Source organism: Ptychodera flava, chromosome 22, assembly GCF_041260155.1.
Source record: "Ptychodera flava strain L36383 chromosome 22, AS_Pfla_20210202, whole genome shotgun sequence".
Lineage (NCBI taxonomy): Eukaryota > Metazoa > Hemichordata > Enteropneusta > Ptychoderidae > Ptychodera > Ptychodera flava.
In genome coordinates this window covers 5,666,984-5,739,072 of record NC_091949.1, presented here as the reverse complement: position 1 = coordinate 5,739,072, position 72,089 = coordinate 5,666,984, and the positions used below count along the sequence as shown (strand labels likewise).

The 72,089-nt window shown below is 37.3% G+C and overlaps 2 protein-coding genes across 2 annotated transcripts; one reads left to right on the top strand and one right to left on the bottom strand.

Moving 5' to 3' along the window:
• Positions 1 to 4,771: 4,771 nt before the first annotated feature.
• LOC139122532 (DNA damage-inducible transcript 4-like protein) lies at positions 4,772 to 12,908 on the top strand. Its single transcript, XM_070687998.1, has 2 exons — positions 4,772 to 6,209; positions 8,584 to 12,908. Exons 1-2 carry the CDS (start codon positions 6,008 to 6,010, stop codon positions 9,030 to 9,032), a joined length of 651 nt encoding a protein of 216 aa, XP_070544099.1. The 5' UTR covers positions 4,772 to 6,007; the 3' UTR covers positions 9,033 to 12,908.
• A 3,933-nt stretch (positions 12,909 to 16,841) lies between these two features.
• Positions 16,842 to 65,791, bottom strand: LOC139122531 (uncharacterized). Its single transcript, XM_070687997.1, has 24 exons — positions 65,534 to 65,791; positions 55,961 to 56,102; positions 54,917 to 55,036; positions 54,155 to 54,277; positions 53,743 to 53,862; positions 51,060 to 51,302; positions 50,329 to 50,583; positions 48,746 to 49,324; positions 46,856 to 47,404; positions 45,743 to 46,012; positions 45,041 to 45,286; positions 44,000 to 44,257; positions 33,745 to 34,044; positions 33,294 to 33,428; positions 32,510 to 32,801; positions 31,806 to 31,912; positions 31,302 to 31,465; positions 30,226 to 30,321; positions 29,781 to 29,886; positions 29,327 to 29,399; positions 26,231 to 26,288; positions 25,077 to 25,147; positions 20,000 to 20,075; positions 16,842 to 18,308 (listed from the first exon to the last, which is right to left on the bottom strand). The coding sequence occupies exons 1-24, from the start codon at positions 65,741 to 65,743 to the stop codon at positions 18,060 to 18,062; spliced, it is 4,842 nt and encodes a 1,613-aa protein (XP_070544098.1). The 5' UTR covers positions 65,744 to 65,791; the 3' UTR covers positions 16,842 to 18,059.
• Between the last annotated feature and the right edge of the window lie 6,298 nt (positions 65,792 to 72,089).

Here is a 72,089-nt window from a genome sequence, read left to right as displayed (position 1 = left end):
AAAATAAATCCCCATCATGTCAGCCCTTTAAGAACCGACCGTGCGAATATCTTTTACGCCATCTTTCAAGTTGCAAAACTGACTATTTTTGCGGTTCGGGGGACCGTGACACTTAAAGGTGGTTGACTCTTTGTATAGCTGAGCTGTTACATCAATGTCAACAGCCAGGTGTGAGAACAACAAGGCCGGTGTGATCGACTCGGGGAAGGGGGTGTGGGGAATAAAGCAAAGTTCTAGATATTTCTGTCAGCCGCGATTTGAACAATCAAAGATGTTGATCTCAGACAATTGAGAGTGGATGAAGAACTGCAGTAAATGAACCTTCTGACAGAAAGCCAGTTGATTCAAACGCCGCAATGTACAATGATGTACGACTGTGGCAAAGTTTGAGATCACGAGCAGAATCGTGTTGTCAATTGAGTTGCTGTACTAATTTAATAAACTGTCACTTCAAGTTGTTAAGGTAGAACGCCATAGGCCTCGAAAGGGAAAGACTTAAACTTTTGCTCAAACTTTCTTTACGTAGTCTTTCAACTATTCTCTTTCAAAATCAAGAATGAAAATCGGGGGTCACCGTGCAAATTTTGGTACTAGAGAAATAATAACAAGATTTACCGATATCTAAAATTCAAAATGGCCGCCATCCTTTTTTTTTTACCGAATTTCGAAAAACTAAGCAGGTTAAACATTTTCTTACACCAAGGGCTGTAAAATGAACCCACATAAGAGGTATATTAGAAAATAATTGTAAAAGTTTGAGAGTCTGAATGTCTGTCACCGAGGCGGGATCGACCTTTATTACTTAAGCGAAATACAGGCGTAAATAGGTAAATGAGAAATAAAACTTTGCCATTGTTGTGATTTCCTTTTCGTTTTGAATCTTTGAAATTCTCCATAAAACATGGAGTTGATGAAAATGGTCTAACTGCGATCATACGCTCTTTGTCGACGTGCCCCTGTCACTGCAATATACTCCTAAATAGTTTGTTGGCTACATGCTCGTTGTTCAACTTTTCAAATATTCTCCCCCCTTTTTTGGGGGAGGAGGAAGTTACATTTAATTTAGTACCAAACATTTATATCACTGAACAAGTAAAATACACATGTACATACAGCCCTCAAAATATATCATAGACCCGATTTACACGGTGACGTACACTTTCTTCTCTTTACACCTGCCATATATATATATTATATATATATATATATATATATATATATATATATATATATATATATATATATATATATATCTTTCTTCTCTTTACACCTGCCATATATATATATATATATATATATATGTATATATATATATATATATATATATATATATATATATATATATATATATATATATATATATATATATAATCCTGTTGAAATGGCTACTTTTGGCAGTTCTGCCGACCAATCTTTAGTAGGATTTTTATAGGAGAAGACCCAGAAAAATAACTTCATGTATCCCGCAACGGGCTAGATAGTCAGACGACACGATGAATTATTTTAATCTGATGAAAAATCACATGCGACGTGACCTTTGCTAGTACTTTGCTGTGCTGATGGAAACATCGCCATCCCCACAGTAGATATGAATGAGATTACACTTCTTCAAGCCAAGGTCAGTCCCCTATGGCCATGCATAATACGGGTATTGTAAAAACATTAGGAAAATACCGAACGAACATTCCATGTAAAGCTTTGACCAGTCGCTGACACCATATTGACCAATTCGAATAGATACCGAGGTGTTTTGTTGATTTTCTTTTGTCGATGGTGTACTTTTTCCTGTCATATTATTCCATTTTTGTCTCCAGTTGTATTGAAAATCGGTTAACCTTTCAATCATTCAGTCAATCAATAGATTGATCAATCAACCTCTTTCGATTTTCAAGTTCACGCTTGCAGTCTATAATGAACGGACATGCCTTGCAAGCTCACGACACCGTGCCAGGTAGAACAACGGTGAAGCAAAAGTGTTTTTCTTCAACGGAAAGAAAAACTGAAAAGCAGGATTTCTTCGGGTCGTCCATCTGTCAGCCTCGTTGTGGGCTAGCTATTTTGTCGGGTCTTCTATCTTAAAAATGAAAGAAGAAAACTTTATCTGTGATAAAATGAATGCCCTCCCGCCACCGAGTCATTTGCAAACACCTTTTTACACAAACAGCTTCACTGGCTGCCCCTGAACACGGTCCGGACCGTGTCCTGAAGTATCTCCCTTGGAATGACAAAACTAATAATCATAGGGTCATCAAGTTTGTCATCAAGGTCGTCATCTGTTCACCTACCTGGAAGAGAATGACAATATTCAAATGAGGTTTTAGGCAGCGTTTCCTCGATTCCCATGGGAGCGGCAAGATAAAGTTCATTTAAGGTTAACGTGCACAGTTTAGTACATTTAACATCGAAAATTAGGTGCAACTAGTATCTTAGAATTCCTCTAAGCCAACGACAAAGACAAAAGGAGTAACGCACTTTCTGTCATATCAAACCATTGTATATCGAAGCAACTCTCTAAGGACTTGCTGGCACCATCAAATAACAATAGAACGACGTGCGTGGTTCATACGGGACGGTGTTAACTGTCGACAGCCGCCGCTTATGCCATTGACTGTGGCCCTTCGTGTCAGGCGTACTACTGTACGCTGAGAATTTGATTATGCGCTTTTGTAGCTTGTTGCAGCATGTATTCCAAACAGACGAAATAGAATCGAAAAAAAATCGAACAGACAACAACTTGACACTTCATAAGAAAATGTTGTCGACTTCGACTAATCTTTCCGATACGAAATATTACTTAAAACTCCCGCCTTATAGTACCCCACATTTCTTTTTGAACATCACCATTTCTAGACTTTCAACAGAGTCCCTCGTGCCTTCTTTGCTTAGAAAATATCCAGCTAGTGCGAAAATGTGCTAACATCGCTGACGTGTTTGTATCCACATTGATTCGATATGGGAAAAATGTTTTCCCCTCCGTTTTGAAATTTTACTAACTCTGGACACTGTGACACTGAATGTGAAGTCCTGGAGTCTCGTTGACCAAGAATAGATTTCCTTGAAGTAACCAAGTCACCAAATTCCTCAGATGCAATAAGGGATTCAATTAGTATATAATTGGAGCTTGTCAGCTTGCATATTGAAACCTGTTAGAAATATTTCGTAGTTATACTTTTAAAACAGTCGGCCGATATTGAGGGACTGTGTTAGTAAAAGACAGGCTAATATGTCTGAAGTGTAAACGAGAGTCGTGTGACCTGACACAAGATAGCTACATTTCGAGTACTTCTTTAACCGTACTATTGGTTGTCTACGAAATTAAACCCTTGAATAGAATCACAGACAGCTTTTACCATCTACGTTATGGAAACCTGTATGAATAGGAGCATCGTTCCAGTGTCCATTACCCCCATGTGTATACGGTCTCAAAGTTATGTCCCATTGCCTTTCTACATACATGTATGAGTATATTGCTCGACTGTGGGCAACAACCCCCCGGCAACAACCGGGCTGCATATTCTTTAAAAAACTCGAGAGCTGGTTTACACTGTAGAGCTTCTGGGATGTCGACAAGGTCAGTTTGTGTCAGGGCAAATATAGGCCACTGTATTTGCGTCATAGCTTAGAGAGTTTCATAACGATCGGAATGTCGTACTAATGGCAGCTTGTTGCCATGTTGCGTCCCTTAATTACTTCCTGGGAGACGCCCAACTTGAAGATCAGACGGAAAATAGCATATTTTTGCTCAGAAATGGCTAAGAATAAAAATGAAGATTGCCACACTAACTATACGGATTATAAAATCGACAGAGGGAGTTTCTGACGGAAAAGGAAAAGTTGCTTTTACTGCGCGCCACATAAGCTTACTATACTAAGCAATCAGCGAAACCCATCATTTGAAGTCACAAGTGGGAATATCGTTGGTATTCTTGGATATACAGACTTATCTGAGTCAAAATCAATGGTAAAAACAAGAGTAAGCTTAATATCATCATTCAGTCTGGCAAAATATCAGGCGGTGGTTTTGGAGGACATCATGAAAATTTGCCGAGTCAGCATTTTTGCTATCGCCGAGGATGTCCATGTTATGTAGTTTATCTGAAAAATGACGACGATGTCACAAGTGTAGTTGGATACGTCAATTCATGTTTAGTGTTCTGCATAAGAAAACTGAAGAATATTACAAAAGCACGGTTATGTCATTCACCTGACCACGGTCCCTCCATAGAGGGACCGTGATAACACAGCTCTTTAGAGCAATTGTGTCGAAAGTTGAAAATTTGACGGCACTATTCCAGCTTGCGTAAATCATAAAGACATCAATCATATCTGCTCTGTATGTATGTATTTGGAATGAATAATACTTTGAAAGTGTTTACTGATTAGGGACAGATCGGTAGCGCGGCTTCAGGTGAAGTCAAGGCATTGTCTCGTGCATTGAACCTGTCATTGCGTACACTGTACGCTCTATAACGTTGTAACAAGTGACGACGTGTCTGCCGCCACGCTGTTTGTGTGACAAACAACCTAGACCGAAAAACAAGTGTTCACGTCTGGTTCAGTGAACTCTCAACTCGGTCAGGATACTGAAGGCTGAGGTTCAGCGGACGCATTGACACGAGAGAGAGAGAGAGAGAGAGAGAGAGAGAGAGAGAGAGAGAGAGAGAGAGAGAGAGAGAGAGAGAGAGAGAGATTGTAGCTAGGAATAGTAACGTTCATGACAAGCAACTGAGTAGGTATTTAGCTGGGATTTCGAGGGAGAGAGAGCCTCAGAGAGAGAGAGAGAGAGAGAGAGAGAGAGAGAGAGAGAGAGAGAGAGATGTATAATTGCAAATCATCGATCATCATTTTCACATAGCAGAATAGATTACCTTGTTAATCGATATCGGAAAGTCGCGCTGACTCTTACATTGTACATTATTTTGTACAAGCAGAGAACCTGCTTTCTCGGGAAGTGGGTAACAACTGTGAAAACTTGTCCTTTGAAATCAATTTATGTAGTATGACTAATTTGTTATAGGGAAAAGGTTGGGCGCCGGAATACTATCGGTAAGACTGGAAAACACGACCGCGTTATCTGTTTCCGCGAGTACTATAAGAAAAGTACAAAACGTATTACAGTAAGAAAAGACAGAAAACTGTCCACTTTTAAAATTATATAAGTTGTTTTCAAAAAAGCTGAGGAACAATGAACAAGTCTACTCTACAAACATGAAAAAGATTCACTCGTCCAAATATTCCTAAAATTATTACATTTGTATGGTTTAACCATGGTCATTCAGCTCCGGACCGTGGTTTGACAACGTCAGAAAGAGTCCGAAAGAGCTACGAAATCTTCCGTTCGCACCGCATACTCACGGTAGCTGCTAATACCGATGATCAAAACCTTAAAGTAAAATTTATGAATGAACATATTGTACTCGAGTTGTTTTTCGCTGTGAGTCTAAAGTCGTTTATCAGTTTACAGTTCAAACTGATAAGTCGCTGTCCAACGTCTGACCCGACCCTGGCGAGGACGGGATGGAGCTTAACTACGTCACACGAGTACGTGCGAATTGTGACGTAGGCAACCTTCCACAGAATATTGCTCTCAGTGGTGACACACCTCCATGTTACAACAAATCTGATTCGCTAACGGTGACAATACTGCCCAACTGCTCTCCATACATGGACTGCCTTATGCTAATGTTCTAAAAATACCGTCATTTGGTCATTATGCTAATGAGTTAAAATATTCATATCCTTTGGGAAACCCGAGCACGTCTTTATTCAGCGTTCGAACGACCAGCTGATCAACGTGCCCGGCCTAAGGCTGGATTTTCTGTAGATATTTTTGCAGAAAACCTGCCTATCTCTTGCTTTAAGTTGCCATCTTAGTCGTATTTTAGTTTCGTAAGCCATTCTGAGGAGAGATTTCCTAGCGGGCAACTGCTGAGAGTTGGAAATCTGCAGAAATTTCGAGTGACAAAGGAACGAACAGCTGATCAGCGTGACCGGGTTTCTGTGAACGATGACAGCACAGAGCAAAATGGCCATAGTCGGCAGTGATATTCGCGACATGGAGTCTGTCGGCGTCGCCTTTTCTCTGCAACGTATGTTCGAAAAACTTGCTGAAATACTACTTGGCCCAAAGAAGTCGATATCCCCCGGTTCCGTCATCGAAACTGCCAAATTGGAGGATTCAGACCTGAACAACCATTTACTGGCGAAAGGTATGTAAACGCTTTGAAGTTGCCCCTCGGGCATATAAAATAAGCATTTGGCCGATAATTGTACAGTGTCAGCTAGGTTTTGTTTTTCAGCGTCTACTGCTAAGCTACTGAATGATTATCCTTGTAATTTGCCCGTTGACGCTGAATACTGCAACATTGTCTCACTTCAGAGAGCGTACTGAGATTTTCGTTCACCCATGAACTGCCGCTGAACTGTAACTTCTAAGCTCCGGTGACCGAGTTACCGTCTGATGAACCCTCAGCCACCCCGGTGCCCTGATAAATTTCTTCGTGGTTTTGGGACGTCGATGGTTTCTCACATGCTAAAAACACGTAGACATTCTAATTTGTACAGTGCAAAGGCTTGGATTTGCAGACCTCGTGCATTGCTGATGAAACTTGCCGGCATGTTCATCACCATTCAGTGCGTGTATAAGCGTTGGCGTTATGACTAGACAACGAAACGTTTCACGCGTGGGCTTGAGTGGTTTGAGGGTTGCGAAATACTGTCCTTAGCTTGTGCACCAACGTCGTTTTGCAAAGAGTATGTAGAAGTGAAGGATATTGAACGCAACAGAAAGTAAAAAAATAATTTACATGTTTCGAAACAATTAACCATTTAAATTGACTCGTAAACATCGACCTCAGCAGCGCCTTTACGTTTTCGTCTTCAAATCAGGGTTAGAAAACAGCCATGGATCTTTCTCAGTTTCTGTATGTTTTATTTTTAATTTGCAAGCTAGTAAGAAAAATATTAAAATATCTTATTCATATATTTGGTCAGAAGAGACAATAAAGTTCGCATTGTACAGGATGTCCTTTATTCCGGAAATTTCCGTTGTGTGGAATGAACGATTGCTCGTCAAGTCAATGAATGGTGCCATGTTGTATGGATCCAGGGTTATTGCTCATCATTTGCATACAATAGTGTTTTCTGGAACCACGCATGCTGACTAGGCGCTCAGCGCTTGGCCGTAATGGGACACAATTAATCCATTCACAGGAGGCAGGTCGCACAAACAAGCCCACACCATTCTTTTGTCGAGCTGTTTTTCAGGGCCAGTCGACTACAGCTTTACTCGTAAACACTTCAGTCGTTACTCAAACGCTGAAAGGCAGTTACTTATAATAAATCACAAATACGAGTTCGTTCTTCGGTCGAATCCATTCATACGCGGATACAGTCGACCAACTGACTGTAGAGCATTCTAGAGTGATCAGATTTGCGAGTAGGAGTGGAAGTCCCCGAAAGTGGCCTGACAACGTATTCGCCCTCCCGCCGCCTCTGCTGGCGTTTCCTGCTATTTCGACATCTGACTATGTGTTTCTCTGCGGTTATCTGTATTTTCACCGCAGATTATGAAAAAACCCGGAAAATCATTGAATATTGTATAATTTCTTAAGCATCTTTTTATCGGTGTGGTGCCTTAGTGAACGTCCAATCTTGTAAATTTGAACATGCCAGGTAGCTTCACACTGCAGTTTAGTGTTGAATGATGCAATCTCCGTTCTTGCAAGCCTAACAAACTAACCTTTCAGGTAGCGAATGTTCACAAATGCAAATGCAAAAATGAATGTTTTGATGTTTTTCGACCCCATACATGCATACTTTTAGCGCGTTATAATGGGATATGGGATCCCTATTGTTGATCAACAAATTTGAAGTTCAAATTTGCTAAGAAGACAGCACTCTGTCGAAAAAGTCTCTGATAAGTTCTTATATGCTGCAATGAACTTTAACCCAAATTAATTATCCTTTCTAAACACTTTTCACTGCAATTGGATCTAGTTTATACAAGCTAAGTTACTAAAACTAACTGTGATAGTTTTGGTTTTATTTGAGAACACTGATCGTCCTACGAAAATGTTTTGGGGATGGATGACCCAACAGGGGCACAATGCCCAAACGATCAATATTCACGGGCGCCGTGCCTGACATCAAATCATGTGGAATACACGTGAAAGTTGAGGTAAACGGCACAAATGGCAGGATTAGTGTTCCGTATACACAGTGGCCCATAGAAATGTGCAGGATTGAATGAGATGGAACGGATGGTTTCTCATCAATATGCATGTGAACTCAAACTGACCCGGCCTTGAACTTGAACTGCAACTGTCTGGGTCCCAGCTGATCCAGGGTCTATTTGTGACAGCCAAAAAATCTAAATGTAACTGACTTGAGGCATCACATGATAACAGCTGTTACAAGTTATTCATATTTTGTGTTAAATGATGCTTCACGTCAGCGAGGCAGTCTTTGAGAGAAAAAAAGGGAAAAAAGAGCATAGATCTGATGCCATGTCACACGGTTCAAAGCTGATGCCTAAGTCTAGTGTGTCTCTAATACAATTTTTTCCGCTTCTCTTTTTCACAGAGAACAAAAACTGTTATGGTGGATTTGAAGACAATGAAGAGAAAGAAACGTGTGAATCACTATCAAAGAGAGTGTTTGATGCACTTCTCAATGCAAAGCGAAAAATGGACTGCCCAGTGCAGATACCCTGTGATTTGACAATGAGGATAGCGCAAGATGTGATGCGGATGTCCCACTCGGAACCCTGCGGAATCCGTGGATGTGTGATCTTCATCACATTGGAAGACGGGAGTCAGGTCAGGAAACTTGGGAAAGTGATCATGGACCCATCGACGGTTGCAACATTTGAAATCCACCTTGTGCTCTCCAGAGTGAACATGACATTTTTCAACTTGACATTGCCATCTTGTGTGCTCTTTGGTGGACATGACACTATCAGGGTCAGCCCTGGCTTTAAACTGATAAAGAACAAACTTTATAGGTCTCACATGCACACTGGAGAAGAATAACTTCCATCTCTTCACATTGCTGCAACAAGGAATACTCTCCCATCCTCTCCCACTTTGCTTATCCTGGCTGTAAAAAGTCTTGCATAAAGTATATTTTTGTATATTTATGATACTTACTTTTGTCAGTTTGATATGAAAAACAACTTGAGGCTTACTTTTTGTGATTCTGGTGATGTGTGTTTTTGTCTGATGGCTTCAGAAAAGTTGCATTGGATGAAGCGAAACCCTTTTTTGTTGTTTATTGCAACGCCAGACAATTTTTTTCTGTCATGAGATTTTTCAGAGAAAAATTAACGACGGAATCAAAATATGACCAAAACAGAATACATTTTGTTCTATTTATGATAGTTTTGTCTTTTGAATAGGACAATCGTACTTACTCATTAAGCAATTCACACAGCGATAACTTTTCTATGTTCTGTACTGTTATGTATAACAGCTTCTGCCTTTCTTATCTTTTCCAAAACTTAATTTTAGACTAACCATTCTTAGTGCCAACATATCAAAGTGATTTCAGCTTTTCATCCCCGTGTAACTATTAATTATTGGTCCAACCATATAATTTGCAAATGGTATGGTTGTTCCAATTGTTGGGGTTGAAAACGGTGAAAGATTGAAGAGGCACTAGATGATGTTTGCTCGATGTACATCCAGGAATATGTCCATGACTAAACAACTGATAACTTTATTTGATGATAGATAAGTGACCTAGTCATGTGTAGAGTTCACACTGATAGTTGATAAAGATCTTGACACTGGGATCCCTGGGAGGTAGAGTTAGAAACAAACAAGGCTGATACCACATCATCACCTTGAACTTTGTCATAACTGTGTCAAATTTCTCAGCATTGGGACAGCTGTGTCTGAAACTATGTAGTTCCAAGCCACCGCATTATGATATACCTGTTTCTAAAAATCTGCTGGACACGTTACGGCAAAGTTCTGTAGAATATTGATGATATGACTGCCAATAATGTATCTCTGTTGCTGTATGCTCTTCCTGGTCATAGCATATTTGCATTTAAGCATTGTATTTTAAAACAAAGTGTGCTTTCATGTGTCAAAATTGCCAGTTTTTTCTTCCATGTGTGGCGTTTTCTAAGTTCAAATGTGACAGTTACAATACTGATATTTCAGGCAATGTAAATGTGACATTCAAAAGATGATTTGATTTGATCATGTAAAACTCAAGTTGTCAGCTGTAAAACATATTGCAACAAGCACAAAAAAGCTGTTGTAAAATCATGAAACTCACAAAAAAATAAAAAAAGTAAAATGAAGACACAAATTTGTAAACAAGGATTTTTCTTTTTAATCTTTGTTTCTGAGAAACATCTGCATACAGCAAATTAACACAAAAATGCAAAACCTGGCAATATTTTCAGACAATCTAAAACATTACAAAATCACTGTTTGTAGCCTTGAACTTTATCAATTAATTGTCCATGATCCAATACAGTATAAGTTATTAGATTTTTTAGCTGTACAAGCTCTAAATTCTTTTGAACAGAATTTTTGATGTTTTGCAATGAACATCTATACAGCTCAACAATAGCATATAACATGACTTTCCTATATCATGGTCAAGAATTTTTCACATTTCCATGCTGAATTTGTTTTGTGTAATATTGCTTAAGAATGAAAAAAGCTTATGTTTTCTGAGCAAAGAAGTGAATTTCAATCATTTTATCCGGTCAGTATAGGTTTGAAAATTCAAACAAATACAGCATTTTCAAAGTTGTTAATTATTACGCTATTCGTACAGTATTACTAAGTCTTGCAGATGTACAGAAATCTTTTCTCATGTCCTTAGCGTCCTTGAGCCCAAGATTTGCTTTTTTAATTTTCTTATTTGACACATAGAGTCTTGAGAAAACTTGAGGGTCTATGGTTTACCTGAATGATCAGAAACAACTCCCACATTTCTGTAACTGGGCAGAGTGCATTATGTGAGAATTTTAATGAGGCACTGAAATCTGTTGCATATGGAGCACAGAATGTTCCATTGTCAATTTGTATGTTGCATCGAAGTACCACATTGCACCTCACTGTATTGGCAAAATGGAATAGTCCACCACCATCCATCTTGCATGGAGGGACCATATGACTAACATGGCACCACTTCCTAGTTTCTACGTCCTGTATTGCCATTGTTTCACGCCTTTAAAGGGAATGGTAGTATTTATAATTCATTTGTTTCTCTAAAGAGGTGTTGCATTGTCATGCCTCAGTGGGATTGACACAGATGTGGTGATACTGAATGACCAGAATTACCCAAGAGGTACTTTGTTATACAAGTACCCATATTCATCAGGTGACAACTCTTTAGTCATTCAAGGGGCATTTGATTAGCATTGCATGATTATATGCAAAATCATTTATTCAGCATCATTTAATTGAGAAAAACAATGGCGCATCTGATAATTCCCCACCGTTCAAGTGTAGAGTAATTGTTAATGGTGTTAGATATCATTCTAGGCCAAGGCCATGTGTAGGATTTAGAGTCAGTAACATGTTTCATATTTGTTTAAAGTGACTGACTGACACAGGTCCATATGGATGTGAAGTGTCAGGGTCAAACTGTCAATTATCTGTCACATTTATTTGTGTTTGCCAAAAAATCTACTTATAGTGAAACTATGGCAAAGTATTAAACCAATGTCTTTGAGCCAGTGATGAATTCTCCTCTACAATAGAGTCCTAAGGATTTCAAATTGTCTTTGAAATATGTTTGCTGTTTTGACATCTTGTACCTTCTTCCATCTATGATGGTAGTTACTTGTACATATGATTTCTTCTTTTGTACCAAATTTTCACATCTGTTCATGCACTCTTCAGCATTCCTTGAGTTTAAACCAGTGCTTTCTAATCTATCCGAGCTTGCAATGAAATTTGTTATACCGTGTTCAAAGTGCCAAAGATATGCTGCATTGTAACATGGAGGTAGTAGCTCCTACTACCTCCATGATCGTAATAAGGTGACGATGACCAAACATTTACATGTAAAATATTTATTCTAACGCAATGAATGTAGTTGCTATAGCATGAAGAACCTGGAATCTTTGAGAATGTTTCTCTCTTGCAAAATGCTGTTTTGCGATTGCTTAGTTAAATTACTTCAGTATTATCAGCAGGTCTGCAATCAGCAATGTGAATTTCATGTAAAAATGTTGTGAGGGCAGTAACAAATACACAGGATAATTTTCCTGGACAGCTTTTGTGACAATTACAATCAGGCTGCGTATATTTTGCTCTGGAAAAGGAACGCCCAAGATCTTGGGAATGATTTTTTTGATCGCAATGTCATTTTGAATTTTGTTGTCGGTTTGAAGTATCATTTCCTAACAGTTTCTCATATGTCAGTGGCTGGCCAAGACAAAATGAGCGACTGAATGCCATTTCCATTGTAAGAGTTGACTTGCCTTAGTTTATATATTCAGGGATATTACTGGGGACATTGCCCCATTGTTGAACATTTACCTGTTAATGAAATACCTAGTATTTTACCAAGGTTGGGAGTAAGAAGAAAATGTTAGTTTTTGATCTAGCAGAATTTAAGATACAGAATACTCTTGTTAAAGGCTGTAAAGCGATAAAGAGGGATGTTACCTGCCCTCCTGAAGAATCCAAACTGCAACTCACTTTTTCATCTGCCAGTACTTCTGAAATGGTGCTATAACCAAAATTGTGAAATGAAATATGCCAGTAGTTACATCATGTGGTTGAACTTCTTGTCTGCTATAGTCTCCCCAACCCTGGTAAGATATGATCACGAACGTATCAGTTTGTATTTTCTTTCATGCTGTGGTGAGCCATACTTCAAAGTGGAAGTGTGAAAAGAAAATGAAAATAAAAAAAATTATATTAAAATGCCAATATGCTCATTGTTATGTATATAAATGTTATGTAAGTTTGTGTGTATGATATGCTTCATGTGTCGAAAAAAATACATTATCAACTATTTAGAAGCTTTGAACTTTATGTCCATGAATGTTGACTACGTTGTGCCATGGGTGAAAATTTTAGAAAAAATGATGCTGTGATTTTACATGTAGATAAATCCTGTGCAGAAAATCATTTGCAAATTTATACAGTGACCAAGCATGATAGATTTTATAGTCTGCTTTAGCTGTCAAGCTTTGAAAGTGCAATTCTTGGTACCTTGAATATGATGCATGCCACCTAAGAGAATAATAATTCTCAGACAGTCAACCGTATTTTCAATATGGCAGATTTCTACGGGTGGAATCTAAAGTTTTAGATTATACTTGAATTTTATGCCAGAAATGCCTCAAAAATGAAAAGATACATGAGTCTAGCTAGTTTTACTAACAAACAGAATTGGTTGCCACGACAACGATTACATTTTTTGTTAAAAGTATTTATGAGATCACTTATCTCTAATTCTTGCTGTGGCGACTTTTTACCCACAATACATTTCAATATAGTGTAGTTTACCGCCTCCCCTTGCCCAAGGCATAAGCGAGAATTCGGCCACTGCAACAAGTCAGTCAATAAAATTCAATAGCAGTCGGTCCAGCTGTTTACAAATCTGCATCAAGAGTCAATCCACAGTTACTAAAATTTTACATCAAATTTACCACTTTCTATATTGAAAATTCATCAGCATGGACTCTTTCAGTCCGTTATAACCCTTGTGAACATTTGCGGTGATTCCAACTCCAGAACCACATCTATCGACATTAAGGGATGGACCATTAGACCTTGGGAGGGGGGTGGTCACAATGAAATTGTGAAAATTTTTTTTTTACTATTGTAAATTTCTGAAATTTTTTTTTTCCAATTGAGATTAGCTGTGCAAATTTTTTTTTTCAGAGTAAATTTTCAGATTTATAATTTTTTTTTAGTTCGTCGCTGTCTGAAGATAAAGAGGGCAAAGATGTGGTGCCAAGCACCACAAGCGGCCACGCAAGCGGTCACGGGGGGGGGGGGGAGGTCAGGAGAGGGGTGTCCCCCTGCTGCTGTTGGAGCTTTTGAAAAATAGAGATTACAATGGTGTTATTTGGTGGCACTTGGGGAGTATTTTTGCGGGGGGAGGTCAGGAGGGGGGTGTCCCCCTCCTGCCGTTGGAGCTTTTGAAAAATAGAGATTTAAATGGTGTTATTTGATGGCACTTGGGGAGTATTTTTGCGGGGGGAGGTCAGGAGGGGGTGTCCCCCTCCTGCCGTTGGAGCTTTTGAAAAATAGAAATTAAAATGGTGTTATTTGGTGGCACTTGGGGAGTATTTTTGCGGGGGGAGGTCAGGAGGGGGGTGTCCCCCCTCCTGCTGTTGGAGCTTTTGAAAAATAGAGATAAAAATGGTGTTATTTGGTGGCACTTTGGGAGCATTTTTTCAGATTACACATCTTCCTCTGAAACATGGTCTTCTTGCTCCTCAGTAGCTTCCTATAGTTTTGAAAATTGACTATTTTGGTTTCCTGGCTTCCCTTTCTACTGCGTGGTGAAATGGCTACATGCACCCCACCAAACATCATGCATATCTCATGATTCACAATTGATTTTGACAAGCTGAGAAGCTAAAATAAGCTAAATAATATAGTTAAATTTGCATATTTGTGTTTTTAGAGCAATTGTTGCCCTTTTTTGATCAAAACATCTATTTCTCTGTAGCAGCATGTCCAAATTGATTGGATGTGTATAGATGTGTTGAAATTTCAATATTTGTCTTTTTAGGGCAATTTATGCCATTCATGGTAAAAAAATCTGTATTCTCTGAAAGGGCTTGTCCAATTTCTTTGAAATTTGCTACACAAAAACGATTATTCATGCAGATTTATTCAGTATTTGCTATCGAGAAACTTTCAAAGTTCAACCCCTTTTGTGTGTTTTTGTGTTGGGATTTGTTGGATAGATGGCATTCTACGTAGTGTATTGTTGAATGTTAAAACATGTGTTGCTGTGTTTTTTTGAGGCTGCTTTTTGAGAAAAAAGAATTGAAAATACCTTTTTAAAAGCAAAATAATACATAATGACTTGATATGTAGTTTTATCATTATTGACGTGTTTCTACTTGTTCACCCATTCTTGCAGTCATCATTGCAATAAATGCTGTGAAAAAATGAAACTGATGTGGCCTGCATCTGTTTACCTTGATCTTAAAAGGCAAATACAACTTTCTGTCTTGACAACCATACCATAGTTCAATGTTTTACCTAGTGTACCTGCTCGGTTTGTACGCAGGAAACAAGTAGAAAACAGGTTCTATAATTTCATTATTTTCAAGTGATCAGAATACAAAAGTCCTGAAAAGATAAGATAATCACAACTTCCAGTATAAGTGATACAGTCACTCTAAATGTATAAATTAAAATTAAAAATGTGCCAGGAGGATGTACTAAAAAATACAGAAAGTTGCTTTCTGTCGGTAAAATCTAAAAAAAATTCAAAATTTTAAAGACTTTTGCAGATTTTTTTTTTACGCCTTTGTCTTCTTATTTATTTTTTTTTTATTTTGCAAACTAGTTTGAAATTTTTTTTTTCCTTTCTGCTCTGAAAATTTTTTTTTTCTGTTTTTTACCACCCCCCTCCCAAGATCTAATGGTCCGTCCCTAAGCTTTACAGGTGCAATTTGCCCACTGCAACAAACAACATTTCATAAAATTCAATAGCAGTCGATGTAGCTGTTAACAAATCTGCTACATTTTATACAATTGGTACCTCTGGTCGAGAAAAAGCTGGCTTTCGATAATACCAAGACGACGCGATCGCTCGGATAGGGGTCTGAGCTTCTCAAACGAAAGTCATGGTAAGGTCAGTTTCGATGAGGCATGCTGAAAAGAATCACCAAGTGGGGGCGCACTTTTAATCCTTGCCTCCATCTGTCCAACGAGCGCTGAACAGGTAATGTGGAAGAATATTTCAATCATTTTTCAAAAGGAGGGGAAATGTAGTTCAAAATCTGGGGAATGATACCAGAAAATTAAAAAGGAGCTACCATACTCTTGCATAGTCTTTATATGCTATAAATACACCGACAGTGGTGAACAAATTGTACCAAAACCCTGAAAACTGTTTTGAAATGCTGACCCAGTGATACGATCATACAACACCCAAGTTTTTTGAGCAAGTGACGCCATACTCCTAAGTAATGTACTTTCTATGGGCCTGATACATTTTGGCGTCACGAGTTAATTCGCAGTTTCAGAAAAGTTACATAAAATTTACTGCTTTGTATCTTTGAAGTCTCATCAGTATAAAGAGACACTTTACAGACAATAAACCTTGTAGAAATATGCAGTGATTCTAATTTTAGAACAAAATGATCGATAGAGGGGGTAGTGAGTGAAAATTACAAACGAAACGCTATACATAGTCAAGTGCCCTTTCATGTACACAAATGTTATGTTTTATTGTATTTTAAGGTAAGAAATCGGATAAATTTGTTTCTCAAATCGGCATATCGAATGGTATAATAAATAACGGAAATTCAGAAATCTCTGAACAAATACATCACTCAAGTTTTTGTGGTTGGTGTCGATGGATGTATGGATGTGTATGTACAGACCATCAAAAGACAAAAGAAAATCAAATAGGACTCACTCAGTATATATGTATTTATATAAATATATGAATGTTTGTATGTATTTATGTACAAACACACATACACACACACACACACACACACACACATATATATATATATATATATATATATATATAATATTATATATATATATAGGCCCTATAATATATATATATATATATATATATATATATATATATATATATATATATATATATACAGACACACATATATTGTATATGTGTGTGTGTGTGTGTGGTGTGCGAGTGCTTAGTTCATTTTGCTTCATCAGCTACATTCGAGCTGATTGTTCTCTGCGACATTGTGGATCTCAATTAATAAAATTGAATTTAAATGACGTAATATATAACTTTCTAGTCTTTTTGCAGCGATTTCCCGAATACAGTACATAAGGCTTTGCCTGTTGAAGGGGTTTTAAATGTATCAGCATTGAAATACGTGCGCAATAGGTGCTCTAACTCTCATTAAATTCGAAAGTTATAAAAATCACAAGGTGTGTTGTTGTTACGAGAAAACGACTTTGAGGCGCACAATGGCTATTTTACATTGTAACCTCCTTTACAAAATAAGAGTTATAAAGGAATTGATAAAATAGGTAGGTCCTAAGAACAAGAAGACCTACGTAAGAAGCGGATATTTATATACATGACCCTGAAAACAATAATGGATCGACGAGACGAAGGCAGTTATTTGTTTTACATCTAATCAATAAGAGCTATCTTCTTTGTCTTGACTTGTTGAGCACTGAAGCTCCATACGATGTAACATTTGATTGATATTTCTCTGGCCTGTTTGTGAGAGAAACTTCACGTACACGTCATGGATTTTGTTGAAATACCTAAATTTTAACAAACTTGTCGACTTTTGTATGTAGGTTTGCAATGTCTAATGTTACCGTTGACTGAATTTTTTTCTCTTGAGTATAATTTACTACTTCAGCTAGCTTTGGCTCGGTGGGTGAAGAAAATGCACAAGTCTTCCCGAAGATATAACGACAATTGCATAAAAAAAGAAAGGCAAAAATGTTTCTACCTAGACTAAATATCTGAAAAACGTGTCATGAAACGCATCAAAATGACCAACAGCGTCACAAGGTGATATTCAATCTGATGTTGTGACAAACGTAAAACAACAACAACAAAAACAAAAACAAAATTATACATAAAAATGATGCAATGAAACTCGATGTGTAAAAACGGTGTTCAGATTGAGACGATGTACTCTTTTCGCTTTCAAATATCCGACTCTTCAGGAATGCACACTTAATTCCACTCGTTTTTGTTCTCCAGTCATTTGAATATTTTGGTACCCAGCAAGGATGCAACAAATGAAAAAATCATCATATCTGGCCAAGCTTGTCCCCAAACACAAATGGTGCATTCCAATTTTTAATTTGACGACGGGAACGAATGACCGAGGCTGACACCGACGTATTGTACTGGAGACAACAACCACCATGAACTCATGTCGTAGCACTGCTCTTGTCAGTAGAATTGATACTTCCAAACGCAGGATAAGCGTACGCTCCAGAAAAGCGATCTTTCGTTTCTCTGTCTCCAGACTCGACAGTGCGCGACTTTGAGTCTTTCTGACTGCAGTACAGGTATCTTACGATCGAAGCCACAAGTTCGATGAATTCAGCCACCGTGATTACAGATAGACCAATGTACAGTCCTAAAGTTCCACCGATGTCACTCAGGAAATCTTCAATCTGTAAAATATAGTACTGTCAGGAAATGTGTACAGATATCATTTGAATTCGAAATGTTTTTTTTCAAATTCCGTCATTTTTGGAGTTATTGGGATATTTCTTCAACGAAATAATTCAAAATCTAACCATAAAATAGTCACAAATACTTCCGCCGATCCTGGCGTTGATTTTGTTTTCCGGTGAAACTTATTCAACCTCTACCTTCCCAGACTGAAAGAGCCGTCGCTCGAGGGCGCTCTCATACGCTTCCCAAGAGCTGGAGCTCGCCCGAGCGATGGGTCTTTCAGTATACTACCTTCCCAGCACTTTCAACCGTGAAAACCGTATTACAACAACCGTTTACGGTAGCATTTGAAGCATACTGCCTCTATCACAGTCTCCCGACAGTTCAGTCACGTTTGTCAGGACACAAGTAAAGAGGTTAAAACGTGGCGTCAACGTAAAATGAAAAAGCCGAACAGCGATCCCACCTTCAGAAAGTTAATGGACAACAGCTGTACACACACACTGACACACACACACACAGAACTTTTGTTCGTTTTTAAGCTTATTTCAGCCTCTCCGGTCGCTACGCAGCTTTTTTTGAAAAAGATAAATTTATTCCAACAAAGTGGCAAATCGACATAATATAAGTGTGAATGTGTCAAGCTTTTGAACAAAATTAAAATGCAACTTGTCTGAAAAAATAATCAGTCATAAATGCATTCATGGCGCATCCTTCTCCTTCAAGTCTTACAAGGCTTGAAAACTTTGTGATAAAATCCTCAGCTTTGTTCATCATCTTAGAAGTGAAATATAATGTATTCATCCATGAGGAAAGATAACATTTTAATTGCATAACATAGGGTTGAAGGGAAACTTAATCCCATCAAGAGTAGTCGAATTTCTAATATTCCAAACTATGTATTTTTGAGTGGGCATCAGTAAATTTGTTGATTTTTTCACTCCAATAAGGTTGACGGTAAATTCACGTAATGCACGTCGAGACAGAAACAGATTTTCCAATCAGTTGATTGAAACCAACGTTGCATATGAACAATTATTTGGGGTTTATGCTGTGACAAAATGCATTTAGTTAAGGCAATATGCGCATCGAAAATGAACGATTTAAACTTTTGCTCAAACTTTCCTCATGACGAAACTTTCAACCATTCTCTTTCGAAATCAAAAATAAAAATCGGGGGTCACAGTGCAAATTTTGGTACCAAGATTTACTGATATTTGAAATTCAAAATGGCCGCCACCCGTGTGTTAACTCTGTGGGGATAAATACAATTGTCGAATATTCGAAACACTAGAGCCTAAGCTCGAAAGAGCTTTAAAATGAGCCCCCACACAAGTGGTGAATCAGAAAAGAATTATCAAAGTTTGAGAATCCGAATTGCTGTTCCTGAGGCGTGTTCTACTATAGTATGCAATTAGCTAGTGAAAAAGTTGTCAACGCTGAGTGATTATTGATACCTCTTTTCCAGTGTAACAGTGATAAGAATATTATTGATGTAAAGGGTATTACGAGCTTAACATTTCCGTGGAAGCTGAAAAGCAATGAAACCATATCGATATTGTCGACTAAAAATTTAATATTCTTAGTTTCCTTTCCTTTCCTATCTTCTTTCACCTTAGTGGGTTTTTTTTTGTAATCGAGCGACATTAAAAACAAAATGTTTGAAATGGTGAAAACCTGTTCTTACCTCATAAGCCGGCAACTCAATCGTACTTTCAACAGTCAGTTCTTCAAAGTAAACTTCAAGTTGGGCAAGATTGAGGCTAATCGATGGAAAAAGAAATTCTGCTTATCAATAGATACACTTAAAGTGATATTTGCACTAGACTGCAGCTTTGTCGCGACAGTCTCGGCTATGTCAGGTATCAAGCATATTCTTGAAACCTAACACATATCCACATCATCAAACAAAAGGTGAACGCCTCGCATTTGAAAGACTTCAACTTTTGCTCGACCTTTCCATAAGGGGATTTTCAAGATTTAAAGTCAGGGGTCATCTTGTAAAATTTGGAACAGAGATACAAATAACGCAACATTTACCGATACTTGAAATTTTAAAATGGCCGCCATCCCTGCGTTAACTCTATGTGGAAAAATAATTTTCAGTTTTCACAAAATAAAGCCGGTGAGTACTTTATATATTCTAAGAATGTCAAAATAAGACATCAGAAGTGTTAGACCAAAACAAGTGTTGTACAAGTTTGCGAGTCCGAAAATTTGTCCCCGAGGCGCACTTGACCATTTACAATTATACATTGCAAGCTTCGTAGTTCATTGCATCCATCGACTGAGCTCGACCTGCTGTAAACCATGAAAGTCGGCCAAATCTACTGACGGATAATCTGAGTGGTCGAAGGCTGCTTCGACGCAATGCACGTGTTGAAGCAGACGTGCACATCAACGACAACTGTTTAAAAAGAACATTTGTTTTCATTTCAACAGTACAAATTGAAAGACATCTCTCGTTGGTTTGCTAAATTACCCTCTAAAATTAAAATTTGAAGTTTTGCTCACATCATGTTTCAAGCATAGGAACTTTAAACAATTCTTTTTCGTGATCACAAGTTAAGTGAAAATTTAAGTGTCATAATTTGAAGATTTTTAAGAGAGTAACAATTATCCGAATCTGAAATTTGATATGACGACCGACGTTCCTGTCGTATTATATAAGTAAGCACAATTTTTATCATTTTCTGAGAAACCAAACACTTGGGAAAGTTTCCAAATGATTCAACACGAGCCGCAGACAATAAAATACTTTTAGATGTCGGAATGTTCAACATCCCAGTGCACAATCCTGACACACACTGCTTTGATTTGATCTACTTTAAAAAAAATTCAGATTCAGATTTATTATGAAGCTGCACGCACGTGACATGAGAATCTTCTACTAAAATTTGTAGCTTATAGTCTATACCGTCATCTTTCTACAAGTGTTCACCACCACCCCGTTGGTTGCATTTTCGTAGTTCTATAAGGCGTGGTTTCCGGAAACGTCCTCGAAATTTTTTGACAAATATTTATCTTTGCAGTTTAATTTGAGATAATGACGTCATCCGCCAATATCCCTGTTGATAATTGGCGCTTGACCGTCAGTGACCCTAATCATGCAAGGTTCATTGACCGATAGACACTCGAAACACCTGCCCTGCTATCGTTATCAAAGCTGAATATTGCTAAAATGCAATCCTTAAACAACAGACTATAATCCATTTATTTGTAATTCTGATTAGATTGTGTTTACTTCCTTTCAGTAATTAATGGCAGAGAGGGCGCAAGGTGTCACAAAGTGCCGCATTGGCGCTCCCTGCATTCTTTCACTGATACGTGATACAATGGATAATGTATGTTGTAATGACCTATAATTTCATTGAGAAAATTTCCTACCAGTGCTTATAGACGGCCAACTGGTTCCATACTCGGCTGACTCAAACCGATAAGCATGATTAAGGCCCAATTAAATCCTTTGCTTTGCGTGCACACACTCCTATGTTTGTCATGAGAACAACAACAGCAACAACAACAACACGTTTGTATAGTACTTCACCGCGTAGCCTTTCTGCCTATAAGTCTTTGTTTACAAGTTGTGTAATACGCTTGTAGAATTTCCCACTGTAGTGTAATTTATTGAATTTCTGCTTTGGTTCTTGAATGGGCACCCCTATTACTTTGACAATAAATAAATAAAAATAGCCTTTGTAAACTTTTGTGTCTGTACTTTTAAAGTGCTTACCCGATTACCTTTCATCATTTTGAGTGGACGTTAAATCGTGATATAGTATTTAATTACTCTAGTCTAATGAAGTATGGAGAGTACTGAACCCCTCTTCCTGTATGTAATTTTTGGTGTCTTCGAAAGTTGGACGGGGCCAAACGGACGCGGACCCAAATTCAACCAAATCGACCCAAACGGACCAGTTTAAGTAACAAACGATCTCAGACTGACCCAAGTGTGGGCTTTCTTGGTCGAGAGCAACACATAACAGAGCCAAAGTGACCAACAGCCGAAGCAGAAGGCCGTTAGGACGCTGACATTATCTTTGATCTGGGCGCGACAGGGCGCGGTCAGCGCATCCATAATTTCGAGTATGCCCAATGTGCAAATTTTCAATGATCAAGCCTTTTTTTTGTAGCCTAGATTCCTATTCCGTCCGCTTGCCTCCGTACCTCCGATCCATGGGAGGTACGGAGGCAAGCGGAAGGAATAGGAATCTAGGCTACTTTTTTTGTGACCCCCGCCTCCACCCCACACACATGCCAGTCTGTCCGTCCGTCGACTGTCTGTCTGTCACAGTCAGTCTGTCTGTATGCCAGTCAGTTACAGATTTTTACATCAGATTCTTGTTGTAGAATTCCAAAATTACACTATCAAAAATTGACAAATGTGTCTTGTATACTCTATGACTCATTTTTCTGTGAAGTGAATATTGGGGCAGCTTTGCAGTAAATCGTTTATAAATGAAAATATCTCTATTTGGTGTATTAATGTTTGATAAGACAACCCTTAGAATTAGGAAATGGCAAGCCTCGAGAAGCTATGAGGGGAGCTGTCTGCCGGTTCTGAACTTCTGGAAATAAAACGTGTCATTTGGTAGTAGCTACTGTAGCTAGAACACTAATTACACCTGACCTACAATAGCCTAGTCACATTAAACGTAAATCTATACATTAGATGTTCGTAAACAATAAATCTAAACCAAGTTTAAGTCTCTCGCTATTGTCTTCAACAGAGGCAACCATGATATTGCAAGGTAATACAGAGACAATTTGAAGCCAAATGTAGTGTTTGGTGTCACTGCATTCTAAGATGTCGGCATGTGTCTTTAGTCACAGACGGCGGTAAATCTATGAACATATAGGTTGCATTCAAAAAATGGTGGGGAGGGGCTTAGGGGGGGGGTTCGAAAATTCTAGGGTTACGCAACGGGGGAGTTGAAAGTTTTGCTCTGCCTATAGGGGACCTGAAAATAATTTGGTTTCCACAACATTTTGATGTCGCCAAATAGTTCTTATGTTAGTAATACATGAACAAAATCTAGAACAGTATTGTCGCATTGTATACTTTAATCTCGCAAAAATCTAAAAATGTATGAATGCTATTAAATGTTCGTAAAAACAACAAATTGGCCTTGTAACGGGGCAGGAGCTGCAACTGTTAATAATTTTTTGAATATTACTATGCAATGTATCAAATCAGTTTCTTGGTGTCTCCCTGCATCATGCTAAAATACACAATATTCAGTTTGTCAAAAGCCCGTTTGTCTAAATATTGGCGATAATTGAATTGGAGTTCAGACTGAAAGTTATTTGTCAATGATACAAATGCACGGTACACGTGGGCTGTGTTGGCAAGCCGAATACTAGACAGCTAAACATACTGAAGGAGTAGAACAAGAACTCAGTTGTATAACTATAAACTGGAAAAAAACCTTGTCAAAATACAAAGTTAATACAGCTACTGCATAGACTGAAAGATCTGTCGCTCCTCTCAGTCTAAGCTTCTGCCATGTTCACTGCTTCAGAGCAGTGTCACTGTCACAGCATACCGGCAGTGACAGTGAAATTTGTTGTAGTTAAGAAGAGTTTGTGTCATAGGGCGCTCAATTCAACACAAGATCAGGCCAGAGAGCAACACATAGAAGACTAGGAGACTTAACAGTTACCATGGATTTTTGAATTCTGGCATATGACAATAATCAAATATTAGAGAAAAGAGATTGGTTCATCATACATGATTTTATACAAATGTACGATGAAAAGTCATTTATAACTTAAATCAATATATAAAACCATTCATTTCAAGTTCATGCAGAGAATGAAATTTTCACATCTCATCGTACAATAACACAAGTAAAACTTTTGAACAGTAAAGACTGATATAGATAAAAAAACCGTGTGACTAGATGGAATCATGTTTTACCAAATTTTTTTTTGTAAAACATTTAAAGTAGCATCTAAGTTGTAAACGTCTTGTACTTTTGAAAAAAAGTGTTTCTTTTGGTAGGTCACTGTTCTCAGTTTTTCACACTCTGGTAAAATGTAGCCAGGAATTCACATTTCCAGAATTCAGGAATTCAGGAATTTGCGTACTCTGTCATGATTGTCATTTTGTGTGCTGTTCGCTGGTGCCATTGACCTAGTCAGATTTGGATAAACTCAAGTTAGCTCAGACTGATAAATCCAAAATGTCCACTGATGCATTTAAAAATGAACCAATTTAAGAATTGCCTAAGGAGCATGGCTCTACAACCTACTGATAAGAGGTAGTGTTGAACATCTGCATGCAGAGCTATACGCAATACGTTTTTATTTGACTCTGCCTGCATTCCTAATAAATATGGGTCTATATGATAATTTTTCTTTTTTTTGGGGGGGGGGGCTTGATAACTTCTGAAGGTATTGAAGGGGGATCTGAAAAAAATCCAATCGCGATTACTCCAGCCCCCTCACAATATTTGTGAACGCAGCCTAAGGAGTTTCCGTAAAGAGGGCTGTACTTTACGACGATACCGCAGGGCTTTTTGGCAGTTCGGCACTGTATGGGTACCCGTTATGTGCTACTTTCTGCGAGATAGTCTGAGGCGAGTCCTTGTTTTACTTGAAAGGGTCGTTTTAGGTCTGTTTTGGTTAATCTGGAGATTTCTTTGCGACTGGATTCGCACGGCGCTCGTTTACGTCAGAGAGATAGTGTGAACAAACCGCAACACCGACAATGCTGGTGTTTGTAATTATCGGCCAGTATAAAACAAAAGAGAAATACTTACCTGACTGAGTGGGCGTCGTTTATATCTTTAGTCTTGGAGCTGATAGAATGTATAGTCTTCAACAAATACGACTGTGAGGAAAAAAATCAACAGCTGTTTCCATTTTTACCAGTTTCTTTAATGTACGTAGGCAAAATTAACATTATTGTTGAATAAAATAGTACTAAAGAGTTCTCAACGTCAGTTCCCTCTAAAATTACAAAGGCCAAACACAGTCCCGGTGGGCCAAGTAAAACAATGTATGTTACATGCCTCCGAAAAGTAGGGTAGGTCTGTTTGAGAATTTTCTATACATCTTTTAGTTAGCTGAGGCCATGATATAAGTAATATTCATAGAATTTACTCGAATTATTTTGAAAATGCGAAATAATGTCTAATTTGGGAGGGTTTTTCTGTTGTAGATTTTCGGTAACACACACATTTTTAATTTGAAGCTGAAGAGGCTGTTGCTATAGCTTACGACAGAGTTAAAAGAAATATTGTTCCTCGGATATTTTTTGGCAAAGGTACAGAGGCAGCTAGCCAAATTGTTTTTTATTTTTAAGACTAGCTAAATCTCTCTCTAGCAACCCTTGAGTCGAGATTTTACAAACTGTCCATAATGATAGAGGCATATATACAAGCAGTGTTGACAGAGCAGCAAAGTCTGGGAATTTCCATAAGCTCTTGGGAAAGAAAATAAAACCTGTAAAATGTGCATAATAAAATTCTCTTAAAGTTGCAGTACCAAAGTACACATTTGCCGCGATTAAACAAAACTTCCGGTTAGGTTTAATTGAGCATTTACTATCGGTACAGTTAGGTTAATATCATAAAGAAAAAACTCAAAACGTTAACTCGTTTCTTTAGTAACTATTGCAATGCCTCTCCTTTACATTATGATCAAGATCTGTCTATGCCACGTTGTCGAGCAACGCAGTGTAGGTTAGAAAGGTGGTGATATACATAGTACTATTTTTTCGAAAAAAGATGGCGTTTTCAATCACACACACCTTAGTTCGACACTTATCTGTTGATCCGTCTGCATCTTTGTTTATCTAGAGAACTTGAGAAACAAGAACTAATCTAAACCGTGTCAGTACAATCGGTAGATATAAACAGCAATGATTTTGGTTTTATTTGCAAGCTCAGAAAAACTTAATGTAAAACCTTACCAAACTGACAGTCGCCGGCCAAAGAGACTGCGAAATAGTCTGGTCGTAATACTGTTCCCTGTAAAATGGAAATTGTTTACATTTAATGGGGTAGTAAAGTGGTAGAATAATCGGGTGTTTTGTTTTCTTGTCCCTGACAAGTTTCATAGATTAAAATAATTCCGTGAAGGCAGATAAAGTTGACAACCATTTAACACAAACATCACGATCACATTTAAGGGACTGGACAGAAGTTACAGGATGGGAGGTCCAGTGTTTTTGAAAATGACGCTGCGCGAAAAATAGTGACCCGTCAAAAGCGTTTGCAAGAAAAAGAGTGACCCTCACTCATACACAAACAAGAGTGATCCTCCCCCGCGTGTCACAGTCCCTATTAACAATCTCTTAATTGACATATAATTCCTCTTTTGACCTGTGAACTTTCAAGAATACTTTTCAAAGAATACTTTTAATCTTTACAAATAATCAAATAGCATGTTTATTGTTTACATCTGCTCTTCCAAACACCCCATTCTCATCACGTACATTTATATCAGTTGCCAAACATTTATAAAAGCACATATTTAGCTAGTTTTATATGGTAAAAATTATTGAAAGTTTCCTCATATACTACATCAATGTATAGTGAATGAACATTACGATGAAATTCCAAAATCAAATTTCTTGCACTCACATACACTGGTAACCACCCTAGTCTAATATATGTACATTATCAATAATCAAACGTCTATAAATACACAGATTTAGCTAGATTTTGTATTGGAAAAATATTCATAGTTTCCTCATAAACTCCCATGTATAGTGTATCAACATTTTGGACCAGGTGAAATTCCAAATTCAAACTTTTTGTACCCATATGTACCAAGTACATTTATATCAATTATCAAACATATATTAATGTACAGATATAGTTAGTTTTATATTGGAAAAATAATGTTCATAGTTTCCTCATAGTCTACAATGTGTAGTGCATCAACTATTTTGATGGAATCCAAAAATCGAATTTCTTATACACACGTTCTTTTTACCTTCCACTTTAAGCAAACTATATATTATGAGGTTATCCCTCGATATCACCTCTTGGTCAGGTCGTATCGCTGCGAGTGCGGTTGTGGGCCGCATCACACGAGTCGAAGACGAGTGTGATGCGGCCCACAAACCGCACGAGCAGCAATACGACCTACCAAGAGGTGATATCGAGGGATAACCTCTTTATCATATACCTATGCCACGTTATTGAATGAATAAATCTCGTATATTAAAATATGATACGTTTCACTGTGGTTTTTTCTTGATGGACTACATTTGTTTGCGTAATCTTGCTAAGGCGGATTGATATACTAGCGTCTGACGTAATCTATCAGCTGGCTCAGTGACAATTATATTACGGTTGAGCAGAGAAATGCTTGAACTCTGTCATCAAACATGTAGGATATCTACCGAATCGGTACGGTACATGCAAGTGTTGTGTTTGGTATTATTTTCCAGAACGCATGTACCGTGAATACATGATATTTTTGAAAGTTGTGCTTTTGAATTTGCCGGTCCTCCGACATGTCCGATAGCACTTTTGCTTGTCGTCTGCGCGTCTGTGCTTATGCACGGACGGAACAGCTGGTCTGTCATCGATCTGTCAGTGCCCGTACGGTGTGATACTCTGCTCTTTAATTTGTTCAAATTGGTAGCACTACTAGCAGGTTAATCCGATATCGACACATGTGTTTTATTTAGTTACCCCGCATTTCCCTATGCTTCAAAACCCTGCCACTTTTGAGATCGGACATGATATCGTAGTCAAAGTCAAAATCATAGACGGGCACCATGGTTTGTTTAATTAGGGGCGCCACCATGTAAGTAGTCCGGTATCCAAGTCAACAGGCCGTATAAGCTTTGTTATGTAAATCAACAGGTCGTATCACTTTTCATATGCAAATATTATATTGAATGAAAGAAAGACGCGCTGATCATTCCTTTCATATGCAAATCAACAAGGCGTATCACTTTATTGACATGCAAATCAACATGATAAATCATGTCACTGAACTCAGTACAGACACAATACAGGGCATAGGTATATGATAAAACACTGTATCGGCCACATCTTGCCTCCTGTAGTTGCGATAGTAGCGCAAAAATGATGACCCTCCCAAAAGGCATGCATAAAATTTCATGACCCTTCAAAAATGCTTGCGCGAAAAATAGCGACCCACCCCCCAAAAAACGCCGCCCCCTGTAATATCTGTCCTATCCCTAACTGCACACTTCGAGCTGAGGTGGCGCTCTACCAAGGTATACATCACTTTCGCAACTTACCAAAATGTAATGATTTGCCACGGTTTCGAGCGACAAAGAACATTTATATCAGTATGGTCAATACATTTTCTAACATTAAATAATATCATGGCGATGTTACAGCACTGAGCAAATACTCGACCTCTTTTACATTTCAGTGCTGGAGTGCATGAGTGAGCGAAATTGAGAATTGACAAGTTTTACAGATGAAAGCATTATTATAAAATGACGTGAAAAAGCAAAATAAAATGTCTAAATTGGAGACACCCTGAAGGAGAAAAATATTATCCGGCCCCAGACGAATTATATCAATAGATTTTTTCTAATTTCTAGTTATACCAGTGAAGTGTAGCGTTTGTTGCCATACATTTTGAAAGCACCGATCTCACTTTGCTTGTTTGTAGTTGTAATGTACAATATGATACGGGTGACAAGAGGATGAATCCTTACGCGGAAAACCTTGTAGATGGTAGAATAAAGGCAGTGCTTTTGTAACGAGTAGTTGGATGTTTGGATCTCTTTAAAGACAACATCAGCTTAATCTTGTATTGGCCAAACTATAAGCAGTATTATGCAGATAGCCAGGAGAATAAGTATGCACAAGTATCAATGTCATGGCAATTTCGGTGACTGCATAGCCCGCGTCAACGAATCTAGCAGTGAAGAGAAACAACTTATAGCTATGTTACATTTTGATAACAAATACATGTTGTGAAATTTGAATAAAAAGAAAATAAATCTGTGATGGTTTTTAATGTTTCTCCTTGTCTTCATAATTTCTATACGCACAGTAATGTAACTTACTTGCATGGGATCGGACAGTCGCAGCCGAGTTTCTGTATTTGAAACAGATATCTTATGAATTGTCTGCATGTGTCTGTCAAAAGTAGAGAACAACGTACAGATAAATTCTAAATTCATTGTCACAATAATCCAAGGTCACACATTCAACTAAAACAATTTTGCCAATGCGTGTATTCAACGTGATCATATCGCTTTTTGCCCCGTCACTCTGATGGTTAAATATTAAAATAGATAAATATCATATATATTATATATATATATATATATATATATATATATATATATATTATATATATATATATATATATATATAACCATATATATGGATGAATATATATACAGATAAACTGAATGATAGATAGACAGAAAGACAGACAGGCGTACAAATAGAGAATAGAGTTTAAGATTAAAGGATAAATACATAGAGTAGATTTTCATTGCAGATTATCCGTACCTTGTGTGATGTTTGTAATAAGACACTGTGGTTCACCCATAATATACGAGTCTACACATTTGCAGTATTTCAGCATTTGGCGTTGAACACACGTCTTCTGGCAAGCCTGTCAACATTACAGAAATATGATAACGACACGAGTAAAGTAGTTGGAAAGATAAGAGAGTTTCGACTTTAAGCAATTTACTGCAAAGAAGTACACAATAGTGGAAAGTGTCTTGGGACTCTCACGAGAGCTTGATATTGTTCTTAACGCAAATATCGAAAGTTCAATTCTTTCTATCTACACCGTCGGTACGATGTACGTTGTTTCTACCATACAATGCTTTTGTAGAACTGCCTCATTTTACTGACTTTTAGCATTAACTATATATAAACTGAAATATTGCGGCAGTTTGAGAACTTTGATGTACCAGCTAGTATCGGCATTGGCTTGAATACTTACCAAAACACCATAGGTACGGTTGGGACCATACAAACCATCTTCGTTCGCTTCATCTTTGCATTTGCCATATGGTTTAGTTTTCCGCAAGGTATGTTTCTGTTGATTAGAGTATTGGACAAGCATTAATACAAAATGATTTAGAAATATTCGAATGGAACTGTGTATTTATTTGAGTATTCAAATAATAATAATAATAATAATCTATGCATTAAAAATTGTTACCACCACGGGAAATCGGCAAGGCAATTGGAAATGGCAGTCTTAAATTGTCTTTAGCAAACGAAAGATGGTCAAATAATTGAAACTATACTCAAGTTATTGATAAAATTTTCGGGAGCAAATCTACTATATGTCAAGTGTGTAGTTGGAATGTAACTTCTCAAGTGAAGCCGATGGGAAAGAGCGCCCTCATACTCGTTGTGCAGAAATTCCCCAGGCGCTCACAAAAGGATTACGAAGTGGCTTGGACGAGCTTAATCCGTGTAGACCTGAGTTTCTGGTAACGTAATTGAATGACCCCTATTTGTAGGGTTCAGTTCTGAGAGCATCTAGATAGAGGTTGAAGACTGGAACCTGCGAGGCTGCAATCGCTGGCATGTAACACTGATTTGGCAACAAAGAAGTGGTTCCCCCGGTGCCTATGATCCTCTCTGAAGTTGTTTTACCGAGCCACTTCGAGTCTTGTTCTCTAGGCGCGCATCACCACAAGGCAAGCGATCGTTTTGTACGTAAACTTCTACGAAATGTGAAAAGTTTTCGTGAATCGTGAAGGTAATTTCAAATTTTGTTCACTGTAACATGTACATTAATAAGTTTATTGTATGGCAGTAGAATGTCGTGCTACATCTACCATAAAAACTGAGCAAACCTATTTTGGGAGTGATGGAGCACGTATAGGTACTAGACCAGATATCTGGTACGGATTTTATGGACATCAGTCGTTGGACCCTATAGCAGTTTGGACTTTCCATCGAACAGTCTTGGTCCAAAATTCGCGGCCCATTCCTAAAAGACTAAGACTTAAATAAATGAGATGCGTGTGACGTGTTTTTTTACCATGGTGGAATCCATCCTACCTCTCTGATTCCGATTGAAGTAACAGTACCCGGCATTATGGTGATACCTTCATCTTGAGGAAGCACTGTGTCGTTGAGAGGATTGATATTAACTCTTGCCCCGGCATTGCGTCCATAAACACTTATGTATTCGTTTTGTTCCAGAAACAGGGTCAACCTCAAACCTATTTAAAGAGGTAATAAACAAAACTTCACAAAGTTTACATACCACGTTGGTATTTGTGTCACGGTGAGACCCAATCTGAAGGAGCAACTCTCAGTGCTTGACTTCGTATGCAGCGTACGAGTGTTTTACTATACGCCATAACCCAAGACCTAGAAAAGCTGTTCTTTACAGAAAATATGATAAAGACGTTAACAGCCGTAATTACAGGAAGTTGTTTACGCTTACCTATCAAATGGTATCAGAATATTGCAAATATACCAGAGAAATTCCTCAATACGAAATCCTGTTCATTTTTCGGGGTAAGAACAGCAGCGATGAGAGAGAACTTCATAACTCACCAGAAAGCGCCCCCTGTCGGTTGGCATCTCGTACTATTGTGCCATTTTGGCCATGGTTGAATTTGAAACAGTTGCCGTAATGGTCATCTTGAAAGGTTGAAAAGTCACTGTAATGGATGGTAAAATGTACAACTTTTGTCAAAATCTGTCGATTCATCGCTGTTTCTAACGTTCTTAACAGTATATTGAATGTGCTTACATTTGAAACTTTCCTGTTTTATTTCTAATTTTGTGAATACATGTATTTTGTTGAAAGTTTCTTTTGTCAGCTAGTGTGTCTGAGAGCTCATACAGGATCAGTTTTCCGCTGAAAAAAGAGCGTAAATTAAGGCGTGCACGAGCTCAGTGACAAGGTCCAAATCTGTAATTCAAATGATTTGTAAAATACAAACTGTTTATGTTAACTTTACTTTTCGAAATCATAGTTTTAGAAACAAAAACGATGTTGGTGAAAACTCGGGTTATCTTGTTCAGTCCGACTTCGCAGAACTCTCCTGACCACCTTAGCCACAGATGACATTAATTCATCTAGATAAAATATTTTCGTGTTGAATAAAATAGAAATGTAGCTGAAGCTGTCTCTACCACTTCAAATTCTCAACTCAACGAATTCGACCAATTTTAGAGCCTGTAGAAAATTCTCTGCTGTCCCAAAGAACGTCAATGGGCTTTGGAATTAAACTTTCTGAAACCTACACGTTTACCTCGGACTGCATGTCTTTTCATCATACGTACACTGCAGTATGAAATCTTCCGCTTGATGACCGTACTTTGCGATTTCTTCCCCCGTCAACTTCAAAACGCTTCGCAGATCGCTGTAATCAGGAGTTGAACTGAACGTTTTGAAACCATACCAGTCCGGAGGGACCTCTCCCTTGACGACGCCACTGAAACCGTTGTCCCTGTAGTAACCATTTTCAAAGTCACTCAAAATCTCAGGAGTGACGCCGCTTATGTCTATATATTGCTCGGTAAAAGCTCTATGGTCTATGCTACCTGTGTATATTGGAAGAATATTTGAAGAGGTAATCTTACAAGCACAGTGACGGTAAGAACTCAATACTTGTTACAAAAGGTAACATGCTAAATGCAAACGATTAATTTGCGTACTGGTGACTTCACTTGCATGAATAGTTGATGATACGTAGTTGCATGTACATAGTCTCTGATTGACTCTCTGAAAGCTACTGATTGTTGCAGACAACATAAATTAATCAATGTTGAAATGATGTCAAAGGCCGGGCAATTGATACTGGCTGTTACGTTTTGTAATTTTCGGGACATACATTCCAGATTCACTCTACTTTCAAAATATTAAAGCATCCTTTGCTTTCACCTGGTACTATAAACTCATTAAAAGCTCTATGGTCTATGCTACCTGTGTATATAGGAAGGATATTTGAAGAGGTAATCGTACAAGCACGGAGGGAGACACGCGTTTTTTCCCTCGTCTAACTTGCATTCATTAGCAAATCACGTGATCACTACCTTTGACTGTAGCGTTGCAATCAACCTCATCGCTATGGTCGGCACAGTTTAGTATGGTATCACATATTGCATATTGGTAAACGCATTCCCCCGAACCACACTCTCGGTATTCGTCTGGGCAGTTATTGTTCTCATCTGCATGAAAATCAATGTGTTAGTACTAACCATACACACACAAATAGACACATAGATAGATAGACAGACAGAGATAAATATATAGAGTGATATATAGATAAGTAGGAAGAAAGAAAATTAGCAATTATAATAGATTCTAGTAGATCTACCGATACATACATACACACACATACACACATACACACACATACATACATACATACATACATACATACATACATACATACATACATACATACATACATACATACATACATACATACATACATACATACATACATACATACATACATACATACATACATACATACATTACCTTTTGTCTTTATGTCCCGTCGAACGTAGTAATTTGTTTTTGTTTCTGTTCCATCTTCTAGCTGTACAGACAACTCCACGTGCTGTCCACGACTGATAATACACTTCCTTGTCGAGGTAGTAAATTCAAATGTTAGACATATGAAGCTGGATTCCCTCAGACACCATGTTGCGCACTCCTCTTCTGAAGATCGGTGGAAGACTTTATCGTCATAACCCGGCAAAAAGCGCAAACTGAGTACCTCAAACGCGAGTAGGACGTTGGGCATCACCGACCAGTTCATATATGTGGATGTGATCTCTGAAAGCATGTAACAAAAACTAAGAAACTCAAAATTGGAAGCAAGATTCTCCATGGACAGTTTTTGACGGCATTTAGCATAGAACTTAATAATTGTAAACCTTACACGAAGAGTTGTTGTCACAAACAACGACAACAGTACAAGGCGTTCTGTTGGTCAACTTGGATGACATTATTGGATGATGATTTGGACTAGATTCCTATATCATCCGAAATTTATGCAAATTTTTGTATTATGCTTTCAAGGGACGGAGTGATAGCTCCAAGATAGTGTAATAATTTTGCTTGCTTGATTGTGATTTTGTTTTAAGTTACATTGTCCTGTACCTTTTGACTGTATTGTACATTATGTTATTTTTGTATATATATAATAGCACAATAGGCCGATGTCCTTCAGCGCAAATAAAGATATATATATATATATATATATATATATATAATATATATATATATATATATATATATATATATATATATATATCAGGGCTCGAAATTAACTTTTTTCCTGGTAGTCCGATTGGGCTACCATTTTCTGAAGTTGGTAGCCCAGCGACAAGGTCTGGTAGCCCATGCATGAATGAAGAGGTTTCTTTTTGTAAAGGATATTTTTATTTATATCTAGACAATGAACGATTTATTTTGCATGATTCTATCCAGGAAGTGAATTTTCTAGTCATTTGACATCAATACCTGCAGATCATAGCCTTAGGAGAACGGTATACCATGTGCAGTGGACAACGGTGACGCCTCAAAGTTTCACGAATTATTCACACATACGCAGAGCTTATATGCAAATTTTGATGTTCGCAATGACAACGACTTTTCTTGAACTTTTAAGTAACTTTAAGTAGAGCAGTCTCTGTACTGTGAAACTTTCTATGTTTAGATTACAAAGTTTCCAGTAGCAACTTGGAAGTGAGGAGTGACAGTGTTTGCCATTATTTTATGAAAATAACAAATCTCATACGATAGCTTTTTAGGCTATTGCTTACTTGAATAACGTAATAAAGGTACTTTTCCAGACTGTAGGGAGCGATTAACGGTTTGTGTACAGAATTAATTATTCAAGCATTTCTTCAGCAAGGCTGTGGGAGGGGATCAAGACAGCTTGTTTGACTGTATGATGAGAGATAGTTCTCGGCTCTGGTCGTATGGAAAGACAAGAAACTGAATTTACCAACAATATGAAAATTTAAGAACTAAGAATCTAGTCTATACAAGGATTTATATTCATCTTTCTGCACACTACAAAGATTGAGGTACAAGTGAGATTACTGTATTTTCTGGTTGGCAGTTTCACTTGTTGTCGTTGTTATGCTCATTTTAACACTTCCTTTGTTGTGTTTCGCACCTCCTGCACCCTTTTGTTCTCCTGTGTACATACCTTTTTACAGTGAATAATTATGTGGGTACGTTTGTTTTGGGCCACAGTCCTGTGATTCAGTTTTTGCACGGAGCACGGTTACTCTACCCATGGAGTTCCTACCTCCATGCTCTACCCCAACGTGCATGGGGATACAAGCAAGATGGTCTTTGCTTAGATTTCTTGTTTTCGAAAACTGATACTATATACCACTGATCGAATTTAGGAATACAACCTATTGCTGTAATGTTTACCATTGAAGATCAAAACGGCGGCTACTGTCTTGCAGTACCGACACTGATAGTTGCAAAGGTGCCTGATATATTCATGAAAGCAATTAATATATTACATTTTGTGCAACAACTTCTCTAGAACTCAAGTGTTCAACTTGAATTGTGAAAAATCAAAGACTTTTTCATCATCATACCGTATGGTTGGAATAGTGGAATCAAATATAAGCATTAATTTGTCAAAATTGGTTAAATTGTAAATGATCAAGGGTGGAGGTGGGCTGAACCATCGTGGCGCAGTGGTAGAGTCCAAGCCTTTGAAACCATAGTCACGAGAAGTCAGGCCGAATGAATGGAGTTCAATACCCGCACAGGCCCACCTTGATGCAGAGACACTTGGCGCACCTCTACTTGTACAACCTACCAAAGACAGAGCGAGGCGAAAACCAGGCCCGAATACGGCCCCGAGTCTGCAAAGTAGTCTGCAAAGTAGTCTGTAGTAATTTATTTTATTAAAATGAAGACAGTGGTTCCATGGTTGTATAGTGTATTTTTCTTCTTTAAAAATATATCTTTAATAAAAACTTTTGCTTTTATTCTTTGCAGGTAGTAAGACATGATATATACTTTGTTCTGCTTTCATGACCCATTATCATTATCACTTTGAAAATGTGATGGAAAAAATGTGTGCAAAAGTTGGAGAAAGCCAGGAAAACTCTTTCCATGTAGGATATCCCTATCTAGGCTAGCTATTAATTAAGCAAGAATGTACTGTTACTGTATTACTGACATCAAAGACGTTTTTTTCAAAAAAGCAACATTTGAAAATATGACCAAAGAATATACCAACATCACTGTTGTGTAAATCAAAGTCTTGAAATGTGACAAATAATTCTACTTCTCTGACTTCAACAGGACTGTCTGTACATCAATTGCCGTGCCTGTTAACTGAACTAAAAGCGAGATATGTGGAGAGTGAAAACATTTCATGATACAAGATATTGGGGCTACAGTTCAACTTGGGAAAAAGTCTCTGCGATAGTGTAGTCCAGTCATGCAGTGAAACACAAAGTGTGACACGGTAATATATTCAATTACATCATATGCCATCATCAGTTCGTATAGAACTTGAAGATGAATTCCAACCTATGATCAGGTTAGCCCTGTTACCATGTCCTAATATCTATCAAACAGTAGTAACAACATGGGGCCCGGGGGCACCGACGTCCTTTGTGCCTCCTTACTGTTTATTATTTGCCATAAATGTGAAATTTGGCAAAAAGTCAAATTGTTTGGACATAAATGAAAGTTAATATGAAAGTGAATCAAGAATAAGAGATGGAACTCAATAGGATCAACAATATCTAAAACAGGAAACGGTGAACTTATATGATACAGAAGGGGAGAAAATTTAGCCACAAACTATTGTAATATAATGGACAATGGCTAATCTAAACCAAATTACTTAAACTGGATTGTTGGCATTGATTACACATGTATTTATTGTCCATCAAATAGAAAATAAATTTGGGCCATTGACTAAAAAAACATTTGCTTGTTACACTCACCACACTTGTACTTAGTATTTGGAGTGTACACCTATCTACAATACAATGATAAAAAGTTTTGACTCTGAAGGTCAACAGTGCATCTTTAATGTATGAGACTAAATAAGCTTACCCCTCAAGTATGTATAGGCCAAAAACAATATTTAATTTTGAATTATGTAGTGCAGGGAAGGACATAGAATATGGTGAAAAGCAAACTAAATATAAAAACTGAATATACAATTATATGGAAATGTTGTTTTACAGTCATGAGTATCTAGTGTGTGCGCGAGAGACAAATATTAAAATTGGACAGTATCATCCTGACCAGAGTTTGTCTGAGTGGTTGTTTCCTTCTGATTTTCTGACACGGTGATAGGTACAAAATATTATGTTATTCACCATAGTTATGCAACATAGCTTGCAGTTTGTTCACAGTAGAACTGAGTTTTACATGCAAGATAACTTTCTCATAAACTGTAAATTCTGGCTTGTGGCAGCTCAAACATCGCAATACTACATTTTTTGATATGATATGGAGTGACTTGCACACATATGCAATATGCAGTGACAGTCGATATATTCATAGTAAGAGTCTACTACATTCAAGCATAGTGATGTTGACAACTACATGCATGCCAGTGCACGATTTCAAAGGAGCCAGGAGGATATTCTAATGGTCTTTTAGTGGAAATATAGGTATTAAACGACAGTGAAACAAACAACATTAGTTATCGTGACCTCGCTAAAGTGCAATCTCGGATCATGTATGATCTGATGATCATGCCAAATTACCATGTCGGATTATGCCGTGATTCTGAAGTGCGCGTAAATCGGTCAACAAAAGCAGACATAGACTCTCGCCAGTCGCTTGTACTGCTTGGTCTCGCGTAGCTTTCGGTACCGTATTTATACAAGCTCGTGCCTTCGGCACTCGACCTTGCGCCTTCGGCGCTCGATCGCCTACGTTGGATTACTACCGCAAGTGACTCCGGATCCGGTCAAAAGAAGGCACGAGGACTGTCGACAGTCGAAAGCACACACTGTCTTCAACAATGATGTCAAAATCAATGCACAACTGTCGAAATTACCCAAAATAAGCAACAGAAAACTTAAGTTATCGCTGTGTCGACAGGACAGTACATCAACATAAAACGACGCTAGTTTGTTATGACATGGAGGTAGAAGGACAGAGCGAATTCCCTCGCTCTCACCATGGAGGTAGTACCTCCATGCTCTCACCCAGCTATTACTAACGGGCCGCCGGTGGGATTGCCTCGCTAAAGCAATGGATTCGCCGGTAAGGAAGGAGCGTTTCGTGCCAAAAAAATACATGACAGCAACAAAAATACAATCACTGTGAACTTCATATTTACAAAATATCATCAAATAAACGCTAAAAGCTTCAAAACGTCAAAATTCGCACAAGACCGAGAAACAAGACAGCGTCGGTTTGATTTTTCAAAGTCCTTGCCAGGAGCGGGTGGTCCTTGCAAAACAAAGCTAACTTGTTATATGCGCATGCGCATATTAAGGGGAGACCCATTTGATTTCAGGGGGGTATGCAGGAAGTGGGTATGGGAACTTTTTTTGTCAGAGAGACAGCATTTTTAAATTTCAACTGTCACACCTGCATCAATTTTTTTTATCAAATGGAGTAGCAGTGCAATTTTTCAAATTTAAGCCAGTGTTTCACATATCACAGGATGGTTTTATATGTTCATTTTACATTCCAACGAATGAAAACAAAATGGAAAGTCTAGTATATATACAACTTTAAATTATAGAACACTTTTTTGGCAAATCAACAGTGATCAGTACTATACCTGCTTTTCTTTATAACAGTCAATTCCTTTTAAGTTCTCAGGGGAGATGTTATCTTTTGTGGTCAGAGAAACAAGGCTCACACATTGTATTTCATTATATTTGTTGTTCCTCAATTTTTCTTTGACAACTTGTAATCTTTCTAACATATTTATGTTGAGAGAATAATATATTGGTTTTTACACTAGTTTATTGACTCCTGTCTTGTGTTTTAAATTTTCACAATGTACAGAAGTCAAATAGTCCCATCTAGATATTGCCTGTACCATGAGATCTTGAGATATTGCAACAGAAATCCTGAAACATGATTTCTTGGGTCAGAAAAGGGAAGGAAAACATCGAGTGCACTGAGATGTAAAGTAGTCAATGCTTATATCATAAGTGCTGGGAAAAAAAAACACATGAGAATTGCTTGTGGTAAAAACATTTGTGCTGCCTATGGCAGCAAAGAACTGCTAGCAAAGAACACATGAGAATGAAGTTTCCAAAATTTTGCTCATTTCAACTGCATAATGACAATTCCTTTTTTATTTCTGTCTGTTATGAGAATTTTTTTTCTCAAGCCATTACAGGCTTATTTTTTTCTTTTATTTCACCTGGTGACAATTTTTTTTCCTCAAAATCCTCCATACCCCCCCCAGAAATCAAGTGGTTCTCCCTTAAGTGAGTCCCTGACCTATGCGGGCCAGTGGATTACTTCCTCAGTAGAACTGATATGCCTGCCGGTACCATCATTCTTCAGTCGATCAAACGCGCCTTTCGTACCAAATAATACACGACAGCCGCAAAAGTGCATCACTGTCAACTTCATAACTATAGAACATATTGAAAGACACAGTGAAACGTTCAAAAAGTAAAAAACTGCGCCGAGACCGAGAAACAAGATGGCGTCCGATTCGATTCTTCAACTCAGATTTTGTCCTAGAGTTGTGCGCATGCGCAGACGGTAGCTTTAACGAAAGCGAGTCAAACTCAAGTAAATGTAAAATAAAAATGGATAAAAATATTGTTTAAAAATAATACAAGGCATGTATCACCAAATTTTGAACATTTCTGACGGCATTTCAACTATACGAACACCCATGCCAAATATCACAATAATCAAATCAGTGCTTTTGAGGAAAAATTGAAAATAGTGGTTTTCACAAAAAAGCTAAAAAAGTGACTTTAAAATGATTCAATCAAAAAAAGAAAAAAAACCGTTTGAGATACATGCCAAAGTGACCACCAGACCAAATTTCAGAAAAAGTTACTGAAGCGTTTCTGAGATACCTGCGTCCACAGCATACGGCCCACTGTATGCAACAACAGAGGCCGCGTCATCACATTAGTACTTTGGGCCAAAGGCCCAAAGGACTAAAAATGAATAAAGATAGAAACATCAAAGTAAGTCTAAATTAAGCTTCATTAAACCAAGGTAAATTTACTTCAAGTTGAGATCGATGCGGTCGTTGAAAGTAATGCTTGAGTCAAGGACGATGTTAAAATCCCTGATAAGTTAAGCGTCTAATTTTCCCTTCATTAAATTGTCCTACCAATCACCGATGCGGGGGCATATAGCCTTGACCAAATAACTCGTTAGCAGCTCTTATGATATGCTAACGAGATATTTGGTCAGGGCGATAAGCCCTCGCGTTAATGAAGGGGAACAGGAAGGATATAAACTGTTTTCTTTGAAATACTATGACGAGTTAGCGATGGTAAAGTAATAGGTACACACGTGACACAGGTAAGGCTTATATAATGAAAAAAGGTCAAATACACGACATTTATTGATCATATTCATGACTTCTAGACGAATAATGCCTGCAGTACCCTGTGGTCTATGTGAGTGTTTTGCTTACGCCGCTGGCGTACGCAAGGGAATCACACACACGTAAACTTAGTGAACAGTTTGACTTTTGACCATATGTTGATCATTTATTTAAGGGTATGGAGGTCGTACACTGTACTAGCTCCATGGGTAGCTCAAACCTCATTACAAACCTTACACCGCAAACTTGATAGACTTGGGATTGGTCCCATTGCATTTCTTAGATGTAAGTGAAACCTTTCTGAAAGAACATAGTGAAACTAAATATTCTTGTTAAAAGTGTTTGCACTGTGACCAAAAGGTGATAAAAATACTTAATGACTTCGCCTTCCTCGTTCAGTCTTCACAATTCAGCGTCCGACGGCGTTAATGACGCCTCCAACGACGTGTAAAAAATTTGACGTCATTTTTTAGCCGTCGCAAGTAACGCTTTGATAGGCAGGATCGATATCCATGAGACGTATGGTGCATTTACACTACAACAACATGTATAAAATAAAAGTAACATTAACGATCGTAATACGTTGTTTCAAAATATTATTTTTACAAATACTATCCACTGCGATATTTTTTCCATGGATGAACCTACTATACCAGTAGGTTCATACTTTAGATTAACTTGCAGACCTGACATCAGAGCAGTAACTGAACACTTTTTGATTTTGATCAGGGTATGTCAAAAAAACGTAAGTCAACTTCTCATTTGCAATCAATTTCAAAACTGTATGATGATATTGTTGAAGCTTTGAAGGATGCTGGTTTGCAGAGCATTCCTTCTAATATCCAGTGTAATAATGGAGCTAAATCAATTCCAGGTTGGAATCAACATGTTAAAGATTATCATGCCATTGCTCGTGACGCTATCCTGTTGTGGCGGGACTCTGGCAGTCCCAGACAAGGTCCGATTTTTGATCTCATGAGGACATCACGTGCTAAGTTTAAGTATGTTTTTAAGATATGTAAAAATAGTGAGTCTCAAATGAGAGCTAACGCCTTAGCCGATACCTCTCTAACAAAAACGACAGGCAGTTTTGGAAGCGTGTTGCGTGTTAAAAGTAAAAAGAAGTCACCTTTATCATCAACCATTTATGGCTGTAATGGGTAACATGACATTGCAAATTTGTGACGTGACCATTTTGCAAGTCTGCTTTCCTCTGTCACCAACAATAGTAATGAGTGTTTTGTGAAAGATATTATTTCGATTCTTTTATCGATGAGATATGATTGTCACTCAAACTGCCATTAGAAATTCCATTGCAAAATTGGCCAGTGGTAAATCTGCTGGTCCAGATGGCATTACAGCTGAGCATCTAAAGTTTGCGCATTCACGCCTGCATGTTCCTCTCTCAGTGATGTTTACTGCAGCGCATATTCATGGTTACCTGCCATCTCGCATGATGGACCACCACTTTGGTTCCACTTGTAAAGAATAAAAATGGTGATGTTACTAATTCTGGGAATTATCGCCCATTGCTATTGCCACTGCCATTTCTAAGATGTATGAATTATTCATTCTTGATAAGTGTGATAGTCTACTGTACACAAGTGATCATCAATTTGGTTTTAAAGAAAGTCACTCAACTGATATGTGTGTTTTTATTAAAAGAAATAATTGATTTTTATAAGCGTCACAATACCCCTGTTTTCTTTGTTTTCTTGATGAGACAAAAGCCTTCGATAAAGTGAATCACTGGACACTATTTCGCAAATTGATTGATAGAGGTTTGGGTTATCGATCTGCGCATAATGAGATCTGCATAATGATCTGCGCTCCCATTCTGCACTGTCTATCTTTCTACACTATAGGAAAAAATTGCGAGACTGGAGCGAGAAAGTGACGCTTTCTCGCAATTGGTGAGAATCTCTTGTCATTCTCACTGCAGTGAGAAATGCACTCCTTGGTGAGAATGGAAATTCTCACCAAGCACTGTGAGAATGGTGATTTTCATGGTGAGAATGAATTCACCGGTGAGAATCAACCAGACTCGTTGTTCAGTGGTAAGCAGGGCTCGAAATTAACTTTTTTGCCTGGTAGTCCCATTGGGCTACCATTTTCTGAAGTTGGTAGCCCAGTGAAAAGGTCTGGTAGCCCCTGCATGAATGAAGAGGTTTTTTTTTTTTAAAGGGTATTTTTATTTATATCTAGACAATGAAAAATTTATTTTGCATGATTCTATCCCGGAAGTGAATTTTCTAGTCATTTGACATCAATACCTGCAGATCATAGCCTTAGGAGAACGGTATAGCAATAGCGTGTGTAGTGGACAACGGTGACGCCTCAAAGTTTGACGACCTATTAAACATACGCAGACTCAGCTTATATGCAAAGTTTGATGTTCGCCATGACAACGACTTTTCACTCAGCACGTGTAAACATAACATGGCTAAAAATAGATTGGCTATGAATTTCAGGATGACAACTCGGTACAGTCATGTTCCAAATACTTTCCGTGGCTATTTTGGCAATTTTGTATATATTTCTCCACGATAGTACACTATCATGGGATGATCTCGTACACTTCGGAAAGCGTAATTTGTGGATGGCCCGACAGCTTTTTCTTTGCAGTTTGAATAATTTTGTGTTTAATTGTGATTGTTGCATTGTGATTAAATAACTATGAAAATGAATTTTCATTGGCCATCATTTCCCGAGCCTGTCATCCTGGTAAATCAGTTCAGATAATGATATTTTATTGAAAGTTTGTCGCAAAAAAACTCGACTGCACTGTCGCCTCTTAATTTGCATAATAAAGTCATAGTATGGCCTTTTTATGTCTAGCTGGGTTGACTGTATATGAGCGTCGGTCATCTCACAGCAATCAACATGTCGTCCACTAAGTAATGTCATGTCCCGGGCTTTGGTAGTCCGTGTTGGCTACCATTTCATGGGTTTTGGTAGCCCCAGGGAAAAGTTGGTAGTCTGTGGAAGCGGGTCTACCGCTAATTTCGAGCCATATATATATAAATATATATATATATATATATATATATATATATATATATTATATATATATATATATATATATATATATATATATATATATATATATTACGGCTATGGAAGTTATTTATTTATAAATGTTCATGAAGAAAGTGCTATGAGAAAATTAAAACAGTCTTCACATTCTTTCTCAGTCTCATTCTAGTTCATCACAATCACTCACTACTTTACGCTTACCTCGTCTTTCAAGATGTATGTAAGAGATGTCTTCCTGCAGTAAATCACCAACGTTGGCTGCAGGCTTTTCGTACAAGGAGCAAGTAGAATTCGACGGACTGAAGTCCAGTGACTTGCATTTAAAAGTCTCAACGTCAACACATGCATCGACGCATTGAGACATGTTTGCAGCAGTGACTCTCATCTGTAAACCTCCTTCAAGCACATTGGTGTTCGGATACATATTGAACTTTAAGTTTAATATTCCTATTTCAGAATCTGCGTTAAATCAAAAGAGAAATCAAACTTCATTATGACTAAACAATGGGATGTGTTTGTCATTGCCCTTATGAACGAGCAATATGTGTTCACTTTTACTCTTACAACCAGGCAGTGTGTTCACTTTAGTTCTTATGACAAGGTAATATGTGTTCACGTAACCCTTGGAACCAGTCAATACTTGTTCACTGGAGCCAAATCACTTGATCGCATCTTGATATCACAAACACTTCGAAAAAAGACAGTTTCGAACACTTGGTGAAACTTTTCCCCAGGAAATGTCGAAGACATTTTTTTTATGGCAAGAATAAAAACCAGGGATCATTGTATCAATGATTGAGATAAATCAATACAGTCCGTGCTGACTGAATGCCACAACATGGAGTTTTGTAGTTTCACAGATAAAAACACAGTGAAAACTAAATTTGCTCCGCGTGTTTCCAAATGAAACTCTTAAATGGTACGCTTAGCAGACCAGAAAAGTATTGTTACAGTAAAAAATACGAGGGTCAGAAAAACTGTAACTAGGGCGCATTCGACCTTTGATCACTCGCTAATCTATTTTAGGTTTTGCATATTGTATATTTCAAAAAACATTGTGATTACTAAAGAAAAATGTTTTGCAAATACATCCACAATAGGTTAAAGTATATATTCCTTTTGAATATGATTTTAAATTAGATTTCTGTTTAATCTAACTTCAACCTCAGCACAAATGCTCAGAACGCATAATAGATGAACGAGTGCTCTCAACGACTACAATTCTTGCAGCTATCCGCTCACCATCAAGTATCCTTGTGTAACGCATAACGTCTGCTTGCACAACTGCTGTCGTGCTGTTATGCGAAGAGTTGGAACTCAAATAACAGGTTCGGCTTTGATTGAAGTAATCGAAAAACAGACACACGAATGCACTGTATTCGAGACACATGGTGGCGCACTGTTTTTCAGTCATCCCGTCATATTGTTGATCATACATGAGATATTCATGTGGTGCGAATGAGACAGAGAATTCGTCCAGTACGTGATCTATTCATACCATAAAGAGGAGAAAAGGAAAACTTTGGTATTACTGGAATCGATGTTCATATATAAATATAAATAAAAATATAATTAAATATACTGTTTTAAGATATTTTTAACAAACTTTAAGTTTTGAATGGAACAGAATGGAATGGAAATTCAAGCTGTTTTTACAAGGTCTCTTACCACAATTTGAATATTCTGACTGCCACATCTCTCCTGTCTCCGAGTGAAAGCTTCTAATCTATTTGCCCACCAAATAATTTTGCACTTTCAATCGTCAAACTTCGAAACATATGATGCGAATGTCAATGCCCGTCCCTTTGTCTTTTCAAAGTTGCCCGCCTTTTACCAGAGGAAATTTTCCTGTCCGATGATACGGACGAAAGTTGTCGCCCGCAACACCCGCAAGGATGCCATTTTTCATTAATATAATTTTTGGCTTTCGCCCATTGAAGGTACCTGTCACACACTCTTCCCGATCAAATTCAACATCGCAAAGTTCGTATTCAATATCACGGTCAGTTGTATAACACCAAGCTGTCGACATTTCTCCGGTTGGATTACGGCAGTAATTATGATCCCCTATACCACGCTGATGATAAATTTCTGTATCATATTTATGGGAGTGAGGAGACTGCTCAGTCCATTTTTGACATATGCGACCAGAAGATGTGTTACTCATATATCCTCGATAATCAGTCGCCCTTCGATTGTAGAAGCATTCGATCCCTGTGTTCGTAAGAGATATATTTGTAAGAAACAATCGAACTTAAAGCCACACTGAGTGAAGGGACTGTGTTTAAACTTTCAAAATATGTAAGGACAGGTACATACTCGATGGCGCCGAAAATGTTCTATTAGCAATTGTAACGAAGTGATCTTGTGACATATTGAAATGACACTGATTGTATTCAATAGTGGTGTTCACATAAAGCTCGACTCAAATTCATCATCGTTTATTTGAGTTTAAGAACAAGTTTCTTTACGATTGTAAATCCTTAACCACATATCACTACACAAAAAACAAATTTGCCGGCAAACACGGAGTGATATCTCCTGAAGCAAATCAGTGGGCACACCCTATATTACATTCAACGCCAACAACAGATCACGACATCGAAGTTATAGCAGTCCATAGTGATATGTGGTGCGCCAAGTCGTGAGGGTCGATTAACCATGTTAATCACAATGTGATATATTTCCCAAAAGACTTTTACAGCATGACAAAATTGACTTGTTCAGTAACTTTCTTCTTTTTGTTTGGCAAAGGAAGCCGTATTACAGTGCAAAATATCCGCATTTCGCTAAAAGTCATGGAAAAATTAGTAGCCGAAAGAAAATTATGTTGATGGAGGAAACGAACATACATTTGAATTTTTACATTTAAAAATCCATGTTTCGAATCAGTTCTTACTGAGCATTAAGATAAAATATTCGTATCGGTGCATGTTATATCAGAAGTCCTACATGGTATTACTGAATAATGATCATTCGCGTAATAATCCAGGACATTGCCGAAGTCTTAGTTAATGCGTGGCAAATTACTATTGCTCTGTTAACTGAGAGACTTACCCAACAGCGTGCATGACATGTCCCGTTCTCCAACGTCGCAATATTCCCACCTTATATGCGGACTTGTGGTATAACACCATGGAGAAGGCTCTTGATCAGGGTTTCTGCAGTAGTTGTGATTTCCCAAACCGGCATTTAAAAATAAATCGGGGGTTCTCGAGTGTGCATGTGGATACTGCACCGTCCACTTTTGGCACGTAAGGCCAGAAACTGTCGTTGACACAGTTCCGCGATAATCGGAACCTTTCGGGTCGGAAAAGCATTCTTTCACTTTTGTGTCGGACTTTGCAGGGGGCGGACATTCCGACTGAGGTGGTCCGACATCGCAAAACTGGTACGAATCTCCAGAAATGGTGGTGTAACACCATGGTGCATCGGTGTCATTAGGGTTCCGGCAGTAATTGTGATCAGCGATTCCGTCGCTTGAGTTGAAGACCACACCATCTGGTAATTGTATATCCATCCATGATTTACACACATTTCCGAAAATAGTGACGTACGTAAAACCTCTGTAATCGGCTCCATTCTCGGCCGTATAGCATTCCTTTTCTGTAACAATATAATGTAAACCGCATAACATTAAACTTGATTCACATATGTTAATTCAACATAAAAGTAATTTTAAAGGTATACCCGATACTTGCCTATACTACAGTTCACTACACAGTCCCGATTGCAGTTTTGGGCCACATTTTTCATCGCACTCCTCTGTCTTAATACGTATCACGCACTAGTTTTCCTTTTTCAGGTTGACACGTTGACCTCTAAGGGACTGGACAGCAATTTCAAGGGGGAGGGGGTTTGTTGTTTCGCACCGCGAAAAATAATGTCCCTTCAAAAGTATTTGCAAAACAAGTGACCCCTCCAATTTTCAGTGATCCGATTATACAGAGAACACTATTATTGTTTGTCAAGAAACTTACTAAAGCCTAAAAGTTAATATCTAGCAACATATAGGCCTACATATACATTCACAGATACAGCAAGTTTTGTCGGGGGAAATGTGCAATACTTTACCCGTAAACTACAATGAGAAGTGAATGAATATTTTTTCGGTGAAATTCCAATATCATATTTGTTGTTCACATCCGCACTTTCAAACACCCTATTCTAATCACGTACAGTTATATCCATTATTAAACATTTATAAAACGCACAGATTTAGCTGGTTTAGTGTTATAAGAAAATATTCATAGTTTTGTTTATAGCCATGTATAGTGAATCAAAATTTTCAGTGAAATTCAAAAAAAATTCTTAAATCCTGTGCACTTGTAACTATTCTATTCCAATCGAGTACATTGATATCAATTATCAAACGTCTATCAATGCACAGATATTGCTCTTTCTATATTGGAAAAAAATGTTCATAGTTTTCTCATAGACCACCATGAATCAACATTTTAGATCCAATACACTCACCAGACAGCCTTTTCAGCCATTTTATTTCATTTTTATGTATAGAGCCTTATTTCAAACATATCAAGACCATGTAAGGGACAATTTGCACAAGGGCATGACACTATGTCATAAAAATGCAAGTAGATTTGTTTTGCATCAAGGTCCAATATGGCCGCAAGATCAAAGTGGTCATTAATCATCCATTTTGGACTAAATCATCCTAACGTGTGACATTTACATTTGATAATGTATAGCACAATGTATTGATTTTGAGCCTATTTTTACAGCAATTTGCCAAGGCTTATCGTTAACTGCTGGATGCAAAAGAAGAAAAAGCAGAGTTGTATGATGGTATCAATTGTTCGACGGAGACTATAGTATGGTAACATACATCGAAGACAGTGATGATGATGATGATGATGATGATGATGATGAAGATGATGATAATGATGATGATGACGATTTTTACACAGCAAATATAAGTTCATCTACCTCGGTCAATGCATGGCGGTTCCCTGACATCACAATATTCCCACCTTATATCTGGGTCAGTAGTATAACACCATGGCAACTCTGATCCGTCTGGGTTACGGCAGTAATTGCCATCTTCGACACCAATATTTGGATACCAGGTTGGGGAATGTGGGGTGTCAGCAAACCAGTTTTGACATCGCCTGCCAGATACGGTGATTGACTTGGTTCCACGATATCCTTCACCGATTGGATCGGCGAAACAATTTACTACTGCTGGTGGTATAGTTGTAGAATCCGGACTAGGAGTGACTGTCGTTATCTCTATTTCTCTTGGCTTTTGTGAGAGGCATTGCAATTTTGGCAAGCCCACTGCACACCGTTCCTTTACTTCGCTTTTGTCACTCGTATAACACCAAGGCATTGTTGCACCATTTGGATTCCGACAGTAATTGTGATCCCCAAGCCCTTTGCCAGGTGCTGTCGATGGAGTAAACTTAAGATCTAAGGAACTCCAATTTTTACAGAGAGCCCCACTTGATGCAGCAAACATCCGGCCACGGTAGTCTGCCCCATCCTCCTGTGCATAACATTCGATACCTATAAAATTAAGAGGGCAACATCTAACAACACAGATTTGATGCATAATAGCAGGCCTGTAGCCTGCGGAAGAGGGAGTGGATTTTCTACACCGTCAATATGTAAATTTTTGTAAATTACCCAAATTCTAGCTAAGCTAGGTTCTGCCCCTTAGCAATTTGTTCAGACTACAGCCCCGAATCGGTTGATTGGCACCGTAATTTACATTATTCTTGTGGCTCATTCCCGTGTTTACATTATGAAAGGCACTCTAAAATATGCACTATTTATTCAATAACAAAGTGAGGGCCCATCATTCTCGATATGCATCAAACTTTCCACTTAACATTTAAATTAGTAAATGTACGAGAGGAACTTGCAAGCAGACGTAAAAATACAATCTTAAATCAATGAACTATTTCGGACATTCATAAACTTTTGTGAAAAGACTGCATGTTACAGCTTGTACTGTGATTAGGGGTTAAACGAACAAGAGATCCTAGGAAACTATCTTTTTCTTGGGTCTTTGAACGAATCAATAGGACAACGAAAGATGGAGGATAGCATAATAAAAATATGTTACTGACTTGTTTTGTTTACAAGCCTTTCGTATATGGATTGAAGAATTATGTCATACAACATGACATGGTAGAGTTTAGCCGGAATTCTCGAAATCCCCGGGCAATCAACGTAGGCGTTTTTTCAAAACACCTCTTTTTGTTTCCTTACTCATGGTGTGCCAGAGGTCATGTAAGAACAGTTTTACCAATGGGGTCTTATGACGGTCTGACTATATTGGCAACTGCTTTTGGTAATTTTGACTGACATTTTGCTACACTTTACTGTAGCCAATGTTCAGCGCAACTGACTTAGTATACAACACCCAGTCAATTAGAACCCCCCTTACACTAAGATTGTGACTATTAACGTTCACGTGTTTTTAAAATGTAAGTAAGCGTAAACTATTTGCCGTGCAAGGCTTAACGCTCGTCAGGTCAGTAATGAGTACGTCGCACTTTACATACCTCTGCGGTCATAGTAGTCGTGTGTGGAAACTTTTATCAAGGGAATACTATCAGATGAATGACTTGCATTGTGCAACCAGCATCGACTTGCGGATTGCTCGTATGTGAAAGCTAGGCAATCGAAAGAGATCTCGTCTAGGCATAGCTGCGCACATTCTTCAGTGGTTGTCTTCTGAGGCGGATTGTCCGATGGAATCTTCGCGTTCGGAAAGCGTTCGAATTTCAATGCTGTGTTACTGTCAAGGGCGCTGAAATCTATGATAAGGACATTAATTACAGTTAATAGTTATGCAATTTAACGCTCCGTACTAAGCATACAAATTATTGGACAACAGGTAACACATTTCCGAAGAAAGTGGAATCTTGCAAGAAACAATGAAGTGGATTGGGCGACATTTTACAAAAAACTACCAGTTATTAGATGTTTTCAGAACAAACTAAATACCACAGGCAAAATAAGAAATTCAAAGTTGGACCCAAAATATGAAAAAGCTGAACAGCAACAATATGCACACTTTTTCATTGAACTGTGCTACTAATACTAAGTCCCATTGATCGGGTAATATATGCGATGTGACTAAAACAAATCACTCCTGTACTTGATACATAGCAGGAACCAATGTTCTATTAAGATGTAGGTGCAATCAATTGTTGTTTGGATAACAAAGGAGAATCAAAAGAAAGTTAACCCCTTTTAGAATATTCTTAGATTTGAAAAAGTAATTTTTTACCGTGATAAATCCTCTCATAGTATACATAGTCATCATCTTCTGTTAGGAAGAACACAATCGTGTCTTTATTTCCGGGATTGATATGACATTCTCCCTTATCGTAGTTGAAATCAAATGACAAACACACGAACTCGCTAAAACGGAGACAGGACTGGGCACAAGCTCCAATGGAAGAATCTCTGATCAGAACAGCATCTTTCGGGGACAGTCGTTTAGAGTATGTTGCCTCGAAAGCCATTAAGCCTTGAAAAATAAGAATAATATAAGAGGGTGTATTAAATATCTGTAACTTCGAGTCACATTTTGCCGTGTATGAAAGAAGCAACGATGACATTTCCAAGCAGTGTAAAAACGCAGTGTTCATGGTAACAAACTTACGAAATGATTAATGTTTTTATCCTGGTTTGTTATGATGCTTACAAAACTTTCCGAATAGCAGAGATGTGGTTGACAGTAGTAACAAAGTAGTCGAAAGTACGATGGGTCTTGTTACTGTGTACAGTCTATGGAAACCAAAGCCATCTTAGCGTTTGTCAGCAGCCCAGTTTGGTCACCATTGGATTTAAAGGTATTCGCCTGTGTAATGCACAGCTGTTTGATTGTGCAGGAATTACGACGCTCTTCGCCGAAATTCATACTTAATTACCTATGAGATATATTAAACTTTATGTCTTCGAACGAGTGTAGTGCTATGTACAGCAGCTGACTGCGCCAAAGTATGACTCAGTAACGTTACACTTAATAGGGTCTAGATAATTTACATATATAACTATTATTTGCAGTTGTTGCGCCGTGACATACTGAGCAATATCCTGGTATGTAATTGGCATATTTGCATATTTTTTGAACTTCCGTACTTAAGACATGCAAACTTAGCTATGCAAATTATTCACACCCTAAAAATATCAGAAACCTTGCGATGATAGTGCGTTTTGCCTATCACTGAGATGCATCTTGAGTATGGGTTATAAAGGCAGTCCTTGATCCTAAACTCCTTGTTCTAGCATTAGTGTTTGTTGACATTGACCATTAACGTGATGTCAGTCATTTCTTCTCCTGAACATCGTGCTAAATTGATCAACCTGATGAGATATAGAGCAGATGAAAAGCGACACCGTTGAGGTGGCCCAATAAGTACTCCGTGAACTTGCTGGTTATACTACCTTTCAGTATGTTTAGACGTGTAAAGATTTTTTCCAAAACTCAATACAAACAACAGTTCATATTTGTTTGGTGATGAAGCAGATAAGTGTGTGTCTAGAGAAATAGTGTTGTCACAAAGCCAAGTTTTTATAGGTAATAGTACGGGATAGATCGTCGGGACAAGAACATACAGTAACAAGTACATATGAATACTCCTGGCCAACGTAATTAATTAACTGGTTAAAAAGCAAGTTACATGGTACAGCTTCTGAAACTAGGGCGCGTAACTACATTGATGTCTGCTGGTAACAGTCTTTTTTCTCGGTGAAGTAGTATTCTTCAAACTCACTCAAATGTTCAGCATCTGCTTATTAGAAGCTTCAATGACTAAAGTAGATGCGAAAACAATAATTAACTAAAAAGAAGACAAACGGTTATTTTAAGTTGGGAAGGGGAACTTCATAGTAGGTTGCATAAGTTAAAGCAAGAGTCGTAAAGTGTCATGTAAACTACAAGAGAATCGAATCCTTATGGTATTCTTATAGTGTTAACCCTTTGAGCGCCAAAGTCAATTTTTGTCACCTTTATAAATTTTACCCCTGTGCCAGTGAATTTTTTCAGATTTTTTACCTAAATTTTGATAAAAACTGGAGCCAATAAAATATGATATCCAGTTTGTCCAAAATTATTAAAGACTCAAAGAAAAATTCATAAAATTGGTAAAATATTGCAATGAAATTTTGGTGGGAAAAATTACATTACTCAAAGGGTTAAGGTTGGATATTCATTTTTTCTTTAAAATAAAAAAGTTTTATTCATCATCAATACATCATCAACATGAATTACCTTTCAAAACTCAATTTTCTCCATATTACATATCATTATATCACTTATTTAAAAATTCTGTTGTCATCATACTACTTGTATTATCTCACAAGAAAAAATCCACAAGTTCTACAAGAACCTTATTTTTCCTTATCATATTGATATCAGTTAACTCGTCTATCAGAAATCTCCATATGTTTCCTTGATTGACAATTCTTTCTTTATACACACAAAAGGTTGAAACCATTATAACAAGATTGAATATTGCTAACGGTTCACAATCTAAAAAATATCCATATATATTACATACTTCCACATCAGCTTTATTTGTGTTCTATACTTCCTATTCAATATTTCCATCAATTTGTTCAAAAAATTATTTACAGCCTTACAATCAAAAAGAAAGTGCTGGCAGTCTTTAACGACATGACGTAATTCACAATGGTCACACAAGGTTGGATATTACAAAGATAGATTGTCGTCAATTTTGGTCAAATACTTGATAAATTTAGTGCACGCGCAGATACAGTTCTCAGTTGATTATTGCCCGAACGCCCCTCCTCAAGTTTTCCGTCTTTGATAGCGCACACTGTCTTAACCTATTCTTTACATAACCTAATACAAATCCCAAACCTAACTCTGAAAACCTTAAAGATTAGATTTGTGAGGGTTGTCTAAAGGGAGTTTTGCGGACCAGAAAAAGGAAGATATTTACCACAGGTATAGTAGTGTTCATCACTGCCATCTGGACAATCATTGATGCCATCACATACGATATCATACGTTATGCAAGTACCAATTGGGTCATCGCACTGGAATTCGTATTCATTACAGTCTAATAGAACGAAATGAACAACAACTTATCCATTTGTACTCCAAATGATTTGCTTTTGTTTCGCAAAGCAGAAAATTTTAGAGTAAAGTGTTCAGACAATATGCAATGAACGCAACGTTATAAGATGCGCATGTTTTGTAGGTGCACATGCTCTGTGCAATATCAATAAAAGAAAACAAAAGATCAAAACCTTACTTTTTAAGCATTCGCCAAGTGCAAGCGGTTTAATACACAACTTAACAGAAATACTCGCTCCCAAGTCAAAAGGCATTATTAAATAAAAACGGTATACCGCAATTTGCTTCATCTTCACCATCATAACAGTCGGTCTTCCTATCACACTTCCACCTTTCGTCGATGCAGTATCCTTTTGGACTACCAGATAGACATCGAAACTGATTACTGCCACAGCTACCTATGTTTATGAATACATTATATAAACATGGGATTTTACATATGAAAGCTTACTATCATATGTAACATTGTATACTATGTTACATGTACTATTACTAGTATGCTGCATCAAGGCTAATGACGTGTAAAGGTTGAACTTGTGTAGTTAGTTGTCACACGTGACAAAATTTGATTTCTCTGGCGTTTATGACTCCTATGAATACTCATTTACAAAGAACCTGTTTGTCTAATTAATTAATTCACCGTCTACTATCTAGTACGTAAAATGATAATTCACATGGGAACTGCTCGTTTTCTATAAATTAAACGAGTGGCAAAGACTAAGGTAAAGATTATAAGGAGACGTGCAACAAAAGACTGTAAAAGTTCAACACCTCCATCCTCAATCGACGAGTTTTTCGCGAAATTCGAAAAAGCCTTCTTTTAAAAGAAGATAGCAAATCTGGAAACCAAGATCCGCATGCCCGAACACTCTTTGTTTAACATTTTATGATAAAGTATTGTCATTATTTTCGAAAAAGACCACGCATCTTCTTAAATAAAAAGGCGATACTGTGACGGTTCGGCAAAGATAGATACATGCGTTAGATATTAAAATACGTACAGACGGCTTTCATGGGAATGTTTTTCAAACACTTACCATAGTCGCAGTTATGTTCATCGCTCATATCTTGACAGTGGTTGATTCCGTCACAGACAAGATACTGCTTGATGCAGAGTGCACCATTTTTACATGTAAAATCATTGGGTAGGCAAGGAGCTGGGAGAGAAATTGGCACTTTTTAATATTTAGTTTTATTTTTTATGCAATGACGCTCAAACTCGCTAGAATTTAACTTTTCTTGAATAAAAAACACGATATTTCAGCCCTGGATTGGTAACAGAATTGTCCCAGAAGCTATCCGACACCATGCATAGCAATAAATTTGTTGCCTTGATTGAGCTTGTGCGTGTTTATACCAGCATATGAGTATGTGTTGGACTCAAGCTGTGTGGAGGAGTCGAGGTCAAACCCGCAACAATGTCACTCTGTCACATTGATGTATACAACTTTGTCGGCAAATGTGACCTTGACGGTGCGGTATAGCCTAATCTTACAATATCAACTGTTACAACATTAAGCCACTGAGAGTTCATTTGCTCAAAGATAACCGATACTATAACATATATGTCAGAGCATGCGAAAATATATAAAGTATTCAGTGTGTTCTTTGACCATGTGTGGTTGCAGACTATCAAATGTTGGAAGTTGCAGTCAAAGAATCTATCGGTGAGGACAACAATGAAACTTTAAAGAGTTTTATCGCAACCGTAGATTCCTTCCGGAGCCTTCGACAAAAAATGAGGGATGTAATTGCTTCTCTGTACAAGACAGAGATCGAATTTCGAAAACAACGAATGTATTGTCCACACACTTCTATATCATGGCCATCTCGACAAATGTTACCTCTTCGAAGATCTACTGTCGTGACGTCAAAGAAATGGATTGTCAAAAATAGTACCCAAAGGGTATTCCTCGAGAAAATATCTGGATGCAAGCAAAACAGATCTACAATATTTTTTTATATATTACAATCGTGGACTAAACGTAATAACGGATCGTAGAAGAAATATATTAAAACATTGAAAGTTCCCTAGCATAGAGAACCATACAATTAATAAAACGCCATTTAAGGCGCCATACCGTAATAAGGGAGAACGGAATCCTCGTCTACTACGCGTATCCTTCGATGCTCCGAATTCAGGATCTCTGTTTTTCGAATTTTATTTGTGTTGCAGACAGTCACTGTCGGGAATGTCAGCTTTGGTACTGTGACAAGGTCGTACTATGATAGGAAAAATAATAAAAAGAAAGGAAGCAACTAAGTTGATAGAAAAGAAGAAAGAATGTAAGAGTATGTATGTATGTATGTATGTATGTATGTATGTATGTATGTATGTATGTATGTATGTATGTATGTATGTATGTATGTATGTATGTATGTATGTATGTATGTATGTATGTATGTATGTATGTATGTATGTATGTGTGTGTGTGTGTGTGTGTGTGTGTGTGTGTGTGTGTGTGTGTGTGTATGAATGTATGTATGTATGTATGTATGTATGTATGTATGTATGTATGTATGTATGTATGTATGTATGTATGTATGTATGTATGAATGTATGTATGTATGTATGAATGTATGTATGTATGTTTCTATCAATCTATCTATCTATCTATCTATCTATCTATCTATCTATCTATCTATCTATCTATCTATCTATCTATCTTCTTTTTAACACATCAGGAAACAAAACAAATGTTTCAAAAAAGGTACGGATACAATTCAGTAATTGTTGACATTGTCGATCGGATTCAAACTGAAAACGTACCGTACCTACTTGGCAAAGAAAGCACAGACCAAAATAACTTGAGTTGCATAGAAACGTGATTTATGGCAGGAGTGAAATGCTTGCTCATCTAGGAGACTGATTGACATAATGGACATGTTTTTCTATTTTGAAGAAACATCTATAAAAATATCTTTTTGATTTTTCTACTTGATGTTGCTTGCCAGGGGAGTTTTAGTATGCAGTTAGTCGACAAAACGCAAAATGAACATGTGGAAAGACGATGTGACGTATTCTTTGTACTTCTCTAAGAAGACAATAATGAATATAGTACCAATCATCCCGATGGATGGCGCTTTTAAAAAAAGCGATTAAAAAAGCGATAAAGCTCCTAATTTTAACTAATTAGGAGCTTTATCGGGTGTTATTGCGAAAGACATTTGCGTAAAAATATATACAACACAAAACATTTATCTGTAATGCTCGCTTTTGGGCCTCAATGCCTGATATTCTAAATACATTATCAGTGATAATCTGAGGGATGACGTCACAAAATTCGTTGGTATTGATAAAGCTATGATATAATTAAATTCGAATGCTTGGAACCTCAAGTGCAAATTAGGGGAAACAGAAAAATAAAAAAAGATAATTGAACATACTTTATTATTGGTGTTCACATTCACGCCACAGGGGAAATTAACATCAATCGTATTCATGAAATCAAAATGTCAGTTTATGTCTAAGTGCATGTTTTTGCACCACATAAATATCACAAAATATGTGTAATTAATTACATGAAATCAACATAGTGCTATACTTCTATGTATCCCGGCCAACATTTGAACTCTCCACTGTACGTTAATGTTCAGTGTCTGTAGAGAGAAGGGAGTAAATCTAAAACAAAGAAGCTCCAATCACTATGGTGTTGTTCTTACGCTAACAACAATAGCGAAAGACAGCAATATCTTTTTAACTTTGATATTGATTGCAAAGAAACATTTAGACCTACATTAATTGCACAAACAAAACAAACATTAATTGTCAGATTGGAGTCTAAATTCCCTGTGTTCAATACAACTGTTTGTTATCCGTAAAATTAATTTTCTGTGACATTTATTAGAGGTACTTTTACTTCAAAGTCGGTAGCACCCTAATGTCCATTGGAGAATATTGCTTGCCAGTTGATGACCCTCTGAAATTTTTCCACTCACTGGAAGCTCAGCTGAAGTTCCCTAATGTATTTCGTCGATGTCAAGTTCAGTGAAATTATATGTGGCACGATCGGCCAGATACAGACTTCATCACCAAATCTTGCTCGAAAACCATTCAATAATCGCATGCAGCATTTGGCAAACAACTCCAAATCGTACGGGCCAATCAGAAGTGTCGATACAACACAGTTTTGGTTGTTCCAGGGACGTGAAGGCTTGCTATAGGATAAAGATTAACTACTCTCAGACAATGTAACAAAGGCAGGCTGCTGTCTACATTTACGGACGTCCTCATCTTGAATTACGGAGAGCAGCAGCACTAAATTCGTGATTAACAACTAACGGGTCATTAACAATAGCAAGATGGGGCCTACCAATCACCCACCCGACCTATTGACACGTGGCGCCCGGAGGTTTAGGTTTGAAGGATGGTCCTCAGGCCGGATGGTCCTAACCATATCGAGATACGCAAAGTGATATGTTTGCTACAGTGCCTCGTCCCTTGGGTCTTGTCTTTCAATCAATCGTGCCTGAAAAACAGCTCTTGATTTGAAAAAGCTTAGTGACCTCGTAACATAAAGAAAATGGGCATTTTGCTATAATTCGAAGTCCATGTACTCGGGCCACGAGTTTAATGAGTGGAGGCCAAGCATGTCAGAGAAATATTTTCCGAATATGAAAAAAAATAATGACAGAATGACCTCCGAGTGGCCACATACGCCTTTGTAAATTGTCATTTTACACAAAATCATAGACTATACATCTTTCTCATGACAATTAGGTGAATTCTGTTTAGCCATGTCTTGCGAACTGCCAAGGGTTTACACAGTGGCCTCATATAATTTTCTTCAGAACTTAGTCTGCATAGACTATTATCTATCGAGTAAATATTGTTAAATTATATCTGCGCAGCGTGTAGTGATGTATTAGCAAATCCTGCAGATGGCAATATACTGTGTGGTTATATCAATAAGCCTGCAGGGGACATTTAATTTAAGTTGAATTCTAACTGACACCTTTGTAACGACAGATGCAAATATACATTACCAGATCGGCACGAATGCAACCGGTTATCAATTGCAATTTATTGTAATAACATACCTATTTAAGCACCTGTCAGGTTTCATCAGTTCACATGTATTCTTTAAATTATCAATTACTAAAAAATGTCCCAGTACAGGCAGTAATGCGGTTAGAATAAAACGACAGTTCCTATGTTGCCTTTCTGTAAGAGGGATATTCTGGTCTCTTTGGATTAGTTTTGTCTTCAAATTAAGAGGTACCGTTCGACACGATTTTCAAATTTCTTTTTAACAACGTATCGAAGCCTTTTCAAACATATGCTGCAAAAATATAATACTATACAACTGGTCTCACTAAACATGATTTTAATATAATTTTGAATGCACCATGGGACAGTGGTTAGGGTACCAGAGTCACTATTGGAGGATGGTGACTTCGACACCCGGTAGGTCCCAGAGTCACGGACTTACTGTCAAAGGACAGTGAGTTCGAGACTCCAGCACGGTGTTGTGCCCCTGGGCAAGGCGATTTACTCCCCATTGCTCTATTGGGTGCTTCATTATGTTTATTGGGTTCGCCTGTTGGATGAGTAAGAAAATAAAACAACTTTAACGTTAATATTCAACTCCACATCGCATTTCGCAGATTATTTGACCTTGACGATAACTAGGTTATACCCAAGGGGCGGCTTTTCCATTATTTAGATCTGTCGAGTGAAAGATATTATGCGCGACTGAAAAGATATGGTCAAGTGGAAAAAGCAATCGATCAAGGCCTAAATGCTAGTTGCGCATGAACTCGACTTAAGGACTTAGCTTAAAAGACATGAATTAGTACCGTAGGTCGCAAAATTTAGTACTTTTGTGATCGGATTCGAACTCGCAGTAGAACGCCTACTAAAAAGCGAAATAGTTGGCGGTCGAAATCATTCGACAAGTAAGCTCCGAAAGCTGAGGTGATAATTTGTCGAAATTGAATAAGTTGCTGACATTTTGGCAGCCACCCGTCCTCACAGCACAGGTTTTTAATCAAATGCTAGTTCACATCACAAGTCAGGACATGTATTAGTAACATATCGCACGCTAGAGCCCCAGAGGTCAGCAATCACTCTACTTGACACAATATATTTTGTTGCGAAGTTGTGTTGTGAGTACTGCGCATAGGGAAGGAGGACATGCTTATTCATTTCGACAAATCTGACGACACGTATTGGTTATATACATATGGTAGGCGATGTTTTCTACAGCCCGGTACACCCAACACAGAATACGTGATGACGGTACAAACAAATCCATGTGTACAAAACGCGCATGGAAATAAGTGGGCGTGTGTGCACGCGGTTTTGGTCCATTTTGCTATTTGCTATTTGTTTATCATGAAATGCACTAACTGATTTGCGCATTCGCCAACCAATCTGCAAGTTCTACTTTGTTACTAGTAATTTCTAACCCTTTGGTAGAAATATTTTCATTACTTAAAAGAGAGAGACTCTGTTTTAGCGAATGAGAGCGTACTCGACTTGTAACACTTAATCCCAGCAATCATTCGTTATTACAGTCTTTGTGGTAATGTGGTATGAACAGACTTTAGACAGAGAGCCAGGCACAGAGTAAACACCGCACTTTCAATTACAGAAGTGGCCTTTAAATTTCATTTTGTACAATTTATCTGGCAACTGAAGGATGGTTGAAAGGAAGCGCCCACATAAAACATTCTCCCTTATCTTCAGTGACCTAGAAAGTTATTAATGTAAAACTGTAGACGCTGTGTGAATAGCTGAAGGCAAACCTTTCAGTCCATATTCAGAAGCTTGTCCCGACTTGTAACGTCATTCAATAATTGGTTCAGCTTTTCTATATATGATATGTTACACATCAGAAATTTCACTTCAATATGCAATTCATCAAAATTATCGAGGGATGCGTAAATGCTCTAATTGTCCTATTATGGTGCCATATATAACTTCCCATGAGTGTTTGGAAATTAAGTTAATGTTCTCTGCCTAATGATATTTGTACACTCTCACACACTATTTGCAGGAGGTAGAAACTGACATTTTGTCCTAGACGTGACATCGGATCTGCGTGAAAAGTGAATACTGTCAGAAAGATTAAACAAATTTGACAGGCCACCAGGGAATATAGAATTGTTGTCCTACCTAGACACCGTAGGACTTGTGGTTAGTTATTTAGTGATCTAAAATATTGGTAAAGCCTGTCAATATCGCCAACCTAGCATGAATACCATGAAAGTCATATCTGGCAATTATTCGTTTAATTTTGTTTGTATATCTCAGCTGATATAAGTAACGGTAGCACGAAAAAATATTTGTCATAACACACTAAAGATGTCATCGATCTTTGATAAATACCGGTAATTTTCGTAGGTATACGTCAGCAACGAATTCCGATATCCAAAGTCGTAATTCGTATACATATCGACCATATTTTCTCATAGTCATGACCTTAACCAACCATGATACTAACAAACTCTAATCTATTTCGCAATTTACAAAGACGGCGGACACGCCTTATGGAACACAGTTGTATAAACAGAATAGATGTAACTCAATATCCGGGTACCAGCCAAAGACAGTTTTTTAAGAGGTTAATGAACAATATGACATGAAAATAAGTCCAATATTCAGCAACATTCAAGGCAAAACATTTAAGCAGGTGCATGAAACAAATAAAAGATATCAATAACATTAGTGACACCATGAACCACTATTCATTGGTGATACCAGGTGTCCGGAATAGGTAAGCGTACCCTGTTATATCATGCTGCACATGTCAAGGTTGACCACATCCAAATTTAGCGTAATTCGGCAAAACTGTCAAATTACTTTATGAGCTAAAGTCAGGAATGCTGTCACTCATCTATTGAGAAACAGACGTATCATATTTTGATATCACAACTATGTATCTACCAAATAAAAACGTATTGGAAAGAGCAGTTGCAGAATGGTTGGTGTACCATTGAAAAATTATAGGTTACAAGTTTAACACTGTCTGAAAAAGTCAGATATAGTAAGCTACGTCATGACATAAGCAGGGAGCAATGTAATCACAGGACTTGCTCCAAATGCGATTTGAACACACAGTTGGAGGGGAATGGGGAATTATAGTGTTTCTGATTATTAAAGGTGTTATGTAAGAGGTAATTGGGTCAAAGTACTTAAGCGCGCGGTTGTCTTTTAAATTGTTTTTAACACCATTAACTATCAGGGGTGACCTTTTGCATAATTTACTCTCAATGCCATACTAGAATTTGCACACACGCTCTTTCATCCGCGCCAGCTGAAAGTTAATCCATCCCGCTTTCAGACAGACAGCTTCAAACATTTGCGCAAACTTTCCTCAATGAAACTTTGAACTATTCTCTTTCATTATCCAACATAAAAATCAACGGCCGCCATGTAAGTTTTGGCATTAGAGAAAAAATATCTTAAATTTGAAAATTATAATGATAACTATGCCTTTTGTTAATTTAATGGAAAAACTTGATTTTCAGGTTTCACAAAAACAAGTCGGAGAAACTTTCAATTACTCTGGATGCTCTTTCTCAGAAAAGGTTTAATCTTGAATGACCTTGGTCATTGAGCTTTATCAGTCACATTGCTTGTTGTTTGTTCCGTTGCATGAAATGTAAAAAAGGATTATGACGATAAGATAGGTACTTTGGATGAACACAATGACTTGTAACAAATTAATTGTAACGACAATTTTTGGATATTTGAAAGGTCTAATTACTTGTCACACGCTACGAGAAAGTTGATTGATTACTCGACGGCTCTGCTTTCAAGTCAAGAACCAGATGTGAACTGAATGTGCTCACGTGGTTTACAATATGTTCATTATATATAACCTTCACAGAACAATCAGATATCTGTCAGATCATTGTATGTAGCAGGTTTCATCAACTTTCGCTCAGTATTCTCGTAGTTAAATCACTAATTACAAAACTGAATTTAATGTGCTAATGAGCTGTTTATTATCTCGACACTGCTAAATTCTTCATGAGACAATTAGATATCTAGCAGACCAACATCTGTAGCATGTTTCATCAAATTTAATGCTGTAATTTCGGAGTAATAGCACTGATTACAAAGTTCATTAAATATACAAATGCACCCTATTTAACTTGACACTGCTCAGTGCTTCACATGATAATTAGATATTCATCAGGTCAATATCTGTATCAGGTTTCAATATATTTGTGCCATAATTTTAGAGTTATATCATTAATTACAAAGTTCATTAAATATGCAAATGAACCCTCAATTAACTTCACATTACTAAATCCTTCACAACGCAGTCAGATATCTGTCGGATCAGTATCTGTAGCAGATTTCATCAAATTTGGTGCTGTTATTTCGGAGTTATATGACCAATTACAAAACTTCATAAAATATGCAAATGAGCTTTTTATTAACTTGACACTGCCCAATGCTACAGTTAGATATCTATCACATCAATATCTTTAGAAGGTATCATCAAATTTGGTGTAGGTTTTTCGGACTTATATCACTAATTACAAAGTTCATCAAATATGCAATTGAGTAGATAATTGACATGACACTCACAGTATCATCACAATGTTCTGAGATTATCATCTGTGAAAAGTTTCATGAAATTTTGTGCAGTGTTTCTTGATATATGTCGGCACTGTCATTACTGTCTCCGTAGGAAACTATTATGTGGAAAACTTCATTAATATGCAAGCCACACCAACAAAAATCTAATCAGTTCTTGCAATTAGCATAAAGTACCTGTCTACCAGATCTGAACTTGAATCCGTTCAGGCGTTTTTGATTTATCGTGTAACAGACAGACAGACACACGGATAGACAGATATCGCAACGACGTTAGCTCACGTGTTTGAACACGTGAGCTAAAGATGGTTTACATAACTAAAACATATAAATATCTTATAAATATCATGGAGAAATAGCGCGTCGATTTTATTGAAAATGGGGACAACGAGTTGTCTTTTCGGTTTCTTTTGGTTTTCAACAAGATGCATTGAGTAGTTTAGTCAGGGGAAAATTATTATGGTAAAATATAGCCGAAAAGCAAGTTAGACTATCGTACATATGAATTTCTTCGTCGAATCAATTTCAGATCATATATAAGTGCATGTGTAGTTTATAGTTCTCGAAACAAATTCAATGGGAAACATAAAATGCTGCTTGGAAAAATTCAAAATTGCTCTTGTCCCATAAATGTTCTTTTCAAAATTTGGTTTGCCTGTCACAATATTATGTATCGTAACACTAATTTGATGCTTAGTGAAATACAAATGGAGTCTGTGTTTGTAATGAAGTAATTTAATTCCATGGGTCAAGCGGTGATGTCTGAGGAAAGAAATGAGATATTGCATCCACGATATCTGACCCTCTCTGGTTCGTGCGTCATAACTTTGTGTACGGCAGTAAGTGATATTTTTAACTTTTGCAACCGTCATAAAGCTGCTTTCTGTTCGTACGGGCATGTTCACTGACTGATAATGGATTTAAATAAATGTCTTGAAATCGGACCGTAATCGCAGTGCAAGCAAATCAGCTACAACTTTGTTGCGTGGTTATCATGATTTATTATAAAGAGTAAAGTTAATGGATGTAAAAAAAGAAAATTTAAAAGAAAATCTACGACAGACATTAGCGGCATATACGAGTTTTAACACGAACGAGCGGATGATTGAAAGATGCTTGTCGTTATTGTAATTTAATTTTTCGATGTTGTTCATATACTTGCGTGTCAATCTTTATTGCTGTCCCAAGTACTTCTTTAAGAATACTTCGCTTTTTATTTTCCCTAAAATCGCGTCCCGGCTGTCCAATCATGTACTTTAACACGACGCGAAAAAAAAACAACCCATTTACGTGCAACTATTAAATATAGTGTGGCAAAAACTGCCATCGACATTTGATTTTTTCGTGTTGTATCAAGATGGATTTTGTCAACTTTTTATGTCGGTTAACGGTTAAGCGTCGTACGTTGCTGGATTTATAAGTCATTAATGAACATAGTATCCTGTGACGAGCGATTCGGTGCGGTAGAGAGCTATAGCGTCCTTGAAGCGACAGGAACATTACAACGACAGCCATAAGCTTACACTTAATGTGTTTCGATTGTATTCACTAAAAGCACCATAAACAACACATTTGACCCCCTTGATGTGACCCCGTGCATTGTCATTGCCCTTTAGGCCAATAGATATATTTAAAAAAAATATAAATAACTCACACCATACTTGTTACTTGATCCAGCTATGTCTATGAACCCAGATACCATATATTATTGATTTATGACATGACAATGTTAAAATCCCAAAGAACTGCCTTTTCTCCACCGTATGTTTACATCAATCCTCTACTCACAAACATAAAACATAGCATTGATTTACGCTGGTATCGCAAGCAGAGAATAACCAGACACCCTGGGCCGTATTGTTGAAATACAAATGTCGTTGATATTTTTAGTGGTTACCAGCGTGTTTACACTGGTCTGAAAGGGTTTTCAAAATACAAAAAACACACAAACAGTACAATTTTTACACTAAGGTTAAATTGAACATTTTGATACGCAAGAAATCTTAATTTCGGCATTTTAATAGGAAATGTTGAATATATTCTGTGCTTTTCGAACGAAAGTATACTAGGCTCTGTAACAAAATTCGATTTTACCTACCTTGATCTTGATTCCGAAATCTAGATACTGCATTAGAAGCTCCGAGGACTGCCACAAAAATAAACTAAACCCCGTCAAAACGATGACCGACCAGACAGCCCTACCTAGAGCTGATGTACTATTGGCAATGTTTGGCATCCCATGGGCAGTGGTATTCTTTGCGAAACTTGAGATGATACTCCGTAAACCATTCTTTTCCTGGCCTTTCATCTTAATCACTTGAAAGCGCAAGGACTGTGTCAGTTTTGATTGCTATATAACGTCAATGCATAAGCAATTTGGGATTCAATAATTAGCATATTGATGTCACGTGATCGTACAAAGATACATAGTGAATAATTTATATCTCTACAGACACTCAATGTGCCAGCCTAGAACGTTTCATTGTAGTCCCCGTAGCCTTAGTCAAAACGCAGCTGTTTGCTACAACTGTCAACTGGGATGACGCGTCGATTCGTTTTGTAGCATCGTGTATTTCGTTTGATTGAAAAGTGAGTTCAGTAATTTTCGATCGGAATCGAACTCCCAAAGTATGGCATCCAGTCATCTAGCGAAGACATCACAATAAAAACCGCTCGGCCAAATCCCCCATCCTTAAAAAGGAGTGGCTCAACAACCGAGTGAAGTTGTTACAATTTTTCTTAGAGTTCACGAAGCTCTCGCAATTAAATTGACGCTATCACATGATATCGCACGACACTTTATCATGGCAATGAATACATCGCTAAACTGGGCTTTAGACACATCCATCTTTGACACTCAACTGAGTTTCTGAAATACCTCACATTCCTCGCATGAGAGGACGCATGTCTCTGCAGTAATACTAGATCGTGTACAAATAACATATTTACGAAGATATGTGAGCCTTACATTGCCAACAGAGCTCACAGATTGTAATAGTTACATTCAGAATACATATTTGACAAGTGCTATATCCTATCCTTGGTCAGCTAGCGGGTTGGTTTCTGAGCAGCTAACGTGTTATAGTCAGGCAAATAACATGCACGCGAGAGACATCAAGTAGGAGAAGATCGTATAAACATGTATGATATCTCCTATGTTGACACAAACAGTATTTCGGCAGAAAACTTTAAGTTCTCTACCATATCAGATCTTTAAAACAAAAGATAGGTTGATGGGTTTTTTATATTGTTTGCTATTCAGAACATGAATCATGGCATTGATTACACTAGTATCGTGACTGATACCAGCATAATGTCGTTTATATGTTTTCAGTGACTACCAGCGTGTGTACATCGGCTTTAGAGGGTGTTAAAAATACTAAAAACACAAAAACAATACCATTATTAGCACAGGAGTTCAAAAGAACATTTTGATACGCTAGAAATCTTAATTTGTGTTTGTTATATTGTATGCTACCGACATAGTAATAGAAGAGTACAGAACGTCTTCATCTCGATGCTTGTAAGAGTTACCGCTGCATGCCGACATTTCTCTTCTCGTCTCGTCGAAAGATGAATCTTTAGAGCTAATAAAACAAAACAAAACAAAACAAAACAAAATACACAAAATGGCCGCGACACCGCATAAATGTCAGGACATCTATTAAAGATACGATACAAAAATTCATCGTCTTTTTGCCTTACAAACATTTTTTAATCTTTTCACTTGACCTTTCCTGTTTTTATGTTTGTATTGGTCTTGGTATTACAATGGCGCGATAAATATGAAACGTAGTGTGATGCCATCATATTGTAAAAAGCGTTGGGCCAAATGAAATGAATCAGCCGGCATATTGAGTGTTGAGCATTACGGCTCATTTATAAATATTAGCGTCAATGATAAGTTCCTGAATGAAGTTTCATGGCCAGCATTAAATCATCTTCGAATTAATTTACAACTAAAAACGTCAGAAAGATCGGCTATAAAAATATATCTTATTCACAAGCTATGTATAATGCAGACGTGATAATATTTTAAAGTCGAATATTTGAGAATCCAATATCGTCATACATTAATAAACAAGTCGATGATGAACATATGCAATTTCTAGTCATTGTACATAGTCAGAGTAAAATTCCTCTTTAGAAACATTCACTACGGAGCGCCAAATGTTCAAAAATATATATCGTCGGAGTATAAAAATAAACTGTACATTTGTCTCTCTAAATAAATTCCTAAACGCATATGAATAATACAGAGAAAGCTATATTGTCCTTAGGTGCAGATAAAGATTACGTGCAGCAAAACTCTCTGTCTTTCTTGATTGTAAAAATAGCGGACGCTAGACGCGTCTTTACGCGTTCAAAATGTACGTGTCGGTGTTCAAATTTGAACGGCTAGTGTTCATATTGTTAACACTAGTGTTCATATTATTAACAATGGTGTTCTTAACCTGAACACGTAGTGTTAACAACCATCTCCTTCAAGTGTTCAAAAACTCAGCATCACAGAAATTTTACAATACTGTAAAACAATTAACAATCTTTTGGTTTTTTTTACTTTACAATGGCTATATTAAATTTACTACAGCCTCGCTGTCTGCAAACGTACACGGATTTAGGTGTGACGAATTTCCCACTAAGTGCAAAATATTTCCGGTCTACAATTGCTGAAAGCATGATTTTTCTAAAAAAGGAAGTATACAAAATAATTTTATACGTTTATTACATGTTGAAATTTTGAAAATTTGAAAAGAAAATCAGAAAATCATCATGAACGTTTTAATTTTAACATCGGCGTGCAAGAGGCGTTCTATTCTAAACACTTGTGTTCAAGTTTGGTGCTTTTTCCTATCCCATGATGCATCAAAACGGAAGTTGCGACATTTTCTTGTAAGCGCACCCTGAAGTCGTGATCGTGCGAAAGCAAGACCAGAAAGGGTAAGTTTTCTCTCCAAAATAGTAAAAGGTATTAGATTTTGAAGCATCTATATTAATATCCTTCGAAATTAATCGTATTATACTTTGAAATAGCTTAACTACGTGAAGAAACCTTTTTTCTTTTAGTGGCTGGTATACCAACAAGAAGCTGTGAATACGCAGTGGTAATTTGGCCATGGCCTATCGATCGATCTCACTCGGGTCAAGGGTCATTGCAATACAATTGTAGCAATAACCCTTGACCTGAGCGCGATCGATACGCCTTGCATAGTATCGCTGCGTAATCACAGCTAACACATGTCTTTTAGTAGAGACAATCGCATGTAAAAAATCAATTAAACATTGTAGAGTATACAATGTATTGTTTCAGCATAGGAGAGATTGGCTTTTTTTATTTTAATCAGTTAATGACAAGAAGAAGCCAATATTTTGTACCAGTATTGAAAAGAGGCACTGTATATAAAAGTCTCCCCTATTCCTTAACCTAATCAGCTCCTTGCTTTCATTTAAAGTCTCATCTCGCCATATTACCTATTGTTGCATTATTTTCAGGATGTAAAAAGTTGGATATAACTGAAAATCGAAGAGTTGTTACAGAAGCTGGTGGTACGTACAGATAATGAAGAAGATGAGTATACAGGTAGTTGTCTGGAAACAAGCTTGAGAACCTCAGTTCATCTCTAATGTAGATTTAAACTTCCGAGGGTCAGTAACTGAATTTTGATAAGTTTCTGTATTTTCTTCTGAATTAATCTAAGCTTTGGTAGCATGCTATGATCAACTAAATGTTGCCGGAGAATAAGATTTCACAGACGAGTAGTCTCCCTTATCAGATGCAAGGGTGGAAGGAAAAATAAGAGCTGAAAGCGACGGAAAATTCAGAGTAAAAATGTCCACTCTGAATTACTGAATTTTCTGAAATTTTCACTCTGAATTTTCTGTCACTTTCTGCTTCAATGTTTCATTCCCCCTTGCATCTGATAAAGGAGACTTAGTTGATCATAGCATGCTACCAAACCTAAGAGAATTTTGTATTGTAGATCAACACGTCTCTTGTTCTAAGCGAGTGGTTTTTAGCTTTGCCGTCAGCTAAATAGGTGGATGTGTAGCATTGCCCTCAAATTTGTACATCCCAAGGTTTTTCTTCAAAACAGCCTGTACGAATCCTTTAATATTTGGATTACAGGTCCCCAGGGATTACCCTAATCACATATGTTCAAATTATGATGAACTATGCAAATTTATATTTTTGAGGCTAATTTCGCTAATTTTGGCAAAAATCTTCTTCTTTTTTACTGACGTCTTCAATATTGTGGTAAACATGTCCCTAAGAATGACCCTATCCAAATTTGTGCTAGTTGTGATGAAATATTCAAATTTTTATATTTCATGGCAATTTTCGTCATATTTGGTCAAAAGATCTTTAAAAATCTTCTTCAAAACTGCTAATTGAACAGCTTTGATATTTAGGACAAAGATCTCTACTGATAGCCTTTTTCAGATTGTTCAAATTATGCAGAAATTTGGAACTTTGTATTTATAAGAAATTAAAGACATTTCAGACATTTTTAAGATATGAGGGATTACCAGAATGTGATATATATACGTTATGATGAAATCTACTTTTTTTTATTTTAAGGGTGATTTTTACCATTTTTGGTAAAAACATTTGTATAAAAATTAATAGCAAGGTACACAAGAATTTGAAAGGTCTTTACCAATATGGTTTTAATTTCTGAGTAGATTTTTGAAATGTCACCGATTTATTTCATTGTTTATGTAAAGATATTACAAACAAACAAACCTTTTTGTTTATGAAGGACTTTGTTGGACAAGGAAATAGGTTTTACCCTGCCAAGGACCAATTTTCCCCACTTTCTGCATGTTGTGCCTTACTGTGACACTTTGTTAACTTGACATGTTGTGTTTACTTTAATGTGGACAACTGTATACCATGTGCACTAGAGAAGCCTTGACTAACTTTTTTTCTTCAAAATTTACAATTGTCTATACAAGAGGAAATGTCTTTAAGAAACCATCTTACAACAATGAAGTATGCATTCCATACATATATGTATTTTCAACACAATAAGTAAGCCAAATTTTGAGCTTTTTCAGATGATTTTTTGTACATTTTAAACAAGTATGAACCTTAAAACGTAATCCACAATATTTAAGTAAAACCTGTTTTGTCATTACTTTGTTCATATTTCTTAAAACGATCTACAGTGTTCATGGGGATTTTTATTGCTTATGTTTTTGATAGGAGGGTGTTAACACCGTTGGTATGTTCCTCTGACAAACTTTACATACAAATTGGCAATGTTTATTTGCCCAAATTACAGTAAATTATTGTATATTACTCTAGAAATGCTTTGTGTATTTTTAGAATAAAATAATTTTACTGAATATTAGTGGTCTGTAATGTTATTTCAAGGCTTGAACACCCCCTGAACGCCCAAAATTAAAGGTGTTCAACAAGCGCGCATTATGTGTTCTAGCCTTTAACACACTTATCGTTGAACGGCGTCCATGCGTTCAAAAAGTGTTACAGCCCTTTGAACGCGTAAATGCGTTCAATTTTTTGAACACATTTCATGTGCAACGTGTGTTCAGATATGGAACACCATGGTGTTCAATGTAATGTCTGATGAACACGTAGCGTTCAAAATCTGCACACGTGTGTTAAAAATTGAACGTTGGTTGAACACGTAGTGTTAAATTTCTGAACGTCTAGACGCGTTCAAAAAGTGTTACAAAAAGGCGTTTAATTGGTGTTCTATCCTTGAACACTTAACTTTACAGTGTAGATTGAAATAAAGCTAAAGATTAGTGGAATGAAAAAAAAATGAAAAAAATATTGATAAAAAATATAGAAAATTGTATTTAATAGTATTTTGTAAGTCATTTCTTAAGGTCCGAGGAGATAAATAGAAAGACGTATCAGAATTAAGTTTGCAACATTTGCCTTCGATTAAAAAACAAAGTATTTTCCCAGTGTTTGGAGATATCGAGAAATTATGCCAAAGGTAGTCGTTTCTTTCAATGCAGAAGCTATGCTGGGTTATGAGATGCAACACTTGTCAGTCAGTATACCTATAGAGAGGATGATGAGAGACGATCCAGACTCAATCTCGATTATCCAGATGCAAGCCGGTCAGTTATCAATTAACTTTTCGACTTTTGGTGAGACCTCGAGCCACAATATTGTAGTAATAATGATCTGAGGTGGTGTGTACACCTGACATCTTGGGCTGTTCGACTCTTTGACTCTGACAGGGCTGGTGTGACACAGAATATTTGGTCAAGTCAGTAACGAAAATATCGACCCAGAGAAAGAAAATACTTTTTAGTGCTTTCTGTACGACTACAAGCGAAACTTAGAATGAGAACATTGCAGCTATTGTCCCTTTTGGCTGCTATTTATATTTCATGTACTTAATAGAATTATTTATCGTGAAATGTACTGTCTTTTTCATCTCATTAATTGAAATCTTGCGTTTCGACGTGTCATTATTGCAAAGGTTCAAAAATATTCTTCGAACGGTCAAAAGTCAACTATGAAATTATTCGTCAATTAAGATAGTATTCATATTGAGTATGACACACAGACGGAGGGTAATGATTTCTTTCTGAGAGAACTTGGAGAGAGTTACTATTTTTCTTGCAAACGCGTTTGAAAGTTACTGCATTTCGAATAGTGACATGTGGAA

Coding starts and splice junctions, on each gene's coding strand:
- LOC139122532 (XM_070687998.1), top strand. CDS start 6,008: ATGACAGCACAGAGCAAAATGGCCATAGTCGGCAGTGATATTCGCGAC. Junction 6,210..8,583: donor CAACCATTTACTGGCGAAAG/GTATGTAAACGC, acceptor TCTTTTTCACAG/AGAACAAAAACTGTTATGGT.
- LOC139122531 (XM_070687997.1), bottom strand. CDS start 65,743: ATGAAAGGCCAGGAAAAGAATGGTTTACGGAGTATCATCTCAAGTTTC. Junction 56,103..65,533: donor ATTTCGGAATCAAGATCAAG/GTAGGTAAAATC, acceptor TTCCTATCATAG/TACGACCTTGTCACAGTACC. Junction 32,802..33,293: donor TTGCAACGCTACAGTCAAAG/GTAGTGATCACG, acceptor CAATATACACAG/GTAGCATAGACCATAGAGCT.